Source organism: Ursus arctos, unplaced genomic scaffold, assembly GCF_023065955.2.
Source record: "Ursus arctos isolate Adak ecotype North America unplaced genomic scaffold, UrsArc2.0 scaffold_5, whole genome shotgun sequence".
NCBI classification, from domain to species: domain Eukaryota; kingdom Metazoa; phylum Chordata; class Mammalia; order Carnivora; family Ursidae; genus Ursus; species Ursus arctos.
In genome coordinates, this window is record NW_026623067.1 from 11,603,956 (window position 1) to 11,676,044 (window position 72,089).

Below are 72,089 nucleotides of genomic sequence, written 5' to 3' on the forward strand. Positions count from 1 at the left end.
AGCCCCAGCAGGAGGGAACTTAAGGAGGGCTGCTTTCAGTTTCTATTCCTGGAAATGACTCCAGTTCTCAAAATAAGCCTGAACCAGTTTCCCTTTCCCATTCTGGAGGGTGGGGGCGCTGCATCATTTGCCTGTGGCTTATCAGTGTTATTTGAGCACCTTCAGCCCAGAGGCCCAGGGGAGGGTGAGAGTGCTCTGACACCAGCTGCCTCATACCTGAGATTCTTACTCCGATGCTAGTGTCCAGATCTATGAGCAGTCCATATTCAGCCCCCTTGAGGCTGGCCCCTCAGATGGGTGCAGACACTGCCTGCAAAAGTTATTCCTTAGGATTGGCCGGTACGCTCAGCTCAGGGGCCAATTCACTTCCGCCCATAGAGATCAGACTGCAGAAGTTACATCCAGGGTGGAATACTCTTCCAGGCTCCAGCTGTGACCTTCCCCTGGTGTCAATACACCTGCCTCAACCAAGTGAGGGTCTGAGCTCAAAACAGCTCACTACTGACTTGGTGACTGTAACAGCTGCTTAAACTCTCAGGGATTGTCACATCCTCATGTGGGAGCAGCAGTGAAGGCTCCCCAGGGTGTTTGTGTTCAGAACAGAGGCCGCAGGGAGGGGGCTATGTGATTTCGACGGGGTGAAAAAGAAGGTTCGTTTTACAGTTTCTGCCAAGATTGCAAATGTCCATAACAAGTGATGAAATCCTTCTGTGGCTAAGAGACTGTGAATTTGTCATTGCCATCCTTGATTCCTCCCCTGGGTCATGAAAGGACAGCGGACAGGTTGTGCACAGGGAAGGCAAGGATCATTTTAGTGAGCTTGTTACAAGGGACATGGTTAACAATGAGGGCTGCACATGGTCTTCTTGGGTAGGATGATCTGAGGAGAACAGAAGGAGCTGCCCTTCTGTTCCTGACACCACGGGGGAGGTAGAAGGCTGGAAAGTCTGGACTATACTTGCCTCGAGATCCCAAAGGGTACATCAGCATGGACCTTCATTAGACATCATTGGACCCTTCTTCCTGAGGGACATTCATCACACCAGGCCATCAGCTGGATTGCAAATGTCCTACCCCAGTGAGTCTTTTCCTACCCTGTAGTTCTCCTATGCCACGCTCCTCCATGTAATGGGGGCAGTGGGTGGAAGAAAGAGGAGAGAAGCTGACTCTTTTCCTGTTCCTGCTGCAAGTGTCTCACTCAGTTGGAGGAAGGGCTGAACCAGGGCAGGGGAGATTTCTATTCTACAAGAATCTAGAAATTGTATATTACACTGACTGGACATCTACTCATCTGAGTGGGACCAGGAGAGGAGGGATTTCTAAGCCATTCATTCCTAAGAATAATTGATTTCCCTTTCCTCTGAATAGAGAGAATGTAACAACAGCTTCATAAACCATACTGCCTGATTTCCTAGTGTTGACTTAGGAGGAGCAAGTCTGACTCTGGACACTGAGGTGAGCACAGTAGGGCATCAGAACCCAGTCCACTGGGTGCAGAAGACACTGCAGATCACAGCCAACCAAACAGGGGAGCAGCCCCAGAGGGATTCTCGCACACCGCTGAGGAGCAGCCCAGCCTTGGGGAGCCCCTGACTGGGACCTTTCTGTCACCCAATACAAAGAGCCCCATCACTGCCAGGGTACCGGAGTCTCAGAGACATTTCCTACCTTCCTACTGAGAGCTGTACTTGGCTGTCTACGTGTGCTCATCTTCACCCAGAGCCAGTTGTCAAGTTCATGTGTGAGCTTGCATCTTTGCCTTGCAGTTGGTTCTACCTGGAATCTCAGCCTCTCTGTCTCCTGCCTCCTCCCTGAATGATTTCTCAGTCTTTCTCCCATCATAGCAGTGATTGTCTCTGTATGTCAGACAGAGAATGTTTCTCTGATGTCCCCAAAATATGGCAAGAGGGAGAGATTCAGGACCAAGTACACCCAGAAGAATATACACAGCAACAATCTGAAAGAACTGAGATATATCCCTATTTTAAATCTTTTACTTACTCATGTAATACAACGATTACCTACACACTGAACAATCATCCCAAGAAATAGAACATCTCTAACAACTTCTACCTCCCTCTGTGTTCCTACACTCCAGTTCTGTCCACAGCCCTGGGTGACAATGTCATGCAGTATGTGTTTATGATTCCTTTCTTTTATTTGTGGTGTTATCACAGATGCATGCCTAAACAGTATGTTGCTTAGTTTCTTGAAGCTTTATTTAAGGGGAATTCTATGTGTGCTTAATATTTAATCTCAACACTATACTAAAAGATTAATTCCTCTCTGTATAACTATGGTCCGTGCCTTTCAGCGCTGTGTGTCAACTTATTTATCCCTTCTCTGTCAATGTCTATTCTCTCCGTTTTCACAGTTGTGAAGACTGCTGCTGGGAGCACACGTCCACATGTCTCCTGCATGTTTTTGCAGAGTGAATCTTTGGAATAGGGTTAGGAGTGCAAATGCTGAGTCCTTAGATGCATGAATGTGCTATTTTATGATTCAACCATATTGTTTCTTCAAAGTGATTGTATTGATTTACAGCCATGGTTCAGAGAGTCTACATTCTCACCAGTACCCAATTTTTTCTGACTTTTAACATTTTGCAGTCGAACTAATTAACAGTGTCGTCTCGTAGTGCACAGAGGTTCATTTGTCTTGTTAGTAGTTAATCTGCAGTATTTTCTCTATTTTTTTGCCCAAATATATTTTTTTTTGAGAAAGTTCTACTCGTGTCTTTTGCCCACTTCCATGCTGAATTTATTCACTTTTCCCTAGTGATTTCTGTAATCTTTAAAATCCTTCCTTCCATCAATCCTTGTTTGACTACATTTGTGCAAATATCTTCTCCAGATTTGTGGATATTTTTAGACTTTCTTTTTGCATTTGATTCCATAAAGAGAAAATTTTCACTTTAATGTAGTCAAAGGTATCACATTGGTCAGCCTGTGTTATACAGTTGTCATCTTGGTATCTTTATACAGGTATCATCTCCCTTCAGAAATCTTTCCCTGGGGCACCTGGGTGGCTCAGTCGTTAAGTGTCTGCCTTCAGCTCAAGTCATGATCCCAGAGTCGTGGGATGGAGCCCCACATCAGGCTCCCTGCTCAGCGGGGAGCCTGCTTCTCCCTCTGCCCTTCCCCATCTGCTTGTGTTCCCTCCCTTGCTGTCTCTGTCAAATAAATAAAATCTAAAAAAAAAAAAAAATCTTTCCCTAAGAACAGCTATGTTCTCTTCTTCAGTTCCCATTTGAAATTTAGGTCTTAAGTCCATCGGGAGTTGATTATCATAAGTAGAGATGCAGTAACCTCTGTCCATATGGAGAACCGGTTAGTCAGCTCCATTTACTAGATGGTGCCTTCTATACCCACTGTCTCCCAAGCAACAGAATTCCACACATGCTTGAGTCCTATACAGGGCTGTGTATCCCCTTCTGTGGGCCAGTTGGTCTATCCCTGTGCCAGCAACCAACTGTCTTAGGTATTTTATCATTGAAATAAATCTTACAGATTCTTTTGTAGATCCTTATAGATATAGATCCTCCTATGTTCTTCTAAAAAATTTTGGTATTTTCCTCTTGAACCTCCATTCTTAAAATCTAGGCACTTTCCTCCCTCTTTGTGTCCCCTTCCCTGGTATCTTACCAAATTTCCCCAGAAACCCTCCTGGTAGTTTAAGTTGTTCATGAGTTGTTCCCATAACCTGCCAGCGAAATCTATGCCCAAGTGTGATGATGTGACAGCCAGCAACAGGGCCCCTAAAAATGAAAGAAACAGAAAGACAGAGAAAAGTTATAGTCCTTCTTCTTCTTGATGGGAAATACTTCTCATTCACTGAAAGCTTTGGAAACTTGTTTACAGCCTTCCTCTCTGTCTCTAGGGGTCACATGAGAGTATTGGCTAGATGACACACAGGGGTTATCTGAGACGTGCCTTTCATGGTCTGTGGTGTTTTTCTGCCCTCCCCCCACTCCCCGAGCCACTGAATTCATAATATTTCATGTTTATTTCCCGGAACTGCTTGCTCTGTGGAGAAACAACAGTTTCACTTTCATGTCCTATAAATCTGGACCTGCAACTATCAGCCAAGTTTTCCTGAGGGTGGGGCTCAAGTCAGAGGCTGTCATCCTTCCTGTTGTTTTCATACTTTCCCAGGCAGGTCAGAGGCTGTCCAACCCCTGCAGTGACCCCAGGAGCACTCAGTGCCTGCATTTCTCAGGGAGGACAGGTCTGTGGAGTGTTCCTATGTTAGGAGCTCCAGGTACACTTCACTACACCCAGCATTTTCTGTTGTGTTAGTGAAAATATTTGTGATCTCAGACATCAGAGGCCTCTTTTCTTCTTGGAGCTGGTGAGTGAACAAATTATGTATGTGCAGTGATGGGATACTGGCTTTGAACCCGGAGAACTGAGCAGTAAGGTTGGCAAGTAGGGAGCAAAGATTTCATCTAGCTGCTTGTGCCATCCTCTTTGGAGAAGAGAGAACCATTGTCTGAACCATTGTCTGAAGATATCTCTTTTTCTTCCTTTTTATAAATGTGAATGTTGTAAGAGTTTGAAATAAGCAGAATTTTTACTGAGTACAATTGGAAACTAAGCCATGTTGTAATGCAAATTAGTCCTTCACTACCATAGAGCTATTTTAAAACTCTGAGTTTTGGTAACCGTAGGAATGCAAAATAATCCTTAGTTGGGCATTTTTTTCATCTCTTAAGGCCCTAACAAATTCCACAGACTGCATGGCTTGTGAACAGAAATGTACTTCTCATACTTCTGGAAGTTAGGAAGATCCAGTTAAAGGCACCTATAGATTAGATATTTAGTGAGAACTCATTTCCAAGGTGGACGTTTCTTCAAGTCCCCTCACATGTTAGAATGGGCAAATTAGCTCTCTAGGGATCTTCTGATGATGACGGTTTGGAAAAGGACAGCAGGATTTGATGTTCATATTCTTTTAGAGTCTAAGTAGGACGTAGGACAATAGCAGTTTCTGGGGTAACCTGGAATTGGGAAAGTCTATCTGAGCACCAGCTGGACCTCTGGTAGATTAAGGACTAGGGGTGGGGTTTCAGGGACAAGGTGTCTAACAGACCTTAGACAATGTATAATAATACACATGTGTATCTGCATTGGAGAAACTATCCCTATTGCTGGGCACCAACTCAATTCCTTACAGATGATGTCAGTGAGGTGGACTTTTGAAATACTCTTTTCCCAGACCAGGTCCCTTTGTGCTTCATGCCCATTGATGATGCAGATGTTTATTATACTTTCCTAGAATAAAGCAAAGTGCATATTTTTTTCCTCACCCCTTTCCTACGATGATAAAATGGGGGAAATTTTGGACTTGGTCCACATTGGGTTCATTTACAAATATTCTTCTTCTTTTTTTTTTTTTTGTAAATCAATTCCATTTTAACTTTTTTTTTACCATTTTAAAATTTAAATTCAATTAATTAACTTATAGTATATTATTAGTTTCAGAGGTAGAGTTCAGTGATTCATCAGTTTTAAATAATACCCAGCACTCATTACATCACCTGCCCTCCTTAATGTCCATCACCCAGTTACCACATTCCCCACCTCCCTCCCCTCCAGCAATCTTCATTTTGTTTCCTTATGTTTCTTATGGTTTGTCTCCCTCTCTTACTTCATCTTGTTTTATTTTTCCCTCCCTCCCTTTATGCTCCCTTGTTTTGTCACTTAAACTCTACGTATGCATGAAATCATATGATAATTGTCCTTCTCTGATTGACTTACTTTCCTTAGCATAATACCCTCTAGTTCCATCCATGTCATTACAAAAGGGAAGATTTCATTTTTTTGATGGCTGAGTGGTATTCCATTGTATATATAAATCACTTCTTCTTTATCCATTCATCTGTCAATGGACATCTGGGCTCTTTCCATAGTTTGGCTATTGTGGACATTACTGCTATAAACATTGGGGTGCAGGTGCCCCTTAGGACCACTACATTTGTATCTTTGGGGTAAATACCCAGTAGTGCAATTGCTGGGTCATAGGGCAGCTCTATTTCCAGCTTTTTGAGGAACCTCCATAGTGTTTTCCAGAGTGGCTGTACCAGCTTGCATTCCCACAACAGTGTTAGAGGGTTCCTCTCTCTCTGTAACATTGCCAACACCTGTTGTAACTGACTTGTTAATTTTAGCCATTCTGTCTGGTGTGAGGTGGTATCTCATTGTGGTTTTGATTTCTGTTTCCCTGATGCTGAGTGATGTTGAGCATTTTTTCTTGTGTTTATTGGCCATTTGTGTGTCTTCTTTGGAAAATGTCTTCCCATGTTTTATGCCCATTTCTTGACTGGATTATTTGTTTTTTTGGGTGTTGAGTTTGATAAGTTCTTTACAGATCTTGGATTCTAGCCCTTTTTCTGATAAGACATTTGCAAATACCTACTCCCATTCTTTTGGCTGTCTTTTTGTTTTGTCAACTGTTTATTTTGCTGTGCTTAAGCTGTTTATCTTTATGAGGTCCCAATAGTTAATTTCTTAAAGTTTTTATAATAATTTTATATTATGTTATGTTAGTCACCATACAGTACATCCCTAGTTTTTTTTTTTTAATGATTTTTTATTATATTATGTTAGTCACCATACAGTACATCCTGGTTTCCGATGTAAGGCTCGATGATTCATTAGTTGTGTATAACACCCAGTGCACCATGCAATACATGCCCTCCTTACTACCCATCACCGGTCTATTCCATTCCCCAACCCCCCTCCCCTCTGAGGCCCTCAGTTTGTTTCTCATAGTCCATAGTCTCTCATGGTTCATTCCCCCTTCTGTTTACCCCCACTTCATTCTTCCCTTCCTTCTATTACCGATCTTCCTGCTATTTCTTATGTTCCATAAATGAGTGAAACCATATGATAATTGTGTTTCTTGGCTTGACTTATTTCACTTAGCATTATCTCCTCCAGTCCCATCCACGTTGCTGCAAATGTTGTGAAATCGTTATTTTTGATGGCTGTGTAATATTCTATTGTATATATGGAACACATCTTCTCAATCCCGTCATCTGTTGAAGGGCATCCCCGCTCCATCCACAATTTAGTTATTATGGACAATGCTGCTATGAACATTGGGGTGAATATGGCCCTTCTCTTCACTATGTCTGTATCTTTGGGGTAAATCCCCAGTAGTGCAATTGCTGGATCATTCAGTAGCTCTATTTTTAACTTCTTAAGGGGCCTCCACGCTGGTTTCCAAAGTGGCTGTACCAACTTGCATTCCCACCAACAATGTAGGAGGGATCCCTGTTCTCCACATCCTTCCAACATTTGTTGTTTCCTGCCTTGTCCATTTTTGCCATTCTAACTGGCGTAAGGTGGTATCTCAAGGTGGTTTTGATTTGAATTTCCCTTATGGCTAATGATTTTGAACATTTTTTCATTTGTCTGTTAGACATTTGTATATCTTCATTGGAACAGTGTCTGTTCATATCTTCTGCCCATTTTTTGATTTGATTATTTGTTTCTCGTGTATTGAGTTTGAGAAGTTCTTTGTAAATCTTGGATACTAATCTTTTATCTGTAGTGTCATTTGCAAATATCTTCTCCTATTCTGTGGGCTGCATCGTAGTTTTTTGGACTGTTTCCTTGGCTGTGCAGAAGCTTTTTACCTTGATGAAGTCCCACAAGTTCATTTTATCTTTTGTTTCTCTTGCCTTTGGAGATGTGTCATGAAAAAGGTTGCTGTGGCCGATGTTGTAGAGGTTGCTGCCTATGCTCTCCTCTAGGATTTTGATGGATTCCTGTCTCACATTGAGGTCTTTCATCCATTAGGAGTTTATCTTTGTGTATGGTGTGAGAGAGTGGTTGAGTTTCATTCTTTTGCATGTAGCTGTCCAATTTTCCCAGCACCATTTATTGAAGAAACTGTCTTTTTTCCACTGGATGTTTTTTCCTGCTTTGTCAAAGATGAGTTGCTCAAAGAGCTGAGGGTCCATTTCTGGGTTCTCTATTCTGTTCCATTGGTCTATGTGTCTGTTTTTGTGCCAGTACCATGCTGTGTTTGTGATCACAGCTTTGTAGTGCAGCTCGAAATCGGGCATTGTGATGCCCCCAGCTTTGTTTTTCCTTTTCAACAGTTCCTTGGCAATTCAGGGCCATTTCTGGTTCCACACAAATTGAAGGGCTGTTTGTTTCAGTTCTTTGAAAAATGTCATTGGTATTTTGATCGGGATAGCATTGAACATGTAGATTGCTCTGGGTAGCATGGACATTTTTTTTTTAAAGATTTTATTTATTTATTTGACAGAGACAGCCAGCGAGAAAGGGAACACAAGCAGGGGGAGTGGGAGAGGAAGAAGCAGGCTCCCAGCAGAGGAGCCCGATGTGGGACTCGATCCTGGAACGCCGGGATCACGCCCTGAGCCGAAGGCAGACGCTTTAACGACTGCGCTACCCAGGCGCCCCTAACATGGACATTTTAACTATGTTAGTTCTTCCGATCCATGAGCATGGAATATTTTTCCATCTTTTTTGTGTCTTCTTCAATGTCTTTCAAGAGTGATATGTAGTTTCTAGAATATAGATCTTTTACGTCTCTGGTTAATTCCAAGATAATGTAAGATTTTTGGTGCTATTGTAAATGGGATGGATAACCTCATTTCTCTTTCTTCAGTCTCACTGTTCGTGTATAGAAATGCAACTGATTTCTGAGCATTGATTTTGTATCCTGCCACATTACTCAATTGCTCTATAACTTCTAGTAGTTTGGGGGTGGAGTCTTTTGGGTTTTCCATATAGAGTATCATGTCATCTGCGAAGAGAGACAGCTTGACTTCTTCTTTGCTGATTTGAATACCTTTTATCCTTTTTTGTTGTCTGATTGCTGTTGCAAGGACTTCTAGTACTATGTTGAATAATAATGGCGAGAATGGGCATCCTTGTCACGTTCCTGATCTTAAGGGAAAGGCTTCCAGCTTTTCCCCATCGAGAATGATATTTGCTGTAGGCTTTTCATAGATGGTTTTTATGAAATTGAGGAATGTACCCTCTATCCCTACACTCTGAAGGGTTTTAATCAGGAAAGGATGCTGTATTTTGTCAAATGCTTTTTCTGCATCAATTGAGAGGATCATGTGGTTCTTGACTCTTTTCTTATTGATGTGATCTATCACAGTGATCGATTTGCGAATGTTGAGCCACCCTCGGATCCCAGGGATGAATCGCACTTGGTCATGATGGATAATCCTTTTAATTTACTGTTGGATCCTCTTAGCTAGGATCTTGTTGAGAATTTTGGCGTCCATATTCATCAGGGAAATCAGTCTGTAATTCTCCTTTTGGATGGGGTCCTTGCCTGGTTTGGGGATCAAGGTAATACTGGCCTCATAGAATGAGTTTGGTAGTTTTTCTTCTGTTTCTATTTCTTGAAACAGCTTCAGGAGAATAAGTAGTCTTGCTTCTTTGAATGTTTGGTATAATTCCCCAGGGAATCCTTCAGGCCCTGGACTCTTGTGTTTGGGGATGTTTTTGATCACTGTTTCTTTTTTTTTTTTTTTTTTTTTTTAATTAATAATGATTTTTTATTATATTATGTTAGTCACCATACAGTACATCCCCGGTTTTCGATGTAAGGCTCGATGATTCATTAGTTGTGTATAACACCCAGTGCACCATGCAATATGTGCCCTCCTTACTACCCATCACCGGTCTATCCCATTCCCCCACCCCCCTCCCCTCTGTAGCCCTCAGTTTGTTTCTCATAGTCCATAGTCTTTCATGTTTCATTCCCCCTTCTGATTACCCCCCCTTCCTTTATCCCTTTCTTCCCCTACTGATCATTCTAGTTCTTATGTTCCATAGATGAGAGAAATCATATGATAGTTGTCTTTCTCTGCTTGACTTATTTCACTAAGCATTATCTCCTCCAGTGCCGTCCATGTTGTAGCAAATGTTGAGAACTCATTCTTTCTGATTGCTGAGTAATATTCCATTGTATATATGGACCACAACTTCTTAATCCAGTCATCTGTTGCAGGGCATCTCGGCTCCTTCCACGATTTAGCTATTGTGGACATTGCTGCTATGAACATTGGGGTGCATATGGCCCTTCTCTTCACTACGTCTGTATCTTTGGGGTAAACACCCAGTAGCGCAATGGCTGGATCATAGGGTAGCTCAATTTTTAACTTTTTAAGGGACCTCCACACGGTTTTCCAGAGTGGCTGTACCAACTTGCATTCCCACCAACAATGTAGGAGGGATCCCCTTTCTCCACATCCTCTCCAACAATTGTTGTTTCTTGCCTTGTCTATTTTTGCCATTCTAACTGGCGTAAGGTGGTATCTCAGTGTGGTTTTGATTTGAATTTCCTTGATGGCTAATGATTTTGAACATTTTTTCATGTGTCTGTTAGCCATTTGTATGTCTTCATTGGAAAAGTGTCTGTTCATATCTTCTGCCCATTTTTTGATTTGTTTATTTGTTTCTCGTGTATTGAGTTTGAGAAGTTCTTTGTAGATCTTGGATACCAGTCCTTTATCTGTAGTGTCATTTGCAAATATATTCTCCCATTCCGTGGGCTGCCTCTTAGTTTTTCTGACTGTTTCCTTGGATGTGCAGAAACTTTTAATCTTGATGAAGTCCCATAAATTCATTTTATCTTTTGTTTCTCTTGCCTTTGGGGATGTGTCATGAAAAAGGTTGCTTTGGCTGATGTCGTAGAGGTTGCTGCCTATGTTCTCCTCTAGAATTTTGATGGATTCCTGTCTCACATCGAGGTCTTTCATCCATTTGGAGTTTATTTTTGTGTATGGTGTGAGATAGTGGTCAAGTTTCATTCTTTTGCATGTAGCTGTCCAATTTTCCCAGCACCATTTATTGAAGAGACTGTCTTTTTCCCACCAGATGTTTTTTCCTGCTTTATCAAATATTAGTTGCCCAAAGAGCTGAGGGTCCATTTCTGGGCTCTCTATTCTGTTCCATTGGTCTATGTGTCTGTTTTTGTGCCAGTACCATGCTGTCTTTGTGATCACAGCTTTGTAGTACAGCTCGAAGTCCGGCATTGTGATACCCCCAGCTTTGTTTTTCCTTTTCAACAGTTCCTTGGAGATTCGGGGTCTTTTCTGGTTCCATACAAATTTAAGGACTATTTGTTCCAGTTCTTTGAAAAACGTTCTCGGTATTTTGATCGGGATAGCATTGAAAGTGTAGATTGCTCTGGGTAGCATGGACATTTTAACTATGTTAATTCTTCCGATCCATGAGCATGGAATATCTTTCCATCTTTTTATGTCTTCCTCAATGTCTTTTAAGAGTGATTTATAGTTTCTAGAATAAAGGTCCTTTACGTCTCTGGTTAAGTTAATTCCAAGGTAACGTATGGTTTTTGGTGCTATTGTAAATGGGATGGATTCCCTGATTTCTCTTTCTTCGTTCTCGTTATTCGTGTACAGAAATGCAACTGATTTCTGAGCATTGATTTTGTATCCCGCCACGTTACTGAATTGCTCTATAACTTCTAATAGTTTGGGAGTGGCTTCTTTTGGGTTTTCCATATAGAGTATCATGTCGTCTGCGAAGAGAGACATTTTGACTTCTTCTTTGCCGATTTGAATACCTTTGATCCCTTTTTGTTGTCTGATTGCTGTTGCAAGGACTTCTAGTACTATGTTGAATAATAGTGGCGAGAGTGGGCATCCTTGTCGTGTTCCTGATCTTAAGGGAAAGGCTTCCAGCTTTTCCCCATTGAGAATAATATTTGCAGTAGGCTTTTCATAGATGGCTTTTATGAGATTGGGAAATGTACCTTCTATTCCTACACTCTGAAGGGTTTTAATCAGGAAAGGATGCTGTATTTTGTCAAATGCTTTTTCGGCATCGATTGAGAGGATCATATGGTTCTTGAGTCTTTTCTTGTTGATATGATGTATCACGCTGATTGATTTGCGAATATTGAACCACGCTTGCATCCCAGGTATGAATCCCACTTGATCGTGGTGGATAATCCTTTTAATGAACTGTTGGATTCTATTAGCAAGTATCTTGTTGAGGATTTTGGCGTCCATATTCATTAGGGAAATCGGTCTGTAATTCTCCTTTTTGAGGGGGTCTTTGCCTGGTTTGGGGATCAAGGTAATATTGGCCTCATAGAATGAGTTTGGTAGCTTTCCTTCTGTTTCTATTTTTTGAAATAGCTTTAGGAGAATAGGTATTATTTCTTCTTTGAATGTTTGGTAGAATTCCCCAGGAAAACCGTCCGGGCCTGGAGTTTTGTTATTTGGAAGGTTGTTTATCACTGACTCAATTTCTTCATAATTAATTGGCCTGTTTAAGAAACCAATTTCTTCCTTTTTCAATCTTGGTAGTTTATAGGTTTCCAGGAAGGATTCCATCTCTTCCAGATTGCTTAGTTTATTGGCATATAGCTGTTGATAAAAATTTCTAATAATCCTTCCAATTTCAGTGGTGTTCGTCGTGACCTCTCCTTTTTCATTCATAATTTTAATAATCTGGGTCCTTTCTCTTTTCTTTTGGATAAGTCTTGCCAGTGGTCTGTCAATTTTATTGATTCTCTCCAAGAACCAGCTTCTAGTCCTGTTGATCTGCTCTACTGTACTTCTGGTTTCTGCTTGATTGATTTCAGCTCTAATTTTGGTCAACTGCTTCCTCGTGCGTGGATTAGGCCTGTCCCTCTGTTGCTGTTCCAGCTTCTTGAGGTGAGAATATAAAAACTGCATTTTAGATTTTTCTATTCTTTTGAGTGAGGCTTGGATGGCTATGTATTTCCCCCTTAGGACTGCCTTTGCAGTATCCCATAGGTTTTGGACTGTTGTATTTTCATTCTCATTGGTCTCCATAAATTGTTTAATTTGATTTTTGATTTCCTGGTTTATCGAGTCATTCCTGAGCAGGATGGTTCTTAGTCTCCAAGTGTTTGAGTTTCTTCCAAATTTTTCCTTGTGGTTGAGTTCCAATTTCAGAGCGTTGTGGTCTGAGAATATGCAGGGGATAATTTCAATCTTTTGGTATCGGTTGAGACCTGTTTTGTGTCCCAGAACATGGTCTATTCTTGAAAATGTTCCATGGGCATTAGAATAGAATGAGTATTCTTTGGTTCTGGGGTGTAGTGTTCTATATATATCTAAGAGGTCCAACTCGTCGAGTGTGGCATTCAAAGCCTTTGATTCTTTGCTTAGTTTTTGCCAGGGTGTTCTGTCTATTTCTGAGAGTGGAGTGTTGAGGTCCCCTACTATTAATGTATTTTTATCTATATGTCTCTTTATTCTGGTTAAGAGTTGGCTTGTGTATCTTGCTGCTCCCCTGTTGGGGGCATATATATTTATAATTGTCATATCCACTTGTTGAATACTTCCTTTAAGAATAATATAGTGCCCTTCTGCATCTCTAACTATAGTCTGTAGTTTAAAATCCAATTTATCTGATATGAGAATTGCTACCCCAGCTTTCTTTTGAGGTCCATTTGCGTGAAAGATGGTACTCCATCCCCTTACTCTCAGTCTGAATGCATCTTTGGGTTCGAAATGAGTCTCTTGTAGACAGCAAATGGATGGGTCATTTCTTTTTATCCAATCTGCAACCCTGTGGCGTTTGAAACCAGAATTCAAACCATTAATGTTCAGGCTGAGTACTGAGAGATATGCTTTTAATTCTGCCATGTTGTCAGTAAAGTCTTTGTTTGTATTGGCTGTGACTTTCTGTTTTGTATCACTCTTGGGGCCTTTTTACTTTTATAGAACCCCCCGTAATACCTCCTGTAGGGCTGGTTTCGTGGTTACGAAATTGGCTAGTGACTGTCGATTCTGAAATGTCTTTATTTCTCCATCAATTCTGAATGACAGCCTTGCTGGATAAAGGATCCTTGGCTGCATGTTTTTCTCTGAAAGAGCTTTAAAAATGCTCCCCCAACCCTTTCTCTCATTCCAGGTCTGTGTAGACAGGTCTGATGTAATTCTGATGCCTTTGCCTTGGTACGTGAGAAATTTCTTTGCCCTGGCCGCTTTCAATACTGTTTCTTTGGATCTCATATTTGCGAATTGCACTATGACGTGACGTGGTGTAGGTCTGTCATGGTTGAGCTTGGGAGGGGTCCTCTCTGCCTCTTGGACACGAATTTTTGTTTCCCTTGCTAGATTAGGGAAGTTTTCAGCTACAATTTGTTCAAATATCTCTTCTAGACCTCTGTTTTTCTCCACCCCCTCAGGGATGCCGATGATTCTAACATTGGATCGTTTCGTTGAGTCAGTAATCTCCCGTAGCCAACATTCGTGGGCGTGGATTTTTTTAAGACCATCTTCTAATTTTATTTTTTCCTCTATTAACCCATCCTCCAATTCACTAACCCTTTCCTCCGCTTCCGTGACCCTGGCCGTCAGAGCCTCTAGTTTTGCCTGCATTTGGCTCATAGAATTTTTAATTTCTGTCAAATTCGCTCTCATTTCCGCCCTTAGGGATTGTATATTCTCAGTAATATTTTCCTGAATACTTTTTTCAAGTCTACTCATTATCTTGACCATTGTTACTCTGAATTCCATTTCTGATAATTTGGTTACATCCATATCCGTTACTTCTGTGGCAGAGGCCCCTGACTCACTGTCTTTTCTTTGCTGGGGGGGGCTTCTCCTTCTTGTCATTCTGATGAAGAGAGGTTGCGGGGTTTCCAGAGCCCAAAATTATTGACTGGGTCCCAGGCCGTGCCTCTTGTTTTATAGGGATCTTAGAGATGTGGGCTTCTTCTTTAAAGATTTTATTTATTTACTTATCTGAGAGAGGGAGACAGACAGTCAGCAAGAACGAAACAGAAGCAGGGGAGTGAGAGAGGAAGAAGCAGGCTCCCAGCGGAGGAGCCCGATGAGGGACTCCTTTCCGGAACGCCGGGATCACGCCCTAAGCCGAAGACAGGCGCTCAATGACGGCGCCACCCAGGCGCCTCCGGTTGTGGGCTTCTTGATTTTTCAGCCTGCCTTCTGTGTTCTGGGGGAGGGGCCTGCCGCGCCGATACTCAGGCAACCCTGTTTGGTTAGAGTCTCCGTGTCCCCTGCGAGGGAGGATGGGGATGGGCACTCTCTGAGCCGATATTTCCAGGCTTTTGTTCTCTGGCGGCTTTCCCTGGCGGCCGGCTATGCCTCTTCTGAGGGTCAGAGCAGCAGAGGCTGCATTGTCGCAGAACAGAGGGATTGCGGCCCGTTCTCCACTGATGTTCCGGCCACTTTAACTCTGTTACTGTTGGTGCTGCTCAACCCTGCGGCGTCCCGGGATGTGCGCACCAACTCGGCGACCCTGCCCTCACTTCCAGGGCCGGCGCGTCTCTGTCCTTTGTGTTTCTAATGCCGCCAGCCACCGGCCGCCCCGCGCGCTCCCGGGTCTCCCGGTCTCAGTCTATGCCCGGTGAGCACACCTCGATTCCGGAGTTTCGTGAGAAGCCTGGTGGCGCGCGCACCCGGTTCAGGGTCTCAGTTTGCTGTTTCTCGGGTGCCGACCGCGAGTCCGCCCGCTCCCCCGTGCAGGTGGCCCGCCAGCCGCCAGCCGCCAGCCGCCCCGCGCGCGCTCCGGGAGTTCCCGGTCTCAGTCTGGATCCCGTGAGCACACCGGGATTCCGGTGTTCCGGGAGATGCCTGGTGGCGCGCGCGCGTTCACGGCTCACCGGTCTCAGTCCGCTCTCTCGCGGGTGCCCTCTGTGTGTCCCCCGCTCCCCCGTGCAGGTGGCTGCCGCTTCCCGGCGCCCAAACGCGGCGGCTCCCTCCCCCTTCCGTTTATCTTCCGATATCCGTGCACGGTTTACAGCTCCCCTCTTCGTACCTCAATACTCAGCGCTGGAGATGTTCATTTGTAGAGATCCAGATGCATCATCCTGCGTCTCAGGCTGATTCCGTGGTTATTTAGGCTGGTCTGGTACCTATCCAGCTCGACTCAGGGGACCGGCTGAAAAAGGGGTCCCCTACTCCTCCGCCATCTTAACTCCCTCCTCCTGATCACTGTTTCAATCTCTTCATAGTTAATCGGTCTGTTAAAGTTATCAATTTCTTCCTGTTTCAGTCTGGGTAGCTTATAGGTTTCCAGGAAGGCATCCATTTCTTCCAGGTTGTTTAATTTACTGGCATAAAGCTGTTGATAAAAGTTTCTAATGAACCTTCCTATTTCATTGGCGTTGGTTCTGACCTCTCCCTTTTCATTCATAATTTTATTAATTTGGGTCCTTTCTCTATTCTTTTGAATAAGTCTGACCAGTGGCTTTTTGATCTTATTTATTCTTTCAAAGAACCAGCTTCTAGTTCTGTTGATTTGTTCTACTGTGCTCCTTGTTTCTAATTCATTGATCTCTGCTCTAATCTTGATCAACTGCTTTCTGGTGCATGGGTTAGGCCTGTTCTTCTCTTCCAGTTCCAGCTTCTTGAGGTGAGAATATAAAACTGCATTTCATATTTTTCTATTCTTTTGAGTGAGGCTTGGATGGCTATGTATTTTCCCCTTAGGACTGCCTTTGCAGTATCCCATAGGTTTTGGACCATTGTGTTTTCATTCTCGTTGGTCTCCATAAATTGTTTAAATTGATTTTTAATTTCCTGGTTTACCCAATCATTCTTGAGCAGGATGGTTCTTAGTTTCCAAGTGTTTGAGTTTCTTCCAAATTTCTCCTTGTGATTGAGTTCCAATTTCAATGCGTTGTGGTCTGAGAATATGCAGGGAATAATTTCAGTCTTTTGGTATCAGTTGAGACCTGTTTTGTGACCCATTATGTTGTCTATTCTGGAGAAAGTTCCATGTGCATTCGAAAAGAAGGAGTATTCTGTTGTTCTGGGGTGTAGTGTTCTGTATATATCTATGAGGTCCATCTGGTCCAGTATGTCATTCAAAGCTCTTGTTTCTTTGTTGATTTTCTGCTTAGGTGATCTGTCTATTGCTGAGAGTGGAGTGTTTAGGTCCCCTACTGTTGATGTATTTTTATCTCTATGTCTCTTTATTCTGGTTAAGACTAGGCTTGTGTATCTAGCTGCTCCCTTGTTGGTGGCATAAATATTTAGAATTGTCATATCCACTTGTTGGATACATCCTTTAAGAATAATGTAGCGTCCTTCTGTATCTCTAACTATAGTCTTTAGTTTAAAATCTAGTCTCTCTGATAAGAGAATTGCTATCCCAGCTTTCTTTTGAGGTCCATTGGCATAAAAAATTGTTTTCCACCCCTTCACTTTCAGTCTGGATATATCCCTAGGTTCAAGAGGAGTCTCTTGTAGACAGCAGATGGATGGGTCATGTCTTTTTATCCAATCTGCCACCCTGTGGTGTTTTATGGGGCATTTAGGCCATTCACATTGAGACTTATTATTGAGAGATATGATTTTAATGATGTCATTTTGCCTGTCAAGTCTTTGTTTCTATAGATTGTGACTTTCTGTTCTGTATCACTCTTGGGGCCTTTTTACTTTTATAGAACCCCCCTTAATATCGTGTATGGCTGGTTTGGTAGTTGTGAATTCGGTCAGTTTCTGCCGATCCTGGAAGGTCCTTATCTCTCCATCAATTCTGAATGACAGCCTTGCTGGATAAAGGATCCTGGCTGCATGTTCTTCTCAGATAGAGCTTTGAAAATACGCTGCCAACCCTTCCTAGCCAGCTAGGTCTCTGTAGACAGATCTGATCTTATTCCGTTATTTTTACCTCTGTACATAGGATTTTCTTCCCCCTGGCCACTTTCAATACTGTATCCTTGGATCTAATATTTGCAAATTGCACTATGATATAACGTGGTGTAAGTTTGCCATGTTCGACCTCTGGAGGGGTCCTCTCTGCCTCTTGGACAGAAATGCTTATTTCCTTTGCAGATTAGGGAAATTCTAAGCTACAATATGTTCAAATATCTCTTCTAGACCGCTCTCTTTCTCCACCCCCTTGGTGATGCTGATGATTCTGATGTTGGAATGTTTCATTGAGTCAGTAATCTCCCGTATTCTACATTCTTGAGATTGGATTTTTTTGAGCCAAGTTTCTGTTTTTACTTTCTCTTCTACCATCCCATCCTCCAATTCACTAATTTATTCTTCTGCCTCATTTACCCTGGCCGTCAAAGCGTCTAGTTTAGAATGCATTTGATTCATAACATTTTTAATTTCTGCCAGATTTGCTCTCATTTCTGCCCTTAGAGATTCTATATTCTCATTAATATTTTAGTTAATACTTTTTTGAAGCCTACATATCATCTTGACCATTGTTACTCTGAACTCCATTTCTGACAATTTGGTTATATCCGTATCCATTAGTTCTGTGGCAGAGGCCACAGACTCATTATCTTTTCTTTGCTGGTGGGGATTTCTCCTTCTCGTCATTGATGAGGAGAGGTTGCGGGGTTGTCCAGAGCCCAATTATTGACCAGGACCCAGGCAGTGTGCACTTGTTTTATAGGGACCTTAGGGATGTGGCTTCTTGATTTTTCAGCCTGCCTTCTGGGAGAGGGGCCTACTGCACTGATACTCAGGCAACACTGTTTGGGTAGAGTCTCCCTGTCCCTGAGAGGGGGGATGGGGATGGGCACAATGTGAGCTGGTATATCCAGGCTTTTGTTCTCTGGTGGCTTTCCCTGGCGGTTTTCTGAGACTCTTCTGAGAGTCAGAGCAGCAGTGGCCATATCCTAGCCTCTGTCAGAACAGAGAGATCGCAGTCTGCTCTCTGCTGAGCTCTCTTGGCCACTTTAATTCTGTTTCTGTTGGTGCTGCCAAAAACCCTGCAGCCTCCCGGGATATGCACCCCACAGCCGCTCTCTCAGCCCTCACTTCCATAGCTGGCACGTCTCTGTCCTTTGTGATTCTAATACCGCCAGCCTCCCCCGTTTCCTTTGCACACTCCCAAGTTCCCTGTTTCAGTGTGGTTCGCGTGCGCTCCAGAGTGCCGGTTTTCAGTCAGCTTGCACGCGCGCTCCCCAGCTCTTGGTTTCAGTCTAGTTCGAGTGTGTGCTCTGGAGCTCCAGTTTTCAGTCTGGACATGCGCCCACTCCTGAGCTCCCAGTTTTAGTCTGGTTCCAGTGAGCGCTCTGGATCTCCGGTTTTCAGTCTGGTCGCACGCATTCCTGGGCTCATGGTCTCAGTCTGATTTCTCATAGGTGCTGTTCCTTGTGTCTGGCCACTCACCAGTGGCTACTGCTTCCCGGCGCCCTAGAGGGGCGGTCCCCTCCCCCTTCCATTTAGCATGCCTTATCTGTGCGCTGATTCACGGCTCCCCGCTTCGTACCTCAATACTCAGCGCTGGAGATGTTCATTTGTAGAGATCCAGATGTATCTTCCTGCTTCTCAGGCTGATTCCAGGGCTTTTCAGGATGGTCTGGTAGATATGCAGCTTGGCTCAGGGGAGCAGCTGAGAAAGGGGTCCCCTACTCCTCTGCCATCTTTTCTCTGATCCCAATAGTTCATTTTTGTCTTTGTTTCCTTTGCCTTTGGAGATGCGTCTAGCAAGAAATTGTTGCAGCGAGGTCGAAGCAGTTGAGGTCTGTGTTCTCTAGGATCTTCATGGATTCCTGTCTCACATTTCAGTCTTTCATCCATTTTGGGTTTATCCTTGTGTATGGTGTAAGAAAATGGTCCAGTTTCATTCTTCTAAATGTGGCTGTCCAATTTTCCCAACACCATTTGTTGATGAGACTTGCTTCTTTTCAATTGGGTATTCTTTCTTCCATTGTCAAAGCTTAGTTGACCATAGAGTTGAGGGTCCATGAATGGTTTCTCTATTCTGTTCCATCGATCTATGTGTCTGTTTTTATGCCAGTGCCATACTGTCTTGATAATTGCAGCTTTGTAATATGGCTTGAAGTTTGGAATTGTGATGCTTCCAGCTTTGGTTTTCTTTCTCAACATTTTTCTGGCTATTCAAAGTCTTTTCTGGTTCCATAAAAATTTTAGTATTATTTATTTCAGCTTCTTGAAAATGTTGATGATATTTTGATAGGGATTGCACCGAATGTGTAGATTGCTCTGGGTAGCATAGACATTTTAACAATATCTGTTCTTCCAATCCATGAGCATGGAACATTTTTCCATTTCTTTGTGTCTTTCTCAATTTTTCTCATGTGTATTCTATAGTTTTCTGAATGCAGATCCTTTGCTTCATTGATAAGTTTATTTCAAGGTATCTTATGGTTTTTGGTGCAATTGTAAATGGGATTGACTCCTTGATTTCTTTTTCTTCAGTCTCATTGTTACTGTATAGAAATGCAACTGATTTCTGTGCATTGATTTAGTATCCTGCCACATTGTTGAATTGCTATATGAATTCTAGTACTTTGGGGGTGGAGTCTTTTGGGTTTTCCATAAAGAGTATCATGTCATTCGCGAAGAGTAAGAGTTTGACTTCTTCTTTGCCAATTGGAATGACTTTTATTTCTTTTTGTTGTCTGATTGCTGAGGTTAGGACTTTAATACTATGCTGAAAAACAGTAGTGATAGTGGACATCCTGTCATGTTCCTGGCCTTCGGGGAAGAGCTCTCCGTTTTTCCCTGTTGAGAGTGATATTTGCTGTGTGTTTTTGTATATGAATTTTATGATATTTAGGTATGTTCCCTCTATCCCTACATTGTGAAGAGTTTAATCAAGAAAGGATGCTGTATTTGTCAAATGCTTTTTCTGCATCTATTGGGAGGATCATATGATTCTTGTCTTTTCTTTTATTAATGTGGTGTATCAAGTTGGTTGATATACGAATGTTGAACCACCCTTGCATCTGAGGAATGGACCCCACCTGGTCGTGGTGAATAAACCTTTTAATGTATCGTTGGATCCTATTGGCTAGGATACTCTTATTGAGTATTTTAGCATCCATGTTAATCAGGGATATTGGTCTGTAATTCTCCTTTTTGGTGGGGTTGTTGCCTGGCTTGGGGATCAAGGTAATGTTGGCCTCATAGAAAGAGTTTGGAAGTTTTCCTTTTTTTTTTTTTAAAGGAAATTTCTATTTTTTGAAACAGCTTCAGTAGAATAGGTATTATTTCTTCTTTAAATGTTTGGTAGAAATCCCCTGGGAAGCCATCTGGCCCTGGGCTCTTGTTTTTTGGGAGAATTTTGATTATTGCTTCAATTTCCTAGCTCGTTATGAGTCTGTTCAGGTTTTCGGTTTCTTCCTGGTTCACTTTTGGTAGTTTATAAGCTTGTAGGAATGTATTCATTTCTTCCAGGTTGCCTAATTTGTTGACATATAGTTATTCATAATATGTTCTTATAATTGCTTGTATCGTTGGTGTTCATTGTGATCTCTCCTCTTTCATTCATGATTTTATTGATTTGGGTCCTTTCTCTTTTCTTCTGGAAAAGTCTGGCCAGACATTTATCAATCTTATTAATTTTTTCAAAGAACCAGCTCCTAGTTTCATTGATCTGTTCTACTGTTCTCCTGATTTCTATTTCATTGATTTCTGTTCTAATGTTTATTATTTCTCTTTTTGCTTGGTTTAGGCTTTATTTGGTGTTCTTTCTCTGGCTCCATTAGGTTGAGATTAGGTTGTGTATTTAGGACTTCTCTTGTTTCTTGGGAAAAGACTGTAATGGTCTAGACTTCCCTCTTAGGACAGCCTTTGCTGTATCCCAAAGATTTTGACCAGCTGTGTTTTCATTTTCATTTGTTTCAATGAATTTTTAAAATTCCTCTTTAATTTCCTGGTTTACCCATTCTTTCTTTAGTAGGATGTTCTTTAGATGGAGGAGTTAAGATGGCGAAGGAGTAGGGGTCCCCTTTTTCAGCTGGTCCCCTGAGTCGAGTTGGATAGGTACCAGACCATCCTGAACATCCACGGAATCAGCCTGAGATGCAGGAAGATACATCAGGATCTCTACAAATGAACATCGCCAGCGCTGAGTATTGACGTACAAAGCGAGAAGCCATGAACCTGCGCACAGATATCAGAAGATAAACAGAAGGGGGAGGGAGCTGCCGCGTTCGGGCGCCGGGAAGCGGTAACCACCTGCACTGGGGAGTGGGCAGACTCGAGGATCAGCACCAGTGAGAGAGCAGACTGAGACCGTGAGCCGGGGAACGTGAGTGACCAGACTGAAACGGAGCTCCGGTGTGCTCAGAGGAACCAGATTGAGACCGGGAGCTCCAGAGCACGCGGGGGTGACTGGCAGCTGGTGGCTGGCAGCTGGCAGTGTTAGAAACACAAAGGACAGAGACACGCCGGCCCTGGAAGTGAGGGCTGGGACGCCGGGTGTGGGGCGCACATGCCGGGACGCTGCAGGGTTGAGCAGAACATCGGTGGAGAATGGTCCGGGATCCCTCTGTTCTGAGACAGAGGCTGAGATTTGGCTACTGCTGCTCTGACTCTCAGAAGAGGCACAGCAAACTGCCAGGGAAAGCCACCAGAGAACAAAATCCTGGAAATACTGGCTCGCAGTGTGCCCATCCCCATCGCCCCTCAAAGGGGATAGGGAGACTCTACCCAAACAGTGTTGCCTGAGTATCAGTGCAGCAGGTGTCTCTCCCAGAAGGCAGGCTGAAAAATCAAGAAGCCCACATCCCTAAGGTCTCTATAAAACAAGTGTACACTGCCTGGGTCCTGGTCAATAATTTGGGCTCTGGACAACCCCGCAACCTCTCCTTATCAGAATGATGAGAAGGAGAAATCCCCTCCAGCAACAAAAAGACAATGAGTCTGTGGCCTCTGCTACAGAACTAATGGATATGGATATAACCAAATTATCAGAAATGGAATTCAGAGTAACAATGGTCAAGATGATGTGTAGACTTAAAAAAAGCATTAACAAAAATGTTAATGAGAATGTAGAATCTCTAAGGGAAGAAATGAGAGTGAATCTGGCAGAAATTAAAAATTCTATGAGCCCAATGCAGTCAAAACTAGAGGCTCTGATGGCCAGGGTGAATGAGGCAGAAGAACGTATTGGCGAATTGGAGGATGGGTTAGTAGAAGAGAGCGCTAAAATAGAAACTTGACTCAAAAAAATCCAATCTCAAGAATGTACGTTACGGGAGATTACTGACTCAATGAAACGTTCCAACGTCAGAATCATTAGCATCCCCGAGGGAGTGGAGAAAAACAGAGGTCTAGAAGAGATATTTGAACAAATTGTAGCTGAAAACTTCCCTAATCTAGCAAAGGAAACAAGCATTCATGTCCAAGAGGCAGAGAGGACCCCTCCCAAGGTTGACCATGGCAAACCTACACCACGTCACGTCATAGTGCATTTCGCAAATATTAGATCCAAGGATACAGTATTGAAAGCAGCCAGGGCAAAGAAATTTCTCACGTACCAAGGCAAAGATATCAGAATTACGTCAGACCTGTGTACACAGACCTGTAATAAGAGAAAGACTTGGGGGGGCATTTTTAAAACTCGTTCAGAGAAAAACATGCAGCCAAGGATCCTTTATCCAGCAAGGCTGTCATTCAGAATTGATGGAGAGATAAAGAACTTCCAGAAGCACCAGACATTGACCATTTTCGTAACCACGAAACCAGCCCTACAGGAGATATTAAGGGGGGTTCTATAAAAATAAAAAGGATCCTAGAGTGATACAGAACAGAAAGTCACAATCTATAAAAACAAAGACTTTACAGACAACATGGCATCATTAAAATTATATCTCTCAATAATCAGTGTCAATGTCAATGGCCTAAATGCTCCCATAAAACACCACAGGGTTGCAGATAGGATAAAAAGAAATGACCCATCCATTTGCTATCTACAAGAGACTCATTTTGAACCTAAAGATACATCCAGAGTGAAAGTAAAGGGATGGAATACCATCTTTCTTGCCAATGGACCTCAAAAGAAAGCTGGGGTACCAATTCTCATATCAGACAGATTGGATTTTAAACTAAAGACTATAGTTAGAGACACAGAAGGGCACTATATTATTCTTAAAGGATGTATCCAACAAGTGGATATGACAATTATAAATATATATGCCCCAACAGGGGAGCAGCAAGATACACAAGCCAACTCTTAACAGAATAAAGAGACATATAGATAAAATACGTTAATAGTAGGGGACCTCAACACTGCACTATCAGCAATAGACAGATCACCTAAGCAAGAAATCAGCAAAGAAACAAGAGCTTTGAATGCCATACTAGACGAGTTGGACCTCATAGATATATATAGAACACTACACCCCAGAACCAAAGAATACTCATTCTATTCTAATGCCCATGGAACATTCTTAGGAATAGATCATGTTCTGGGCCAGAAAACAGGTCTCAACCGATACCAAAAGACTGAAATTATTCCCTGCATATTCACAGACCACAACGCTCTGAAATTGGAACTCAATCAGAAGGAGAAATTTGGACGAAACTCAAACACTTGGAGACTAAGAACCATCCTGCTTACGAATGATTCAATTAACTGGGAAATCAAAAATCAATTTAAACAATTTATGGAGACCAACAAGAATGAATACACAATGGTCCAAAACCTATGGGACACTGCAAAGGCAGTCCTAAGGGGAAAATACATAGCCATCCAAGCCTCACTCAAAAGAATAGAAAAATCTAAAATGCAGTTTTTATATTCACACCTCAAGAAGCTGGAACAGCAACAGAGGGACAGGCCTAATCCACACAGGAGAAAGCAGTTGATCAAGATTAGAGCAGAGATCAATGAATTAGAAACCAGGAGCACAGTAGAGCAGATCAACAGAAGTAGAAGCCTGTCTTTGAAAGAATAATATTGAGAAACCACTGACAAGACTTATCCAAAAGAATAGAGAAAGGACCCAAAATTAAAAATTATGAATGAAAAGGGAGAGGTAACAACCAACACCAATGAAATAGGAACGATATTAGACATTTTTATCAACAGCTTTATGCCAATAAATTAAGCAATCTTGAAGGCATGGAAGCGTTCCTGGACACCTATAATCTACGAAGACTGAAACAGGAATAAGTTGATTTTTTAAAACAGACCAATTAATTATGAAGAGATTGAAACAATGATTAAAAACCTTCCAAAAAACAAAACACCAGGGCCTGATGGTTTTCTCAGGGAATTCTACCAAACATTCAAAGAAGAAATAATACCTATTCTCCTAAAGGTATTTCAAAAAATAGAAACAGAAGGAAAGCTACCAAACTCATTCTATGAGGCCAGTATTACCTTGATCCCCAAACCAGGCAAAGACCCCATCAAAAAGGAGAATTACAGACCAATTTCCATAATGAATATGGACACCAAAATTCTCAGCTAGATCCTTGCTGATAGAATCCAACAGTACATTAAAAGGATTATCCATCATGACCAAGGGATTCATCCCTGGGATGCAAGGGTGGTTCAACATTGGCAAATCTATCAGTGTAATAGGTTTTATCAACAAGAAAACAGCCAAAAATCATATGATTCTCTCAATTGATGCAGAAAAAGCATTTGACAAAATACAGCATCCTTTCCTGATTAAAACCCTTCAGAGTGTAGGAATAGAAGGTACATTTCTCAATTTCATAAAAGCCATCTATGAAAAGCCTACTGCAAATATTATTCTCAATGGGGAAAAGCTGGAAGCCTTTCCCTTAAGATCAGGAACATGACAAGGATGCCCACTCTCACCATTATTATTCAACGTAGTACTAGAAGTCCTTGCAACAGCAATCAGACAACAAAAAGGGATAAAAGGTATTCAAATTGGCAAAGAAGAAGTCAAAATGTCTCTCTTCGCAGATGACATGATACTCTATATGGAAAACCCAAAAGAAGCCACTCCCAAATTACTAGAAGTAATAGAGCAATTGAGTAATGTGGTGGGATACAAAATCAATGCTCAGAAATCAGTTGCATTTCTATACATGAACAATGAGACTGAAGAAAGAGAAATTAGGGAATCCATCCCTTTTACAATAGCACCAAAAATCATACATTATCTTGGAATTAACTTAACCAGAGACGTAAAAGATCTATATTATAGAAACTACAAATCACTCTTGAAAGACATTGAAGAAGACACAAAAAGATGGAAAAATATTCCTTGCTTATGGATCGGAAGAATTAACATAGTTAAAATGTCCATGTTACCCAGAGCAATCTACACTTTCAATGCCATCTCGATCAGAATAGCAATGACATTTTTCCAAGAACTATAAGAAACAGCCCCTCAATTTGTGTGGAACCAGAAAAGGCTCCGGATCGCAAGGAATTGTTGAAAAAGAGAAACAAAGCTGGGGGCATCACAATTCTGGATTTCAAGCTGTACTACAAAGCTGTGATCACAAAGACACCATGGTACTGACACAAAAACAGACACATAGACAGATGGAACAAAATAGAGAACCCAGAAATGGACCCTCGGCTCTTTGGGCAACCATCTTTGACAAAGCAGGAAAAAACTTCCAGTGGAAAAAGACAGTTTCTTCAATAAATGGTGCTGGGAAAATTGGACAGCTATATGCAAAAGAATAAAACTTGACCACTCTCTCACACCATACACAAAGTTTTACTCCAAATGGATGAAAGTCCTCTATGTGATACACGCATCCATCAAAATATTAGAGGAGAGCATAGGCAGCAACCTCTATGACATCGGCCACAGCAACCTTGTTCATGACACATCTACAAAGGCAAGAGAAACAAAACATAAAATGAACTTGTGAGACTTCATCAAGTTAAAAAGCTTCTGCACAGCCAGGGAAACAGTCAAAAAAAAAACTAAGAGGCAGCCCACGGAATGGGAGGATATATTTGCAAATGATGCTACAGATAAAAGACTGGTAAGCAAGATCTACAAAGAACTTCTCAAACTCAATACACAAGAAACAAATAAACAAATCAAAAAATGGGCAGAAGATTTGAACAGACAGTTTTCCAATGAAGATATACAAATGGCTAATAGACACATGAAAAAATGTTCAAAATCATTAGCCATCAGGGAAATTCAAATCAAAACCACACTAAGATACCACCTTATGCCAGTTAGAATGGCAAAAATTGACAAGGCAAGAAACAACAATTGCTGGAGAGGATGTGGAGAAAGGGGATCCCTCCTATATTGTTGGTGGGAATGCATGTTGGTACAGCCACTCTGGAAAACAGTGTGGAGGTCCCTTAAAAAGTTAAAAATTGAACTACCCTATGACCCAGCCATTGCAGTACTGGGTATTCACCCCAGAGATACAGACATAGTGAAGAGAAGGGCCATATGCACCCCAATGTTCATAGCAGCATTGTCCACAATAGCTAAATCATGGAAGGAGCCGAGATGCCCTTCAACAGATGACTGGATTAAGAAGATATGGTCTAACATAAGAACTAGGAAGATTGGTAGGGGAAGAAAGGGATAAAGAAAGGGGGGGTAATCAGAAGGGGGAATGAAGCATGAGAGAGTATGGACTCTGAGAAACAAACTGAGGGCTTCAGAGGGGAGGGGGGTGGGAGAATGGGATAGACTGGTGATGGGTAGTAAGGAGGGCACATATTGCATGGTGCACTGGGTGTTATACACAACTAATGAATCATCGAACTTTACATCAGATGCCAGGGATGTACTGTATGGTGACTAAGATAATATAATAAAAAAACATAAAAAAAAAGAAACTCTCTACAACTAACTTCTCTACGTCTGTTCCCATTACACAAATTTCACATTGTCGTATCCAATTCAGTCATTCCTTTGGAGAGATTAAAAAAAAATCCCTTTAATAAATTTAGACTAAATGTAAAAAGAAAAAAGAAGATGTGGTCCATACATACAGTGGAATATTACTCAGCTATCAAAAAGAACGATTTCTCAACATTTGCTGCAACATGGACGGCACTGGAGGAGATAATACTAAGTGAAATAAGTCAAGCAGACAAAGACAATTATCATATGATTTCTCTCATCTATGGAACATAAGAACTAGGAAGATCGGTAGGAGAAGAAAGGGATAAAGGAAGGGGGGTAATCAGAAGTGGGAATGAAGCATGAGAGACTATGGACTATGAGGACAAACCGAGGGCTTCAGAGGGGAGGGGGGTGGGGGAATGGGATAGACCGGTGATGGGTAGTAAGGAGGACACGTATTGCATGGTGCACTGGGTGTTATACGCAACTAATGAATCATCGAACTTTACATCAAAAAATATAAATAAAAAAAATAAAAAAGAATTGGCAATGGGAAAATACCTGCAGAAATAATGGTACTGCAGTACTTCTGTGGCATATTCGCAAACCCTATGAATTTTTAACGAGGGAACAATGTCCACAATTACATTTGAAATGAGGTTTTCTTTGTAGGCACGCCTATGGTAAGTGGAGTATGAGGGGATTTTACTTTATATCAGTAAATGATACCAAGTGAAAAAAACATCATGATTTAATAGAAAATAAAAGCAAATTGTTGATTGTTCAAAAAAAAGGTAGGATGTTCTTTAACCTCTTTTTTTTTTTAAGCATATTCTTTAACCTCTTTGTATTTGAGTTCTTTCCAAATTTCCTCTTGTGATTGAGTTCCAGTTTCAAAGCACTGTGGTCGGAAAATATGCAGGGAATGGTCCCAATCTTTTGGTACCAGTTGAGACCTGATTTGTGAACCAGTACGTGATCTATTCTGGAGAGTGTTCCATGTGGAGTAGTAAGGAATGTGTATTTTGTTGCTTCCGGATGGAAAATTCTGAATGTATCTGTGAAGTCCATCTGGTCAGTGTGTCATTCAAAGCCCTTTTTTCCTTGTTGATCTTCTGCTTAAATGATCTGGCCATTGCAGTGAGTGGGGTGTTAAAGTCCCCTACTATTATTTTATATCAATGTGTTTCTTTAATTTTGTTATTAATTTGCTTATATAATTGGCTGCTACTATGTTGGGGCATAAATATTTATAATTGTAAGATCTTTTAGTTGGACAGACCCTTTAAGTATGATATAGTGTCCTTCCTCATCTCTTATTACTGTCTTTGGTTTAAAGTCTAATTTGATATAAGGATTGCCACCCTGGCTTTCTTAGATGTCCATTAGCATGATAAATGGCTTTCCACCCCCTCACTTTCAATCTGGGGCATCTTTGGGTCTAAAATGTGTCTCTTGGCTATGGACTATGAGAAACAAACTGAGGGATACAGAGGGGAGGGGTGTGGGGGAATGGGATAGACCGGTGATGGGTAGTAAGGAGGGCACGTATTGCATGGTGCACTGGGTGTTATACACAACTAATGAATCATCGAGCCTTACATCGAAAACCGGGGATGTACTGTATGGTGACTAACATAATATAATAAAAAATCATTATTAAAAATAAATAAATAAATAAAATGCGTCTCTTGGGGGCAGCATTTGATGGGTCTTATTTTTTTTAATCCAATTTGATACCCTCTGTCTTTTGATTGGGGCATTTAGCCCATTTACATTCAGAGTAACTATTGAAAGATATGAATTTAATGCAATTGTATTACCTGTACAGTGACTGTTAATGTATATTGTATCTGTTCTTTTCTGGTCTATGTTACTTTTGGGCTCTCTCTTTGCTTAGAGGATCCCTTTTATTTTTTATTTTTTTATTTTTTATTTTATTTTTATTTTTATTTTTATTTTTTAAAAGATTTTATTTCTTTATTTGACAGAGATAGAGACAGCCAGTGAGAAAGGGAACACAAGCAGGGGGAGTGGGAGAGGAAGAAGCAGGCTCATAGTGGAGGAGCCTGACGTGGGGCTCGATCCCATAACGCCGGGATCACGCCCTGAGCCGAAGGCAGACGCTTAACTGCTGTGCCACTCAGGCGCCCCTAGAGGATCCCTTTTAATCTATCTTGTAGTGCTGATTTGGTGATCACAAATTCTTTTAGTTTCTTTTTGTCTTGGAAGCTTTTATTTTTTGATAATAATTTTTATTATGGTGTGTTATCACCATACAGTACACCCCAAGTTTTTGATGTAAAGTTCCATGATTCATTACTTGCATATAACACCCAGTGCACCATGCAATACGTGCCCTCCTTAATACCCATCACCAGCCTATTCCCCCCACCCCCCCACCGAAGCCCTCAGTTTGTTTCCCAGAGTCCATAGTCTCTCGTGGTTCATGGGAAGCTTTTAACCACTCCTTCTATTTTGAATTACCTCTTAGCTGGACAAACTATTCTTGGGTGCATATTTTTCTCATTTAGCACCCTGAATGTCATGCCAGTCCTCTCTGGCCTGCCAGGTCTCTGTGGATAGGTCTGCTGCCAATATAATGTTTCTACCCTTGTGGTTACCAACTTTTTGACCCAAGCTGCTTTCAAGATTTTCTCTTTGTCTCTGAGATTTGTAAGTTTCACTATTATATGTTGGGTTATTGATCTGTTTTTATTGATTTTGAGGGGAGTTCTCTGTGCCTTCCTGACTTGAAGGCCTGCTCCCTCCCCAGATTGGAAAGTTCTCACTTTTGCTCCAATATACCTTCTGCCCCCCCCTTTTCCTCTTCTTCTGGGATCACAATTATTCTAATATTATTTTGCTTTATGGTATCACCTGTCTTTTGAATTCTCCTTTCGTGATCCAGTATTTATTTATGTCTCTTTTTCTCCGCTCCTTTCCTCTCCATCATTTTTAAAAAGATTATTTATTTATTTATTTATTTATTTATTATTTGCGAGATATATAGAGAGTGTGTGAGAGAGAGAGCATGAGCAGGGGACAGAGGGAGAGGGAGAGGGAGAAGCAGAGTCCCCACTTAGCAGGCAGCCTGATGCAGGGCTCGATCCCAGGACCCTGGGATCGTGACCTGAGCCAAATGCAGACATTTAACTGACTGAGCCATTCAGGTGCCCCTATTCTCCATCATTTTGTCTTCTTTATCACTAATTCTCTTTTCTGCCTCATTTATCCTACTAGTCAGAGCCTCCATTTTTGATTGCATCTCATTAATAGCCTTTTTGTTTTTGATGTGATTAGATTTTAGTTCTTTTATTTCTCCAGAAAGGGATTCCCTAGCATCTTCTATGCTTTTTTTCAAGCCCAGATAGTATCTTTATAATTGTTAGTCTGAATTCTAGTTCCAACACCTTACTTATGGCCATACTGATTAAGTCCCTGGCAGTCAGTACTGTCTTTTGTTCTCTTTTTTGAGGTGTGTTTTTCCATGTTGTCTTTCTGTCCAGAGAAGAATAAATGAACATAAGGACAAAATAGTAAAATGGAAACAACAACCCCAGAGAAATATACACTAGACATATCAAATGAGACCCAAAACCAGGGAGAAAAAGAGAGAGAGAGAGAGAGAGAGAATATAATCAGACAGGTGAGCAGAATAGAGCAATACACTGGGTTCTGTGTGTAAAGCAGACTTTGCACTGGAGGAAAAGATTTCCTTAAGATGGTCTTTATTTCCTTGGCATCTAAATCAAGGGTGCATCATTACTTCAGCCAGCTGAAGCAGATAATGACATGGTCACCCAAGAATTGGATGTAGCTAGGAAGGCTGATGAATGCTTCATGACTGAACAAGTCATGAAGTCAGTCTCCAGTTCACTTTATGGAGTAGGTATAGATCCAGGGACTTCGTGATGGCCCTGTACTCCTCCATGGACATCACCATACTCTGGGCCATCTGCTAAAGAGATTAATCATCCATTCCAAAGAGCCAGCAGCAGGTGTTCAGACAGTACTCCAACTGACGTTCACCCTCAATGCCAAAGGTGTCCTGCAAACACTGTCTGACTATTCTCTTCTGCAGAGAGATTGCCTTGACAATAATGATCTTCTTACTGATGTGGACAGGTTTTTCAGGGAAACATGTCTCTTGATGTGAGAGAGGTCCTTGTTCAAGGAACCTAAGTTCAGGGAAGTCATGTAATCAAAGGTCAAAGCTAGAGTCCTGGAATATGATGGGTTCACATACCCACTTCTTCTGGAGGTTTCTTGGATAATCTTCCAGATAGTCTGCAGGAGTTGTTTGTCTCAGAGTGCATTTGTGCTAAGATCCCTGTTCAGCTTGTCTGATGATATAGAACCTTTTTCTAAGTATGGCTTTGGCAAGCTTTGTGAGATTCATGTGGAACCCTGTGGATACAGTGATGATGATGAGGTCATATCAGCTTACATCTCTTTCAGACAGTTCTACAGGTTTTGTGTGACTGCCACTGTGTGGGCACATCCCACAGTACCAAACTGGTCAAATATGAAGAGTGGCAATTGTGGTGATCCTCACCATGCCAGTGGGAGCAAAGTCTCCTCCTCATGCCCAATTCCTTGCAATGCATTGACGAAGGAGGACATACGACTGCCAAAGTTCCCACTCACTGCAATGCTCACTGGGGCACTGGCTGCTGTCTCCAGGGTTCTTCTGACCACAAAGAGCACCTCCAACAGTGTACCTTCTCCCAAGGCCTTTGTGATGGTTATGACACCTGACATATATAAAAACCTCTAGTTCATATGATATTGCACAGCAGAGGTGAAGGATGTGGATAATAGGGTGTGTGGGCCAGCTACAACACACTGCTGAACAGTGCAGTATCCTGAAGAAGAAGAAGGAGGAACAGAGGAGATAGAAGTGTTTGGTGCACAAGGCAACAGAGGAATTTCTGCCTTAGCACCAAGCTCAGGGCATCAGATTCATACCCAAGCTGCTAACAGAGATATTTTGAGTACAGAGTGAGCAAAACCTTCATTCAGGAATATGTACACTTGTAAGGGTCAGAGGAGACCATTGAGGAATGCTCTGTAGCTGTGATGCTGGTGCTCAGTGCCAAAGCAGTTTATAGACGTGAGGGAATTTCTGCAGCAGAGCATCATGAGGGTCACTCAGCCAGGACTCAAGAAAACGCAGGTTCCTCCTTCACCCACCTGGTTGAGCAAGACAACACATGGGGGATACTTTCAGGGCAGTGGGGAGTTTGTCCCAGCTGTCCACATCCTCCAATGCTTAGGATCTATATGTCCTCACTTCATTTGTCTTTAGAGTCAAGAATAAACTATTTTGATTAATGTTGAAAAGTGCATTTTCCCACATCACTTGCCATCAGGGAAATACAAATCAAAACCACATTGAGATACCACCTTACACCAGTTAGAATGGCAAAAATTGACAAGGCAGGGAACAACAATTGCTGGAGAGGATGTGGAGAAAGGGGATCCCTCTTACATTGTTGGTGGGAATGCAAGTTGGTACAGCCACTCTGGAAAACAGTGTGGAGGTCCCTTAAAAACTTAAAAATAGAGCTACCCTATGATCCAGCCATTGCACTACTGGGTATTTACCCCAAAGATACGTAGTGAAGAGAAGGGCCATATGCACCCCAATGTTCATAGCAGCATTGTCCACAATAGCTAGATCGTGGAAGGAGCCAAGGTGCCCTTCAACAAATGACTCGATTAAGAAGATGTGGTCAATATATACAATGGAATGTTACTCAGCCATCAGAAAGAACGATTACCCAACATTTGGAGCAACATGGAAGGGACTGAAGGAGATTATGCTAAGTGAAATAAGTCAAGCAGAGAAACACAATTATCATATGGTTTCACTCATTTATGGAACATAAGAAATAGCAGGAAGATCGGTAAGAGAAGGAAGGGAAGAATGAAGGGGGGTTAAACAGAAGGGGGAATGAACCATGAGAGACTATGGACTCTGAGAAACAAACTGAGGGCTTCAGAGGGGAGGGTAGTGGGGGATTGGGCTAGGCCGGTGATGGGTATTGAGGGCACATATTGCATGGTGCACTGGGTGTTATATGCAAATAATGAATCATGGAACACTACATCAAAAGCTAATGATGTACTGGATGGTGACTAACATAATGTAAAAAAAAAAAAAAGAAAGAAGTTAAAAATAGAGATACCCCATGACCCAGCAATTTCACTACTGGGCATTTACCCCAAAGATACCGACGTGGTGAAAAGAAGGGGCACAATCATCCCAATGTTCATAGCAGCAATGTCCACAATAGCCAAACTGGAAGGAGCCAAGATGTCCTTCAATAGATGAAAGGATAAAGAAGATGTGGTTCATATACACAATTTAGTATTACTCATCCACCAGGAAGGATGAATACCTACCATTTAAATAAACATGGATAGAGCTGGAGGGGATTATGCTAAGTAAAATAAGTCAAGTACAGAAAGACAATTATCATATGGTTTCACTTACATGTGGCATATAAGGAATAGTGCAGAGGATTATAGGAAAAGGGAAGGAAAATTGAATGGGAAGAAATTGGAGAGGGAAAAAACCACAAGAGGCTCTTGTCACAGTGAAACAAACTGAGGGTTGCAGAAAGGGAGGTGGGTGGGGGGATGGGGTATCTCAGTGATGGGCATTAAGGAGGGCACCTGATGTAATGAGCACTGGGTGTTATACATAACTAATGAATCATTGAACATTATATCAAAAACTAAAGATGTACTATATGTTGGCTAATTGAATTTAGATAAAACAGAGAAAAGTGCATTTTCTTTCCTCTCAGACAATTCTTCATAGAAAGTCACTTTTTAACATTAAGTGCATACCTAAGGAATGCCTGTGTCTTTTCAACTTGAACATCTAAGTCACAACAAACTTCCCAAATAATTTCCTACTGATTTTAAGCCAGCACTCATGTTTGTCAACGATTGTTTGTCATTGTGTCTGTTGTTATTATAAGGATTTAAGATATTCTGTGAATATAGCTTACTCCTGTAGGCTGAACCCTTCAGTGAGATTGCAAACATTTTTTGCAATTAGAATTAGAGAAGAGATTTGGCTGGAATTACCTCACGGATTCTCCTCCTACTTGCTACATGCAGTGCTTTTGCCTGGCATGCTTTCACAATCCCACAAGTTATGAGTGCCTACTTGGTAATAGATCTTAACAAAATCTACTACTTCTACACGCACGAATGCAAATTTTTAAAGTTCAGGACTGCCTCCTTGGTGAGGAGTTGCCCTGTGAGCCCCACGAGTCCCTTCTCTTCCATGAAAGGCTATCTGCCCAACCGACTTGTGGGGCCCTGTGAAGCTTCTGGAGACCCATCCTCACACCCACCTGCCATTTTTCTGCCCCAGAAGGTCCACTGTTTCCTTTGTAGTAACATTTAACACCCATCTATAGGACTTATCATGCAGCTTTATGCTCTCCTCCTTGGGGCAACCAGGCTCACTTCTTTTGCAGTGGGTCCAGCTTGCTTCATTTTTTCCCAGACTCCTCAGCCTGCAACTAGCCTCAAGGCCTGGACTCACCCTTCACATTGAGGGAATGGGCTAAGAGACCAGCTCTGCCCAAGGCAATGTGAACGTTTCACATTGAACACTGAGCCTCAGTATTCTTCCCTGTGAGGGGAAAGGGGGGGAGGGAGCCATGCTAACCACCTCATAGGATTCCAGTGAGGGTTTCATGGTATGACCCAGGCAAAGTGCTCTTGTCAGAGCTCCTAGCAACTTCTCCCAGAATCCTGTCTGGTGTTATCAGCATCCTGAGGAAGACTTTCCTCTGGTTCTTCTTATTCCCTTCAACTCTTACCACAGGTCCTATGAAGGGTGACCTTGATGAGGCAGATGTCAGTGTTCCTTCTGACAAGTTACCCCTCACTGGGGAAGGGTCCAGCTCTCAGGTAAGGACAGTTCCCTCTGGGATAGTCTAAAACTGGTATCAACCCCAGGTTGCTCCAGAAAGAAGGAAGAGAGTTGTGTTGGGTTGGGGTATCTGAGGAGAGCACAGGGAGAAGGAGGGAAGAGGATCTGGAAAGGACAGTGCAATTTGAAGGTTTTACTGCTCTAGCACCTCTCCTGGTCAGAGTTCCATCATTTCTGGGTAAAGGAAGTGGCAGGCTCATAGGCCCAGCAGGAGACAACTCAGGGAGGGCTGATTTCAGCTTGTATTCCAAGAAATGACTCCAGTTCTCAAAAAAGGGGTGCACTGAGTTCACTTCTGTTCTAGAGGTCAAGGACAATTCAGGATCTGCATGAACCCCACACTGGGTGTCACTGTGGCATCTACATGGACCCCAGCCACCTGGGGGTATGGGCTTGCCCTGAGGTCTCCCAACTGAGCCATATAATCTGATGTCAGCCCCCAGATCACTGAGAAGTCCCCAGTCAGCCCCGGTGAGGGTAGCCCCATAGATGGGTGAACACACTGTCCATAAATTATTGCCTGTGGTTTCCCGACATCCCCACCTCAAAGGTTCACTTGCTTCCACCTGCTTAGATCAGAGTGCAGATAGTACATCCACTGTGGAGTGTCCTTTCTAACCTCAGCTGTGACCCCACCTGGTGTCATTGCATAAACCAAACCAGTTTTGGGCCTGAGTCCCAGCACTGCTCACTACTGACTGGGTGACTCTGGGCAGCTGCTCAATCACTCAGTGATTGTCATGTCCTCATTCTCACATGAAAGAGAAGGGAAAGCTTCCCCAGATGTTTGTAGACAGGAGAGAGACCCCAGGGAGGGGTCTTGTGGCTGTAACAGGGTGATAGAAAAGGTCTGCTTTACAAAGTGTCTGCCAAGATTGCAAATGTCTGTAACAAGGTATGCAATTGTTATGCAGTCAAGAGACTGTGAACATGGCATCACAACCCTTAATCCCACCCCTGTGTCAGAATAACACAGCTAAAGAATTGAGACGAAGAGAAGGCAAGCCTATGGCAAGGGATATGTTTTCCCTTTAGGACAACAATAAGGGTTGGACATGGTCTTCCTAGCTCAGAGGATCTCTGCAGAAAGAGGCTGGACTGCCCTTTTTTGTCTCACCAAACAGGTATGAGGCCAACAGGTCCTGACTGTGCCTCTCCCCAATATCCCAAGGGGGAAGTCAGTGTGAGTGAGCCCCAGATGGCCCCTCCTACCTGAGAGACATTCACCACCCAAGGCCATGAGCTAGATTGCAATGTCCTACATATGTGTTACTTTCTTAGCTCCCTAGTTCCCCCCAGCTATGCCCCTCTGTGTAATGCAGGCGGTGGGAGGAGGAAGGAGGAGAGAAGCTGACTCTTTTCCTGTTACTGCCAACAGGTGTCTCAGTTGGAGGAGAGCCTGAGCCAGGGCAGAGTTAAATTCTGTGAGCCAGGAGATTGTTTATTAGACTAACTGGACTTCTCTCACCTGAGTGGATCCAGAAGACAGGATATTTCCTGAGCCATTCCATTCATCATTGACCAGGAAATGTCTGTTTTGTGTGTGTACCTTTCAGAGACCATACGGATCTCCCTGACTGCCCCTTCCAGTATGTTTTATGCCCTAAGGAGATCAAGTCTAGAGGCTTTGTCTTATCATCACAGTTCAATGTCCAATGGCAACCCAGAAGATTAGTAAAATGTGTGGGGTAAAGAAAGGACCACACCCATTTATTCCATCTTAGCAACTGCTTATAGTTAGCAGTCTTGCAGCGGGTTTTCTAGACAAATACTGCGTGAAAACTGCTGGTCTACACTCTGGCCTGACAGCTCTAGACAAATTATTTTAAGGTTGTCCTCCTTCCCCTCACTCCTATCTTTGCTTTCTCACTCAGATCCCCAGCTCTAGTATAGTGTCAGATGGAGACCTAGCAGTCAGCTTCCTGTGTTGGAAGGGTGATCATGCAACCAGAAGGTATGAGATGAGAGGAGATGGCACACTCAAAAAAGACTGAATTTGGCTGCCTGCCTGGACCTTATGAATTCATCTGGGCCCAGGTCCAAACCATTTCAGATGTCTTGTCTAAGAGAGACTAGCCTGGAAAGAAGAACCCAAACCTAGAAAAGATTAATAAATTGTGCCCCCAAATGAAGTCTGCAGTTTCCGTATGAGTCTCTTGGGTTCCATAGTCTACTGTGGATTCCTGGTCCCTGCGGGACCACCGATGAGGCTGGGTAAAATGTTGACATACAGAGGGAGAAGCTGTGCTGGTGTCTCTGTCTACTTGGTAAGGGCCCCATGGTGACCATTCCACATCTGATCTCACCCACTTGTCTTGAGGAAGGGTCTTGAGATCGTAGGGGACTCACCAGAGGGTCTGACTCTGGACCGTGAAATGTGCACTCAGGGCATCAGGCCTCAGCCCACCGAGCACTGTGGCTGCTCCTGACCAGAGGAGATGGAGCTGTGAGCTTGGTCTCAGCTGCAAAGCTCCCTTCGAATGGCCAGCATAGCAATCTGCAAAGCGTACATGTGCTGTTCATGTCCTCGGTCGTTTCCAGTAGTTGCACAATATTCGTGTTCATGGGTAGAAGTCTGTGCATGCCAGTCTCCCAGTATGTGATCGGTTTGGGGCTGGGCAGCAGGTAGATTCAAAGTTCAACTTGTTCTTCATAATCTTCCAAAATCCCACCCTCCCTGGCTCCTTCAGACTTCTCCAGTTTATTGTTCTCATCCCCTGTCCACAGGTTTGCAAACTGTGGCTGTGATATTACTCCCTCATGTTATCACTGAAACTTAAATTCCAACCTAAACCTATAAGGGTTTAAACAAACAAACAAACAAACAAACAAACAAACAAATGGAGTTAGGCCTGAGGCACTTTTAATGAGTACTAGTTTTATTGTGTGTACATGCCCCCAAATAGGTGTTATTCTCAGGATCTAGCTATCTATTTGTCTTCAAAAGGCAAAATTCTGCTCTGTGTAAAAGAAGCAATTGATTTCACTTTCCTGCCCATAGAGAGAATGTTACAATATGGTCATAAACCATACTGCCTGATTTCCTAATGGTGACTTAGGAGCAGCAAGTCTGACTCTGGACCCTGAGGCGGGCACAGTAGGGCATCAGGGCACCCAGTCCACTGGGTGCAGAAGACACTGCAGATCACAGCCAACCAAACAGGGGAGCAGCCCCAGAATGATTCTCACTCACTTCTGGGGAGCAGCCCAGCCCTGGGGAGCCCCTGACTGGGACCTTTCTGTCACCCGATACAAAGAGCCCCATCACTGCCAGGGTACCGGAGTCTCAGAGACATTTCCTACCTTCCTACTGAGAGCTGTACTTGGCTGTCTGCAAGTGCTCATCTTCATCCACAGCCAATTGTCAAGTTCATGTGTGAGCTTGCAGCTTTGCCTTGCAGTTGGTTCTACCTGGAATCTCAGTCTCTCTGTCTCCTGCCCCCTCCCTGAATGATTTCTCAGTCTTTCTCCCATCATAGCAGTGATTGTCTCTGTATGTAAGATAGAGAATGTTTCTCTGATGGCCCCAAAATATGGCAAGAAGGAGAGATTCAGGATCGAGTACACCCAGAAGAATATTCACAGCAACAATCTGAAAGAACTGAGATATTTCTCCATTTTAAATCTTTTACTTACTCGTGTAATACAATGATCACCTACACGCTGAACAATCATCCCAAGAAATAGAACATCTCTAACAACTTCTACCTCCCTCTGTGTTCCTACACTCCAGTTCTGTCCACAGCCCTGGGTGACAATGTCATGCAGTGTGTGTTTATGATTCCTTTCTTTTATTTGTGGTGTTATCACTTACAGATGCATGCCTAAACAGTATATTATTCAGTTTTCTTGAAGCTTTATTTATTGGTATTCTACAGGTTTTTAATATTTAATCTCAACAGTACACTGAAAGATTAATTCCTCTCTATATAGCTGTGGTTCATTCCTTTCAACGCTGTGTGTCAACTTATTTATCCCTTCTCTGTTAATGCCTATCCTCTCCCTTTTCACAGTTATGAAGACTGCTGCTGGAAGCAGATGTCCTTATGTCTCCTGCACGTTTTCACAGAGTGACTTTTAGGGATAGTGTTAGGAGTGGAAATGCTGAGTCTTGCACTGAACGTACATATTTATAACATACAGTCATATTGTTTCTTCACTGTGATTGTATTGATTTACATTCCCAGCAGCCATATTTCAGAGATTCTATCTACATTCTCACCAATACCCAGTTTTGTCCAAATTCTTAAATTTTCCAATAAAATATTATCAAATACTGCATAATTTTGCATTTGCCTCATTCATGCTTAATCTGAGACACTTTCTTTTTTCCACAAATATGTTTATTTCTTGAGAAAGTTCTGTGCATGTCTTTTGCTCACTTCCATAATGAATTGTCTGATCTTTTTTTTTTTTTAGTGATTTCTGGAATTTTTAAAATACGTCCTTTCAGTTGATCCTTGGTTGACTACATTTTTGCAAATATGATCTCCAGATTCATGGGGATTTTGAAACTTTGTTTTGCACTTGCTTTCATGAGGAGAAGCTTTGCATTTTAATAGAGTCAAAGGTAACACATTGTCAGTCTGTTTTATACAGTTGTCATTTTGGTATCTTTATATGGGTGTCGTGTCCTTTAAGAAAGCTTTCCCTGAGAACAGCTACGTTCTCTCCTACAGTTTCCATTTGAAATTAAGGTCTTAAATCCACTGGGAGTTGATTATCATAAGTGATGTAAGCAGAGATTCAGTAAACCTCTGTCCATATGGAGAACTAGTTAGTCAGCTCCATTTACTAGACAGTGCTTTCTATACCCACTGACATCCCACGTACTTCTCCCAAGCAACAGAATTCCTCCACACATGCCTGAATCCTATATAGGGCTGTGTGTCCCTTTCTGTGGGCCAGTTAGTCTACCCCTGTGCCAGCGACCAACTGTCTTAGATGGTATAGCATAGAAATAAATCTTATGTGATACAGCAAATCCTCCTATGTTCTTCTTCCAAAGAAACGTTGGTATTTTCCTCTTGATCTTCCACATAAGTCTTAGAAACCTGGTTCTTCCTCCCTCTGTGTGTCTCACCATCTGACTGTCTTGTCAAATTTCCTGAGTCTCTCCTGGTAGTTTAAGTTGTTCATGAGATGTGACTCTACGACCTGCCGGACATCCATGGCCAAGTGTGACAACATGGCAGCCAGCAACAGGGCTCTTAAAAGTGAAAGAAACAGAAAGACACAGGAAAGTTATAGTCCCTCTGCTCTCTGATGGGAAATGCTTCTCTCATTCACTGCAAGGTTTGAAAACTTGCTCACAGTTATCTCTCTGTCCCCAGGGCTCTCATAGGAGTCTTGGCTAGATGACCTCACAGACATTATCAGGGATGTGCCTTGCATGGCCTCAGTGTCTCTCTGCCCTCCCCTCACTCCCTGAGCCTCCTGAGGTCAAAACACCTGTTTTTTTTTTTTCCCGGAGCTGCTCATTCTGTGGGTAAATGATGGTTTCACTTTCATGTCCTATAAATGTGGGCCCTCAACTAAGCCAAGTCTTTGAGGTTGTTGTCCTTCCTGCTGTTTTTCATACTTTACCCAGGAAGGGCAGAGGCTGTATACCTCTTGCTGTGTGCCATAATCTCAGGAACACCCAGTGTCTGCATTTCCCAGGGAGGACAGGTCTGTGGTGTGTTCCTATGCCAGGAGTTCCAGGGATACTTTATTTGAGTCAGCAATTTCTGTTGTGTTAGTAGAAGAATTCATGCTCTCTGACATCAGAAACCCTTTTCTCTCCAGAGCTGGTGAGTGAGCAAACTGTGCTCCTGCAATGATGGGATAGTACTGGCTTTGTGTTTGGAGGGTTGAGGTGTAGTTTTGACTGGTAGAGAACTAAGATTTCATCCAGCTTCTCATGCCATCCTCTTTAGAGAAGAGAGCACCATAGTCTGAAAATGCTTCTTTTTCTTTTTCTTCTTTTTTTTTTTAAATGAGAAAGTTGTAGAAAAATTTGGAATAAGTGGAATGTTTACTGAGTATCTCCAGTTGGAAACTATGCTATGTTGTCATGCTATCCATCCTTCCAGCCTGTAGAGCCATTTCAATACTCTGGGAGCTTTGATCATTGGTAGCAAGGCAAAATAAGTCTTTTGTTGGGCATATTTTTCATCTACTTAGGCTATAACAAAATATAACAGATGGCTGGCTTAGGAATACAAATATATTACTCATAGTTCTAGATAACAGGAAGGTCCAGGTCAAGTCACTTGTCAAGTCAGTGTTTGGTGAGAGATCACGTCTGAGGTGGACATTTTTTCCTGTCACTTCACGTGGCAATAGGGGCAAGCTAGCTCTCTTGGTTCTCTTAAAGGGCACTAATTCATTCATAATGGCTCTTCCCTCCCAGCTAAGGCAACATCCACATGCCCACGTACTAATATCATAATTTAGAGCTGGCACTTCATCTATGAAATTTGTGGAGGACAAAAACATTCAGTCCATAGCAGTTGTATAGATAAAATCTGTCTGTGGAGGTTCAATTGACTTACCACCCTCATCTTAGAATACAGCACTCTTCCCCCCACTTAAATATTCATTTCATTGTTCTTGAAGTATGAATGTCTCTTTTTGGGGGATTCTTCATTCAATGGGTAATATCATCTGCTTGGTTCCTTTGTTAGTAATTAGTTCAATAAAATCCTTAATGCATATTCATTTTATATTTATTTGAGAGTCATGATTTTCCCTCTTTTGAAAATTGTCCTTGCAGGACATGCAGGATGGGGAGAGCATGGAACACACTCCTCTTGGTAAAAGCACATTGGTAGCTTCTGAGACAAACTTATGGTATAAATATTTTTAAAATCACAGTTTCCTCACTCAGTGGATGGTAAGAGGCCCCATCAGTAAGGTAGTAATGACTTTCTTGAACTGCCACGATATAATCAGGTACCAATGTTTCAAACTGCAGAACTGACTCAGTAAAATTAGAGCTCTTATTTACTTCTTCTGTCGCTTCCTGCCACATGTTCTAAATCCCACCCAAATTCTCCCATTAGCTGAGGTAAACGGACATTAAGCTTGCGTGGGGCAATTATTACCACAAGGACTATGTGCTCGGCTATTCCCTTTATGGAACACACATCCTGGTGGGCTTTGCTCAGCCTCTAGGCTCTCCCACAAGACAAGTCCTGTCCCTATTTGCTGCAGGGGAATGGGAAGAGAGCTATGTCTACAGTTCTACTGTGTTCCCCAATGTGCTGGCCTGACTGATTTTTCCTACAGAATGGAAAGGCTTTGGACTCTGTATTGAGGTTTCAAGAAAGTGAAGACGGTCTGCATTAGTTTCTCATTGCTGAGTAGGAAATTAACACACACTTAGTGGGTTAACACAACAACATATATTTATTTACTTCAAGGTCTAGAAGGGAGGTGTGCAAAATGAATCTTAAAAGAGGTAAAATCAGGGTATCAGTGCAGATGGTTCCTTCAGGAAGCTCCAGGAGACAATCCATTTCTTTGTTTTCTCCTTTTAGAAGGTGTCTGAATTCCGTAGTTTGTGGTCCTTCGTACATCTTACATCTTTCTGGATTTTCACTCCAAACTCTGTTTCCAACATCTCATCTCCTTTTCTGTGTCCTGCCTTGCCTCCTTCGTATGAGTTCCCCTGTGACTATCTCATCACATTAATCAGTAAGGCAGGGGGATCCTCTCTTCAGAAAACCTTGCTAGAATTCAAGCAACCCATTAAGAGGCCAATCTACAAGATGTGGCTAACATAACTCAGGATGTCACTTGTGGAAGCAGAGAACACTCCTCTGCATATGGCTGTGTTTGGGGAATCTGGAACTGGGAAGTCCAGTTTCATCAATGCCCTGTGAGGTCATACTCATGAAGAGGAGCATTCTGCTACTGTTGGAGTTTTGGAGACCACCATGAAGAAACACCCCTGTGAACATCCAAAAGCTCCCAATGTGACCTTCAGAGACCTGGAACTGGAACCCCCAATTTCTTTCTACACACATATCTGGAAATGGTGGCATTTGCTAACTATTACTACTTTATTATCATTTCCTCCTTATGTTTTAATTTTAATGGTGGTTAGCTGGCCCCCAAAATTAGAAACCTAGGCAAGAAATTCCACTTGTTAGACTCAAGGTGGACAATGATTTATATAATGAAGGGAAAAACAACCATATCCTTCAAAAAGGACAGAGTTCTTCAGTAGATATGAGACAATTCCCTGGCTACTCTCAGCAACATGGGAGTGCCTGAGCCATGCATTTCCTTGGCCTCCAACTTTGACATAAATGACTTTGATTTCCCAAGCCTGGAGAAGGATCCCCCTGTCCATAAGCTCTACACCTTGTACTGCTTTTGCCCAATTTGTCTGATGCTTCCACTGGGATGAAGGGAGGTTTCCTCATCTGAAAAGATCTGGCTGGATGTCCTGAAATCACTGGCTTCCACTTTCCTCCCCTTAATGGCCTGCTTCTGCGACTTTGATTTGCCCTAGTAGAAGTACTTGAATCTTTATGAGAGCCATTTTAACTTGGATGTGAAGTCAGACAAAGGGATTGCCAGGAAGAAGACATGTCTGTGGAGAAGATCAAAAGTTTCACCAGTCCTGGGGAGGGAGTTAAGATGGCGGAGGAGTAGGAGATACCGTTTTCAGCCAGTCCTCCGAGTCGAGCTGGATAGGTACCAGACCAGCCTAAACAACCACGGAACCAGCCTGAGACGCAGGAAGATGCATCTGGATCTCTACAAATGAACATCTCCAGCGCTGAGTATTGAGGTACGAAGCAGGGAGCCATGAAACCGTGCACAGATATCGGAAGATAAACGGAAGGGGGAGGGAGCCGCCGCGTTCGGGTGCCGGGAAGCGGTAGCCACTTGCACAGGAGAGCGGGCGGGGCTCACGGACGGCACCCGCAAAACAGCAGACTGAGACCGTGAGCCAGGTGCGCACGCCACCAGGCATCTCGCGGAACACCGGAATCCCGGTGCGCTCACTGGATCCAGACTGAGACCGGGAGATCCGGGAGCGCGTGGGGCGGCTGGCGGCTGGCGGCATTAGAAACACAAAGGACAGAGACACGCCGGCCCTGGAAGTGAGGGCTGAGACGCCGGGTGTGGGGCGCACATCCCGGGACGCTGCAGGGTTGAGCAGCACCAACAGAAACAGAGTTAAAGTGGCCAGAACATTAGTAGAGAATGGGCCGCAATCCTTCTGTTCCGTGACAGAGGCTGAAATTTGGCCGCTGCTGCTCTGACTCTCAGAAGAGACACAGCAAACCACCAGGGAAAGCCGCCAGAGAACAAAAGCCTGGAAATACCGGCTCAGGGAGTGCCCATCCCCATCCCCCCTCACAGGGGACATGGAGACTCTACCCAAACAGGGCTGCCTGAGTATTGGCGCGGCAGGCCCCTCCCCCAGAAGGCAGGCTGAAAAATCAAGAAGCCCACAACCCGGGCGCCTGGGTGGCGCAGTCATTGAGCGCCTGCCTTTGGCTTAGGGCGTGATCCCGGCGTTCCGGAAAGGAGTTCCTCACCGGGCTCCTCCGCTGGGAGCCTGCTTCTTCCTCTCTCACTCTCCTGCTTCTGTTCCCTCTCTCGCTGGTTGGCTGCCACATAAATAAATAAATAAAATCTTTAAAGAAGAAGCCCACATCCCTAAGATCCCTATAAAACAAGGGGCACGGCCTGGGACCCAGTCAATAATTTGGGCTCTAGAAACCCCGCAACCTCTCTTCATCAGAATGACAAGAAGGAGAAGCCCCCCCCCAGCAAAGAAAAGACAGTGAGTCTGTGGCCTCTGCCACAGAAATAATGGATATGGATGTAACCAAATTATCAGAAATGGAATTCAGAGTAACGATGTCAAAATGATGAGTAGAATTGAAAAAACTATTAACGAAAAGGTTACTGAGAATATAGAATCCCTAAGGACAGAAATGAGAGCGAATCTGACAGAAATTAAAACTTCTATGAGCCAAATGCAGGTAAAACTAGAGGCTCTGATGGCCAGGGTCGCAGAAGCAGAGGAACGGGTTAGTGAATTGGAGGATGGGTTAATAGAGGAAAAAATGAAAATAGAAGATGGTCTTAAAAAAATCCACACCCACGAATGTAGGTTACGGGAGATTACTGACTCAGTGAAACGATCCAATGTTAGAATCATCGGCATCCCCGAGGGGGTGGAGAAAAACAGAGGTCTAGAAGAGATATTTGAACAAATTGTAGCTGAAAACTTCCCTAATCTAGCAAGGGAAACAAACATTCGTGTCCAAGAGGCAGAGAGGACCCCTCCCAAGCTCAACCACAACAAACCTATGCCACGTCACGTCATAGTGCATTTCGCAAATATTAGATGCAAGGATACAGTATTGAAAGCGGCCAGGGCAAAGAAATTTCTCACGTACCAAGGCAAAGGCATCAGAATTACGTCAGACCTGTCTACACAGACCTGGAATGAGAGAAAGGGTTGGGGGTGCATTTTTAAAGCTCTTTCAGAGAAAAACATGCAGCCAAGGATCCTTTATCCAGCAAGGCTGTCATTCAGAATTGATGGAGAAATAAAGACATTTCAGAATCGCCAGTCACTAACCAATTTTGTCACCACGAAACCAGCCCTACAGGAGATATTACGGGGGGTTCTATAAAAGTCAAAAGGCCCTAAGAGTGATACAGAACAGAAAGTCACAGCCAATACAAACAAAGACTTTACTGGCAACATGGCGACATTAAAATCATATCTCTCAGTAATCAGTCTTAATGTAAATGGTTTGAACCATCCCATAAACGCCACAGGGTTGCAGATTGGATAAAAAGACATGACCCATCCATTTGCTGTCTACAAGAGACTCATTTCGAACCCAAAGATGCATTCAGACTGAGAGTAAGGGGATGGAGTACCATCTTTCACGCAAATGGACCTCAAAAGAAAGCTGGGGTAGCAATTCTCATATCAGATAAATTGGATTTTAAACTACAGACTATAGTTAGAGACGCAGAAGGGCACTATATTATTCTTAAGGGAAGTATTCAACAAGTGGATATGACAATTATAAATATATATGCCCCCAACAGGGGAGCAGCAAGATACACAAGCCAACTCTTAACCAAAATAAAGAGACATATAAATAAAAATACATTAATAGTAGGGGACCTCAACACTCCACTATCAGAAATAGACAGAACACCCTGGCAAAAACTAAGCAAAGAATCAAAGGCTTTGAATGCCATACTCGACGAGTTGGACCTCATAGATATATATAGAACACTACACCCCAGAACCAAAGAATACTCATTCTATTCTAATGCCCATGGAACATTCTCAAGAATAGCCCATGTTCTGGGACACAAAACAGGTCTCAACCGATACCAAAAGATTGAAATTATCCCCTGCATATTCTCAGACCACAATGCTCTGAAATTGGAACTCAACCACAAGGAAAAATTTGGAAGAAACTCAAACACTTGGAGACTAAGAACCATCCTGCTCAGGAATGACTCAATAAACCAGGAAATCAACAATCAAATTAAACAATTTATGGAGACCAATGAGAATGAAAATACAACAGTCCAAAACCTATGGGATACTGCAAAGGCAGTCCTAAGGGGGAAATACATAGCCACCCAAGCCTCACTCAAAAGAATAGAAACATCTAAAATGCAGTTTTTATATTCTCACCTCAAGAAGCTGGAACAGCAACAGAGGGACAGGCCTAATCCATGCACGAGGAAGCAGTTGACCAAACTTAGAGCTGAAATCAATCAAGCAGAAACCAGAAGTACAGTAGAGCAGATCAACAGGACTAGAAGCTGGTTCTTGGAGAGAATCAATAAAACTGACAGACTACTGGCAAGACTTATCCAAAAGGAAAGAGAAAGGACCCAGATTATTAAAATTATGAATGAAAAAGGAGAGGTCACAATGAACACCATTGAAATTGGAAGGATTATTAGAAATTTTTATCAACAGCTATATGCCAATAAACTAAGCAATCATGAAGAGATGGAATCCTTCCTGGAAACCTATAAACTACCAAGATTGAAACCGGAAGAAATTGATTCCTTAAACAGGCCAATTAATTATGAAGAAATTGAGTCAGTGATAAACAACCTTCCAAATAACAAAACTCCAGGCCTGGACGGTTTTCCTGGGGAATTCTACCAAACATTCAAAGAAGAAATAATACCTATTCTCCTAAAGCTATTTCAAAAAATAGAAACAGAAGGAAAGCTACCAAACTCATTCTATGAGGCCAATATTACCTTGATCCCCAAACCAGGCAAAGACCCCCTCAAAAAGGAGAATTACAGACCGATTTCCCTAATGAATATGGACGCCAAAATCCTCAACAAGATACTTGCTAATAGAATCCAACAGTACATTAAAAGGATTATCCACCACGATCAAGTGGGATTCCTACCTGGGATGCAAGCGTGGTTCAATATTCGCAAATCAATCAGCGTGATACATCATATCAACAAGAAAAGACTCAGGAACCATATGATCCTCTCAATCGATGCCGAAAAAGCATTTGACAAAATACAGCATCCTTTCCTGATTAAAACCCTTCAGAGTGTAGGAATAGAAGGTACATTTCTCAATCTCATAAAAGCCATCTATGAAAAGCCTACTGCAAATATTATTCTCAATGGGGAAAAGCTGGAAGCCTTTCCCTTAAGATCAGGAACTCAACAAGGATGCCCACTCTCGCCACTATTATTCAACATAGTACTAGAAGTCCTTGCAACAGCAATCAGACGACAAAAAGGGATCAAAGGTATTCAAATTGGCAAAGAAGAAGTCAAAATGTCTCTCTTTGCAGATGACATGATACTCTATATGGAAAACCCAAAAGAAGCCACTCCCAAACTATTAGAAGTTATAGAGCAATTCAGTAACGTGGCAGGATACAAAATCAATGCTCAGAAATCAGTTGCATTTCTATACACGAATAACGAGACCGAAGAAAGAGAAATTAGGGAATCCATCCCATTTACAATAGCACCAAAAACCATACGTTACCTTGGAATTAACTTAACCAGAGACGTAAAGGACCTATATTCTAGAAACTATAAATCACTCTTGAAAGACATTGAGGAAGACATAAAAAGATGGAAAGATATTCCATGCTCATGGATCGGAAGAATTAACATAGTTAAAATGTCCATGCTACCCAGAGCAATCTACACTTTCAATGCTATCCCGATCAAAATACCAAGGACATTTTTCAAAGAACTGGAACAAACAGTCCTTAAATTTGTATGGAAACAGAAAAGGCCCCGAATCTCCAAGGAACTGTTGAAAAGGAAAAACAAAGCTGGGGGCATCACAATGCCGGATTTCGAGCTGTACTACAAAGCTGTGATCACAAAGACAGCATGGTACTGGCACAAAAACAGACACATAGACCAATGGAACAGAATAGAGAGCCCAGAAATGGACCCTCGGCTCTTTGGGCAACTAATATTTGATAAAGCAGGAAAAAACATCCGGTGGGAAAAAGACAGTCTCTTCAATAAATGGTGCTGGAGAAATTGGACAGCTACATGCAAAAGAATGAAACGACCACTATCTCACACCATACACAAAAATAAACTCCAAATGGATGAAAGACCTCGATGTGAGACAGGAATCCATCAAAATTCTAGAGGAGAACATAGGCAACAACCTCTACGACATCGGCCAAAGCAACCTTTTTCATGACACATCCCCAAAGGCAAGAGAAACAAAAGATAAAATGAATTTATGGGACTTCATCAAGATTAAAAGTTTCTGCACATCCAAGGAAACAGTCAGAAAAACTAAGAGGCAGCCCACGGAATGGGAGAATATATTTGCAAATGACACTACAGATAAAGGACTGGTATCCAAGATCTACAAAGAACTTCTCAAACTCAACACACGAGAAACAAATAAACAAATCAAAAAATGGGCAGAAGATATGAACAGACACTTTTCCAATGAAGACATACAAATGGCTAACAGATACATGAAAAAATGTTCAAAATCATTAGCCATCAAGGAAATTCAAATCAAAACCACACTGAGATACCACCTTACGCCAGTTAGAATGGCAAAAATAGACAGGGCAAGAAACAACAATTGTTGGAGAGGATGTGGAGAAAGGGGATCCCTCCTACATTGTTGGTGGGAATGCAAATTGGTACAGCCCCTCTGGAAAACAGTGTGGAGGTCCCTTAAAAAGTTAAAAATTGAGGTACCCTATGATCCAGCCATTGCACTACTGGGTATTTACCCCAAAGATACAGACGTAGTGAAGAGAAGGGCCATATGCACCCCAATGTTCATAGCAGCAATGTCCACAATAGCTAAATCATGGAAGGAGCCGAGATGCCCTTCAACAGATGACTGGAATAAGAAGTTGTGGTCCATATATACGATGGAATATTACTCAGCTATCAGACAGAACGAGTTCTCAACATTTGCTACAACATGGACAGCACTGGAGGAGATAATGCTAAGTGAAATAAGTCAAGCAGAGAAAGACAACTATCATATGATTTCTCTCATCTATGGAACATAAGAACTAGGATGATCGGTAGGGGAAGAAAGGGATAAAGAAAGGGGGGTAATCAGAAGGGGGAATGAAACATGAGATACTATGGACTATGAGAAACAAACTGAGGACTTCAGAGGGGAGGGGGGTGGGGGAATGGGATAGACCGGTGATGGGTAGTAACGAGGGCACGTATTGCATGGTGCACTGGGTGTTATACACAACTAATGAATCATCGAGCCTTACATCGGAAACCGGGGATGTACTGTATGGTGACTAACATAATATAATAAAAAATCATTAAAAAAATAAAATGAAATAAAATAAAAAATAAAAAATTTTGAGAAGACATCAAAAAAAAATAAAGACATTTAATTGTATTTACAAAAAAATAAATAAATAAAAAAATAAAAAAATAAAAAAAGATATATGCAAAAAAAAAAAAAGAAGTTTCACCACTCCTTGAATCTGTGGTTACTTCTGAAGAATGACTGCGTAACAGTTGAGGTCATGAAGTGTGCTGAAGGGCATTGCTTGATGAATGGAAGCTTCCCATCCACTCTCTCCCAGTTTTTGAAGATCTACTTTCTACATTTGAAATATACTTGAATTCATGAATACAGTGGCCAGCGATGCTAAAATTCTCTTGCATAAGACTTTAGAGAGACAATGGCATGGCAATCTGAGAAAAGTGAAGAAGTGTTACTTCTCTACACAACGAAGATTACCAATTGGCAGTATGGTGAGATTGTTAGGGTCAAAGGCTTTGACTTACAATCCAGTTGTCTTCATTCATTCACTTTCTCACCTGTTCATTCGGCATTAATTAAATCGTCACAATATGTGAAAATCTAGAGCTCCTTTGGCAGTCCTCAGCCATTGCCTGAGTACTTTCCAAACGAGCACCAGGGATACTGCAGTGAATAAAAGGAACCAAGTCCCTGCCCACATGAGCCTCCCTATTAGGGGAGAAATACAAGAAATAGTGGAGAAATGAAAAGGTGACATGGAGTCTGGGGGTGGTGGTCCTATGAAGAAGAATAAAGAAGTGTAAGCAGAAAGGGAGGATATTTCAAATTATTGGTCAAGGAAGGCCTCTCTGAAGACTTGACAGTTGAGCAGAAATATAAAATATGCATATATGTAGGATTAGTGTTGCTGGTGGAGGGAACAGAAAATGCCAAGGTCTTGAAATTGCAAGGAGCTTGCCATATCCATTGATTACCCGGGGGGATCCTGGGGTGCAGTATGCAGTAGTGTGCACAGTAGGAAAATGGTAGGAAAGGAAGGCTTACAAGTAATCAGGGATGAGGTGATGTAGAACACTGGATGGCATGGTATTTGCTTTAGAAGTTATTCTAACTATGATGGAAACCACTGAAGGGAGGCTTTGGAAGGAGTTTGGCAGATAGATGATCGTGGGGCCTGATGGGGCAGGCCTAGAGAACTTAAATATGCTTATTTAGCTGTTCAGTGAAAGAAGGCAGTGGTTTGGTCAAGTGAGAGACACAGAGGGTGTGAAAAGAGACTGGACTCAGGATATACTTTGAATATAGCCCTGCCAGGTCGTTGATGTGCTGGAGGAAGATATCGAAGGGAGGATATAAGAATCACATGCTGGATTTCTCCTGAGCATCTGAGTGAAGCGAAGTGCCTATCAAAGTGATGGGGAAGACTCTAGGAGAGCAGCCCTGAGGGTCAGGGTGAAGCAGAGGTGTCAAGAATCAAGAGCTCAGTAATAGAACTATGAGACTTGAGGTGTTTGAACTCAGAGAGGAGATGCCTTGTGGACAGGTGCATATTTGTCTCAGGGTGAACAGCATGGCTGTGCAGCTTTCAAGCTTTCCGACCTATGGCATATCACTCAAAAGCATTTCCCTTTATTCTCAAAACGGGGATTGACTCACTCAGAGACCTTGTGGGGATACAAAGTCCTAAGGCAATTTAACATTTACATAAAAGAAGTATGGGACAGTGAAAGTGCTCCATGGAGACACTGGAATTATTAGGAGGCACAACACAGGTAAATTAACTTGGGAGAGAGAAATTTGTCATCACAAACCTTCTATCCAAGGAACATCTGGGTTGATTTGTTTACCACCCCACCACCCCAAATTTGTGTCCACTTTTCCAGTAACGTTCTTGACAAGAACTTTCTTTCTCAACTGAATTGCCTTAGCAAGTTGCCAAAAGTTGTTTAATCATATGTAGGTCAATTTCTGTCATCTCTATTCTGTTCCGTTGTTGTGTGCATCTATTCTTTCTTCAGTACCACAATGTTCCAATTATGCTGATTTTCTAGGAAATCTTAGAATGGGGTAAGAATAGGGTGTGAATGAACCATGAGAGACCATGGGCTCTGGGAAACAAACTGAGGGCGTCAGAGGGGTGGGGGTGGGGGAATAGGATAGGCTGGTGATGGGTATTAAGGAGGGCACATATTGCATGGTGCACTGGGTGTTACATGCAAGTAACGAATCATGGAACTTTACATCAAAAACTAGGGGTGTACTGTATGGTGACTAACATAATATAATAAAAAAATATTAAAGAAAAAGAATAGGGTGTGAGCCTTCAAACTTTATTCTTTTTATTTTCATAATTGCTTTTTCTCTTACGTTTCCATTGTTTTTCCTAGATATTTTTGGAAAGAGCTTGTCCGTACGTAGGAACAAAGCTTTTGGGATTTTGATTGGGATTGTTTAGAATCTATAGATCTAATTGGGAAAAACTGATCTCATCACATTAGTGATGCTTTCAATCTATGAACACAGTTTGTATTTTCTTGTATTTGAAACATCTTTTATTTCTTTTTTTTTTCAAGGTACATATGATGTTTTTATTTTTTATTGAAAAAATACATATTGTATCATTATTTAAAAAAATTTTTTTGACTTGAATCTTGGGCAAAAAGAATTGCTTATTATTGTGGGTTTCTGTTGTTGTTTTTTTTTTTAATAATGATTTTTTATTATATTATGTTAGTCACCATACAGTACATCCCCACTTTTCGATGTAAGGCTCGATGATTCATTAGTTGTGTATAACACCCAGTGCACCATGCAATATGTGCCCTCCTTACTACCCATCACCGGTCTATCCCATTCCCCCACCCCCCCTCCCCTCTGTAGCCCTCAGTTTGTTTCTCATAGTCCATAGTCTCTCATGTTTCATTCCCCCTTCTGATTACCTCCCCTTTCTTTATCCCTTTCTTCCCCTACTGATCATTCTAGTTCTTATGTTCCATAGATGAGAGAAATCATATGATAGTTGTCTTTCTCTGCTTGACTTATTTCACTAAGCATTATCTCCTCCAGTGCCGTCCATGTTGTAGCAAATGTTGAGAACTCATTCTTTCTGATTGCTGAGTAATATTCCATTGTATATATGGACCACAACTTCTTAATCCAGTCATCTGTTGCAGGGCATCTCGGCTCCTTCCACGATTTAGCTATTGTGGACATTGCTGCTATGAACATTGGGGTGCATATGGCCCTTCTCTTCACTACGTCTGTATCTTTGGGGTAAACACCCAGTAGTGCAATGGCTGGATCATAGGGTACCTCAATTTTTAACTTTTTAAGGGACCTCCACACTGTTTTCCAGAGGGGCTGTACCAACTTGCATTCCCACCAACAATGTAGGAGGGATCCCCTTTCTCCACATCCTCTCCAACATTTGTTGTTTCTTGCCTTGTCTATTTTTGCCATTCTAACTGGCGTAAGGTGGTATCTCAGTGTGGTTTTGATTTGAATTTCCTTGATGGCTAATGATTTTGAACATTTTTTCATGTGTCTGTTAGCCATTTGTATGTCTTCATTGGAAAAGTGTCTGTTCATATCTTCTGCCCATTTTTTGATTTGTTTATTTGTTTCTCGTGTGTTGAGTTTGAGAAGTTCTTTGTAGATCTTGGATACCAGTCCTTTATCTGTAGTGTCATTTGCAAATATATTCTCCCATTCCGTGGGCTGCCTCTTAGTTTTTCTGACTGTTTCCTTGGCTGTGCAGAAACTTTTAATCTTGATGAAGTCCCATAAATTCATTTTATCTTTTGTGAAACATCTTTTATTTCTTACATCAGATTTTGTAGTTTTCAGTGTATAGCTCCTGCTCATATTTTGTTGTTTATACCTAAGTATTTCGTTTAGTTTGCTTTAGTGTAGTTTTATTGAAAAAAATTCAAATTTTAATTTTTGATTACCAGAATACAGGACTACTTTTGTAAAGTGGCCTTGCGTTTTGTGACATTTCCACCAACTTATTTGTTTAGGAGCTTTTTATGGATTTGTTGGGATTTTTTAATGAAAAAATTATGTCTCCTTTGACCAGAGGTAGTTCTGTTTCTTCCTTTCCAGTAAGTATACCTTTCTTTTATTCTTATTTCACGAAGTGGGACTTCAAGTAGCATATAGTATAGATTGGTGAGAGAGGATATTCTTGTCTTGTTCTTGTTGCTAGGAGAAAGCAGTTAGTCTTTTAATAGCATGACTAAGAATGATATTAGCTGTAGGGTTTTTGTTAGTTCATTTGTTAAAATGAATGGTGTTCATTAGGTTAAAGAAGTTCTATTCTTAGCTTACTGAAAGTTTTTTTTTTTTAAAGATTTATTTATTTTTAGAGAAAGAGTGTGTGTGTGTGTGTGGGAGGGGATAGTGGGAGAGGGAGAGAAACAGACTCCCCGCTGAGAGGGGACCCCCCCCCCCATGAGGGCTTGATCCCAGGACACAGAGATCATGACCTGAACCCAAATCAAGAGCCAGACTCTCAACCAACTGAGCCACCCAGGCACCCCTGAAAGTTTTTTTTTTTTTAAATAGTAAATGGTTGTTAAGTATTATTGAAATGTTTTTCTGCATCTATTGAGTTGTTACAGGTTATTTCTTATTGCATCTGTTAATCCTGTGTATTAGAGTGATTGATTTTTTCCACTGTTCGAAGAGCTTTGCATTCCTGGAGAGAATCTCACTTGGTTGTGATGTATCCTCCTTGTTACATAGTGCTGTAGTTGCATTGCCAAGTTTTATGAATACTGCTGTGCTTATATCGATAGGGATTGCTTCTTTAGTCTTCTGTTGTAGTTTTGTTTTATAGTCTTTGATTTGGCATTGGGGTGTACTGGCCTCATGAAATGAGTTAGAAGGTGTGCCTTCCTCTTCTGGAAGACCTTTGTAGAATTAGTATTATTTCTTCTTTAAATGTTTGGTAGAATTTACTAGTAAAAATATAGACCTGGAATTTTTTCTTCTTTTTCCCTTCCTCCTTTCCTTCTTTCATTCCTTCCTTCCATCCTTCCTTCCTTCTCTCTTCTGTTTTGGAAAAATTTAAATTAATAGATGCAGGACTGTTAACTGTTTCTTTTGCTTGTCAGTTTTGGTAGTTTGTGTCTTTAAAAAGGATTTAGTCCATTTTGTGAAAGTTGTTCAATTTGTGAGCACAGAGCTCTTAGTATTCCTTATTATTCCTTTTAATGTCCATGGGAACAGTACTGATCTCCCATGTTTCATTTATTATGTTGATAATTTTTGTCTTCTCTCTTTGTTTTGCTCAGTCTGACTAGAAGTTTATCAAATTCATTGATCATTTTAAGCAGTTGACCTTCTCATGTTGATTTGTAAATTTTGATACAGTAATATTAACTCATTGTGTTATATTACTTTCCAGTATACAATATAGTGATACAACAGTTCCATACATTTCTAGTGATCATCACAAGTGCATTCCTTAATCCCCATCACCTATTTGACTTCTCTCCTGATCTAGCTGCTTGGCATGCATTAGCTGCAGTGGTGGGGGCCTCGTGGGGGCCAGTGGTGGAAATGAGGGGGGAAGCTGTGGCTGAGCATGCAGAGGCTGGGTATCGAGTGAGACAGCCTCTTGGGGTGCACAGCAGCTAGAGAGGGCACACGTAGCCTATCTAAATTTGCACTGAGCTGCCACTCCTAGACCAGTTCCCCCAAGATCAATGGTTGTTGAGGGCATAGTTGCGTTAGTGGCACCAGCCAGGGATTGATTCAGTGTTTGGCAGCGGCAGTGGCCAGGAGCACACCACATGTGTGCATCGTGTAGGTGGGGTGCATGTGGCATTAGCAATGTTTGCACTAGGCTTCGCGGTGCACACTGGCAGCAGGTCAGGTAGCCAGTGTCTGCACAGCATCTCTCCAGCAGGTGGCTCTGTGCCTATGCTGAGGGCCAGGGGACAAAAATGGCACTTGTCCACTCCTTTATTCCTGGAGAAGTCCCCCAACAGTCTCTAAAATCCTGATAAACACATCTCCCTTCTGTTTACCCCAGACATTGTGCAAACTGTGGATTCTGTGTTGCCTCTCTGCTGGCTGTTGTCTCTTTAAAGGTAGGGACCCATCTTTCACTTGCCCTCCTGGCTTACCCAGTGTTGAGTCAGCTGAGTTTTAAAGTAGCAGCTCAGAAGGGGGAATGAAGCATGAGAGACTATGGACTATGAGAAACAAACTGAGGTCCTCAGAGGGGCGGGGGGTGGGGGAATGGGATAGACTGGTGATGGGTAGTAAGGAGGGCACGTATTGCATGGTGCACTGGGTGTTATACGCAACTAATGGATCATCGAACTTTACATTGGAAACCGGGGATGTACTGTATGGTGACTAACATAATATAATAAAAAAAATTAAAATAAATAAAATAAAATAAAATAAAAAGTAGCAGCTCCCAAGTCCTGCTGGTTGTACAAACTTATGGAATCCAGTCCCTCTGGATTTCAAGGCCACATATTATGGGGGTTTGTTTTCCCTTGTGTGGGCTCCCTGGAGTTTCCCCTCTCTGCTCTGGCACAATAGACTCTCCATAGTTAATCATATAGAGGTGGCCACATCCAAAATAGAAGGAAGGGCAGAGATGCAGTCAAGAATAAAATTCCCAGTGACACTAACCACAAACCTGAAGGACACCATGAACATAGAGAAGGAAGAGGAATAGACCCCACACCAGGCACCCCAACATGGGGGCCCTGCACGGGGAAGACGAGTCCCCACAACATTTGCTTTGAAGCCAATGGGGCTTAAGGTCAGGAGTTTTTATAATCAGTGGTGCTTAACACCAGGTACTTGAAAAATCAACAGACTCAGCTCTGGGTGAGTCAGAGGGCCATTGGAAACTGACCCCAGACTTTTAAGAAACAGCATAAACAAACAACCTGGGGTAACTGGGTGATGGGCGTTAAGTGCGGCACATGATGTGATGAGCACTGGGTGTTATATGCAGCTAATGAATCATTGAACACTACACCAAATTCTAATGATGTGCTATATGTTGGTTAGTTGAAATTAAATAAAAACAAAAAAACCCCCAAACAACCCTGTTGAGAAACAGAGGTCTCTAAAGCCCCTGGGGTATACAGGAAGGAGATTCATTTACTAATATCAGAATGTGCACTGGAAGGACAGGCATCTTTAGGAGGCTTCTCCAAGAACAAACAAGCTGGTGAGTGCCGTTTCTCTCCCCATCCCATCCTAGTTACCAGAACACCTGAAGGAACCAGCATGAACAATTTTCACAGAGCTTGCTAACACTATGTGACCCATCCCCACATTCTCCAGTGTACCCTCCCTATCCAACATGTCCCATTTGTGCAGGAGTCCCTCCAAAGCATCTCCGGACAGGTCTCATCCTTCACGTAGCCCTGGTAGGGACCAGAGAACAGCACTTACCTTAACACTGTGCACCTCACCTCCATGTATTCTAGTGGACTTGCCTCAATCAATCCACCCCACTCTGCAGGAGTCCCTCTAAAGCAGTTCCTGTTGAATCTCATTCTGCAAGCTGCCCCAACAGTGCACTGCTCCACTCCAGAGTGACTTTAACTCCATGGAGAAGGGACGATAACCACACATACAAGTTCAAATACAGCCCTGGCAGTGGGCTGGGGACAGACATCTGATCTGCCTTCCAGTCCAGCCCACTAAGAAAAACCTCACTGGGGGCAGCGTAAGGGGAAAGCCCTGTATTGGGGGGGCTACCTCAACCCTAAGGCAGACTGGGGGCAGACATCTGGTCTGACCGCAGCCACAGAGAACAACTAAAGCATCAGGGGACAACATATGGAGAATGCCCCTGGTGTTTGGTGTGACAATAGTCCTGGTTCTCTTCAAGGTTGTCTCCACTGGCCCAGTAGGGGCAGCCCCTTCTTCATATTGCCCCACTCCCCGCAGGGCATTGATGAAGCTGGACTTCCCTGTCCCAGACTCCCCGGTCACAGCAATGTTCAGAGGGGCATTGTCAATGTCTCTCAATGCTTTACCAATTGTAGAAACCACTCTCTGAAGGTTCTCTGTCTCCAGGTGTGATTGAATCTCCTTGATGGTTTCCTGAGAGACAATTTTGCTTTCTAGCTTGAATTCCTTAAAAAACTTGTCAAAGCTGGAGGCCAAACCACCACCCTCTATATGAGAGGGTGTGGAAGAGGAGGACTGGCCCATGGGTCAAGCAGTAGAGGGCACTATGGGGAGGAGAGAAGAGGGAAGGAAAAAGAGTTATTACAACAAGGGGTGGTCTGGGCTGTGCTGTTAGGGACAGGTATAAGATCCATCCTGACTGCAACATTGTATCCAGGAGCCTTTCTCTTTCTGTCTAGGCATTGTATGGACTTCTGACCTGGATGTAAAGTTTTCCCTTGCTCAGGCTCTTCCCTTTTCTTGGAAAGCCCTTCTTCTTTAAGATAGTCTTTATTCTTCCAGACTAATTTCTAAGCCTGATTCTTCTACCCAAACTTTCTTGCCCACGTTATTCTTTATTTATCTTGCTTTAATTTTTATTTATTTGTAATGTTTCTGAAAATAATACTTCTTCATGGTGGCAAATCTAAGAAGACAGTACCAGAATTTATCCCCACACCCCATCCCACCTGTGGTGTGAGACCCTCCAGAAAGTCCACTTCTGATAACCTCCAACCTCATGTCATAGACTTTGGTTCTCATATGGGGCAGCTAAATAAGGATGAATGGCTCCCTTCCTTCTTAGAAAAGACTGTATATCTTCATTAGGAGATAAAAACTTTTATTTTATTTATTTATTTGTTTGTTTGTTTATTTTTATAATAATTTTTTATTATGTTATGTTAGTCACCATACAGTATATCCTTAGTTTTTGATGTAATGTTCCAGATTCATTATTTGCATATAACACCCAGTGCACCATGCAATATGTGCCCTCCTTAATACCCAGATAGAAACTTTTAATCATTGCAGATGTGTCTTTTATCTAGAAAGTGTGTTGGCTCATGAAACAAGATGTTCAAAAGGCTCTTTTTGTTTTTCCTGTAGCAGAAACAGCAGGTGGCGTGGATTGCCATGTTCTAAAAAGTCAAGCTGGACTATCCACTTGGGACTTGCTATGAACCACCCCAACTGTCATGAGATCCCACCCATCCCCTGCTTCATGCCTCTGTATTAAAGGGGACAGAAAAGAAGTCAGGGAGATAATTCACCTAGTGGTATAAAGTGTCACTGATGTAAAAGATGATGTTAACAAAAACTGAAGCCACAGCTGAATGAGATGTAAGGCAACTATGATAAGGGGGTCCCCCTGTCACCTTCTCTGATGTCAGTGAAACCCAGCTGGCTCTGGAATCCTGGACCTATCTGATCACTGGAGGCTTATACCTTGAGATGGGGCACCAGAAGAAATCATACACCCAGCACTAAAGATAATGTGAAAGATGTGTATACTGTCCCCTACAGAGATTGAGAGCAGAGTTTTTAGACCAGGAGGCAAGTCACTTCAAATCACCACTGATGTCTGGGCAGCATGCAGGCTGAAGAGGTGTCCTTTGGCTAAAAGTGAGGGCTCAGACACATCCTCCGGGGACTTCTGGTAGCCACAGTCTGCAGCACAGGACAGAGGATGGCAAAGTTTTTTTGGAAGACATTATTCAGACCAAGTGTACATTGTCTGGACTGGCACACATATGAATGGGGCATGCAGACATTCTCCTTAGAAGAGAAAAATGTGGGAATCTAACTAGTCATGGGTGAAAGGGGCACTAAGAACTGCACTGATAGGTCCCCTTCTCTCCTCTCAGGAGGACAACCTTGCCTAAAACAATGGATTCTTTGCTAATGATTGTTTTTCTGCTTTCTCTCTTCACTTAAAAACCTTTCCACTTCTACAGCTCACTGAAGCTCCTTTCTATTTGCTAGATGGAATACTACCCAATTCAAAAATTATTTAATAAAGTCAATTAGGTCTTTAGAATTTACTTAGTTGAATTTGTTTGTTTAACAGATTTGGTAGCAGTGTCTAGATCCAAAGCAAACTTCTGACTATATTTGGGGACAATAAGAAACACATGTGTGGTGTCACACAAGTCCTTTTAAGTTCATCGTCTTTCTCAACATCTCCATGGACCATTGGTAAGTCCATCTTGCTTTGAGCTCTGCTCTTTTTTGCACGAGAACTTCTGATTGAATTGCCTTGCCAGTCCAGGGTTAATGGATCACTGTCACTGACACAGGGGCTCTAACAGAGCAACAGTTCTTAGCCCTTGGTTCAATTTGGAACCCTTCCCCAGTTCTAGTCCACAATCTGTATTTACTGCTCTTTGGTGGCTTAGTCTGTTCCCTGTTTCCTGTCTGCAGTCTTCATCAATGGAACCTGCTGGTTTAGTCCATGATGGACATTGGCGGTGATTTATAGAGGGCACTCCATTGAACAGTCCACAGTAACTTCTAAACCTAGCCCTTGGTTGTGAACTCAGATTCCAAGTCGGAAATTGTTGGTGATATCTATAGTTCTCTATGAGTGTGGAATCAGGCTGCAGTCCCCATTCTTGGAAGTTTGCTGGTTCAATCCTTGTCCCAGGCCGTAGTTCTTTGGTGACTGCTAGTGTCCATAGTTCTACTACCTCCTACTTTGATTTCTCTTAAAATGTCCATGAGGTAAAGGCTTACCTTAAAGAAAAATAGTAGATAAACAAATAAATATATAAACAAACAAACAAAACATAAATGGGATCCTTAAAAATCCAAAGAGATAAGGGCTCTACCCTTGGCACATATTTATTTTATACCTAAGAATGATGGTTCTGCCTCTTACCCTGTTGGTAAGAGTGCCAACTGGTGCAGCCAGTCTGGAAAACAGTGTGGCGTTTCCTCAAAAAGTTAAAAATAGGACTACCCTATGATCCAGCAATTGCACTAGCAGGTATTTACCAAAACGATACAAAATTATTGATCTGAAGGGGTACACGCACCATGAAGTTTATAGCAGCCTTATCTACAAGAGCCAAATTATGGAAAGAAATCAGATGCCGGGGCGCCTGGGTGGCACAGCGGTTAAGCATCTGCCTTCGGCTCAGGGCGTGATCCCGGCGTTATGGGATCGAGCCCCACATCAGGCTCCTCCGCTGTGAGCCTGCTTCTTCCTCTCCCACTCCCCCTGCTTGTGTTCCCTCTCTCGCTGGCTGTCTCTATCTCTGTCGAATAAATAAATAAAATCTTAAAAAAAAAAAAAGAAATCAGATGCCCATAAACTGATGAATGGATAAAGATGTATATATATACAATGGAATATTATTCAGCCATAAAAAATATTGAAATCTTGCTATTTGAAATGCCATGTATAGAGGTAGAGAGTATTATGCTAAGTAAAATAAGTCAGTGAGTGAAAGAAAAATACCATATGATTTCACTCATATGCGGAATTTAAGGAAAAAAATGATCATAGGGGGCAAAAACAGAGGTGAACCAAGAAACAGACTCTTAACTATAGAGAACAAGCTGATGGTTACCAGAGGATAGGTGAGTAATGTCATGGGTGAAATAGGTGACAGGTATTAAGGAATGCATGTGTTGTGATGAGCACCAGATGTTGTATGTAAGTGTTGAATCACTAAATTATATACCTGAAACTAATATTACACTTCATGTTAACTAACTGGAATTAAAAAAAAAAAAAAGAACTATGGTTCTGGAAGCCATACAAGTCTACAAGCCTGTTGTGTGTCCCAAATAACTTGTCTTGGTAAATTTCAGGTTGGGAGCCACAAAATAAGGCCAGACAAAAATGTGTGAGTTGTCCCTATTTGCTACTGGATCTAGGTGGACAGAAATGTGTGTTAAACTCCATTTATGGCTAGATTCCTAACAAATTGCTGTCAGCACTCAGGGAAATTACAGCTGAGAATTACAATGGCTATTATGAGGCCTGTAAAACACAGATGAAAGAAAATCAAAGTGACACAAAGAAATGGAAAGACATTCCGTGTTCATGGGTTGGAAGAACAAATATTGTTAAAATGTCTCTACTACAACAAAAAATCTACAGATTCAATGTAAGCTCTACAAACATACCGACAACGTTTTTCATGGAAAAGGAATGAATAATCCAAAAATTTGTAGGGAACCAAAAAAGACCTCAAAAAGCCAAAGCCATCTTGTAGAGAAAAATAAAACTGGAAGTATCCCAATCCAGACTTCAGATTATATTACAAACCTGTAGCAATCAACGCAGTATGGTACTGCCATAAAAATAGACACAGAGATCAATGGAAAAGAGTAAAAAACCCAGGAATGATCCCACAATTACATACTCAATTAATCTTTGACAAAGCAGGAAAGAATATGTAATGGGCAACAGACAAATGCTGCTGGGAATTCTGGACAGTTACATGCCAAAGAATGAAACTGGACCAGTGTCTTATACCATAGACAAAAATAAACTCAAAATAGATTAAAAACCTAAATGTGAGACCTGAAACCATAGAAGAGTGCACAGGCAGTAATATCTTGGACATAGGCCATAGCAATGTTTTTCTAGTTGGGTCTTCTGAGGCAAGGGAATTAAGCAGAAATAAACTATTGGGACCACATCAAAATAAAAAGTTTGTGCACAGAAAAGTAAATTCTCAACAAAACTAAAAGACAGCTTGCTGAATGGGAGATTTTGGATACATGCACCTCTATGTTTATCGCAGCATTATTTCCAAAAGCCAAATTATCAAAGCTTCCCAAGTGTCCATCGATAGATCGATAATGATGTAGCATGCATATACAATGGACTATTACTCAGCCATGAAAAAGAACGAAATCTTGCCTTCTGCTAACACATGAATGGGGCTACAGTGTATATGATAAGCCAAATGTGCCAGTCAGAGAAAGACAAATACCATATCATTTCACTCATATGGGGAATTTAAGAAACAAAACAAATGAGCAACGTGGAAAACAAAGAAGAGGAAATACACAAACTAAAAAACAGACTGCCAAGTATAGAGAACAACCCGATGGTTACCAGAGGGGAGGGTGGTAGAGGATGGATAAAACAGGTGATGGGGATTGAGAGTGCATTTATCATGATGAGCACTGAGTATTGTATAGAACTGTGAATCACTATATTTTATACCTGTAACTAATATAACACTATATGTTAACTATACTGGAATTAAAATAAAAACTTAAAAAAATACCTTGGGAGAATAATTGACTTTGATATCTCATGGTGTCTGATGTTTCATTTTATGGGTAATCTAAGGGTAATTATTAAGAACAAGTATATTGAATAGATGTTTAAATAAAAGTTTTAACAACTTTAGGTAAACTTTTAAATAGTTTTCAAAAATCTTTTTGATAAAGTAAAATCTTAATGTTTTGCTGGGTTAGGTTAAGTAACAATTCAAGTTAAATTCATTACATATCTAGATAAGTTCCAATAAGATAAAATAATGAAATATTAATTACTGATCATTGGTTTCTCTAATTTTGGGTTCTTTATTACATGGAAACTAAAATAAATGTAGGTCTATTGGTAAACTTTTTGGGCATGTTTATTTGAAAGATTGTACTATAAAGGAACACATGTTTCCAGAAATTATGAAATATATTTATAAATTTCCAATCTAAAGAATGCTGGGGTAACACACAGTTGACCAGTGTTTACCCTTTACTTTTCCTAGAAATTAAAGTTTCTAAGGGTTAAGAACTCTAATTAATGTATGTGGTTAAAGCTACTAAAAATAAAAAAGGAAACATCTCTGAATGAAACAGAAGTAGGTCATGTGTTTTGGTAAAAAAAAAAAAAGGTATGGGGCACCTGGGTGGCTCAATCAGTTGAGCGTCTGCCTTTGGCTTGGGTCGTGATCCCGGGGTCCTGGGATCGAACCCACATCAGGCTCCCTGCTCACAGTGGGGAGTCTACTTCTCCCTCTCTCTCTGTTACTCTTTCTCTCTCTGTCAAGTAAATACATAAAATCTTTAAAAAAAAAAGTATGTGGACTGGAGATGCACTTTTTTTTCTTTTAAGGCAAAAGAAGTTGTAGAAAGACTGTGCAAAATGAATCTTCGGAAAGGAATTGTGTGCATCGTGAGGACTGACATTGGAATGAATACATTCTAATACAAAAGTAAGCTGGTGCGTAATTAGAATTTGGTTTCTTATCTGTTAAAAGTTTTTGTTGCTTTTTAACATTTGATAAACTTCTGGTAGTAGGAAAGCTTCCATACCATTTAAGTCATCTTCCTAGAAAGTGATCTTCCTAGAAAACAAAGATCCAGTATTTTACGTTGTAGTTGTATAGGTATATAAATGTTCTAGAAATTATGTGAAATTCCTAGAAATTTGATACATTTTAGTATAATGTTATTGCTTGTAATTACTCTCTTCCTTTCTGAAATTGCTGTCATCAAAACTCAGGCTCACATTATAAGGACTGAACCAGAGTATCAGGAAAATGCCCCAGCTGACTCTCATTCAAAAGCAGCCAGCGAAAGTATCTATAAAGATTGTGGCACATGTGGATAACATCCCTTCTGCTGCTGCAAAAATGTCCCCTCATTGTGAGATGTCCGCCATTCTGATGTCAGGGTAACATGGCAACACTCTGCTTCTGAATCAGAGAAAATGAGATGGATAAATAATGGCTGTAAGTTGAACAGTCAGGGTTTGGGAAACCCAAGACAGCTGCTTGATTCTTCCTGGCTTACTGGGACGGCCCCTTTTTTTGTTGTGTTTTTTTGTTCCTTCACCCATCATAGTGCATGTAAGATGACTCAAACTATCACTAGACATTAGTGAAGATGAGAAAGGGACAGGTTGGGCTCGGTAGAGAGACATAGATAGGTGGCTCCATGATTAGGCTCACAGAAATCCCCAAAATGTGAAGGTGTAAGGAAACCAGAGGTACATGCGAGACCAGCCTGCCCTACATGCCCAAGGGTGAAGTCTTATTTATAACCGTATCCTGTGGTCAACAGAAAATAATCCAGACCCTAAAAAGAAGGTGCCACTAAAGATGTTATCACTAGTCCCTAATCAGTGGTGCTGCCAGTAGAAAAGTCAAAAAGATTTAAATTCCCTGGTGAGCTTTCTATAAAAGATCAACCCTAAAAGCCCTCAGGGGCAACCTGTCCCAACAGCTCTCACTCCTGAGAGCTTTTTTCTGTATCCTTGCTTAATAAAATTCTATCACTTTATTCACTCTCCTTTGTCTGAGAGATTCATTCTTTGCTCTGTGAGACAAGAACCTAGCACTCCTGCATCCAGGAGACTTGTATAAAATTGTGGAAATAGTCTACCAGCAATGTCTGAGTTCTGAGGTCCATTATCCTGAAAAATTATTTTTGCCTCCAAAAGTCTCACACCTATTCTGTCTGGACACCTGGGGATGGTTTTTATTCAATTGCTACCTAGTAGAGTTATCAATATGTTCTTGTTATTATATGTATGTTTTTGAAATAGGTTGAAGATTTCCCCTGCTGCAAGGTTGATGCCCTCACAGTGACGAACTGTTAGAAAATGTGTTTCCCACTTGCAATATAGCTGCCACAATCTCCAATGATTGAGGCAGCCATTTCATTGGATAAATCATACTAGCCTTAACAAAACCTTGCAAACTTTTTGAAATCATCACTGGCCCTATCACCCTCAATCAACATGCAAGGTTGAGAGGTCTAATGGAATTGTCAAACCTCTGCATAGGAGAACTGAGGTGGATATTGAAGTCAGTCAAGGGGCCAATGATTCGATCAATCATGTCTATGTAATGAAACCCTAAAAAAACTCTGAACACCAAGCGTCAGTGGACTTCTTAGTTGATGTTTGCATTGATTTCTGGGAAGGTGATGCATCCTGATTCAGGGGGAGAGGCATGGAAGCTGAGCACTTGCTCTCAAACCTCACCATATGTATTTCCTTTTATTTTTTTTATTATTATTTTCTAATGTTTTTTTTTATTATATTATGTTAGTCACCATACAGTACATCCCTGGTTTTTGATGTAAAGTTCGATGATTCATTAGTTGCGTATAACACCCAGTGCACCATGCAATATGTGGCCTCCTTACTACCCATCACCAGCCTATCCCATTCCCTCAGCCCCTCCCCTCTGAAGCCGTCAGTTTGTTTCTCAGAGTCCATAGTCTCTCATGCTTCATTCCCCCTTCTGTTTACCCCCCCTTTCTTTATCCCTTTCTTCCCCTACCAGTCTTCCTAGTTCTTATGTTCCAAAGATGAGAGAAACCATATGATAATTGTCTTTCTCTGCTTGACTTATTTCACTTAGCATTATCTCCTCCAGTGCCGTCCATGTTGAAGCAAATGTTGAGAAATAGTTCTTTTTGATAGCTGAGTAATATTCCATTGTATATATGGACCACAACTTCTTTTTTTTTTAGTGTTTCAATAAAACTTTATTTATAGGCACCAAAATTTGAATTTTACAGAATTCCTATATATTAGAAAATATTATTATTCTTTCAATATTTTTCAACCATTTAAAAATGTAAAAGCTAGCTCATGGGCTGTACAAATACAGGATTGGGTCAGATTGGACCACAACTTCTTATACCAGTCATCTGTTGAAGGGCATCTCGGCTCCTTCCACGATTTAACTATTGTGGACAGAGCTGCTATGAACATTGGGGTGCATATGGCCCTTCTCTTCACTATGTCTGTATCTTTGGGGTAAGTACCCAGTATTGCAATGGCTGGGTCATAGGGTAGCGCAATTTTTAACTTTTTAAGGGACCTCTACACTGTTTTCCAGAGTGGCTTTATCAACTTGCATTCCCACCAACAATGTAGGAGGGATCCCCTTTCTCCACATCCTCTCCAGCAATTGTAGTTTCTTGCCGTGTCAATTTTTGCCATTCTAACTGGCATAAGGTGGTATCTTAGTGTGGTTTTGATTTGAATCTCCCTGATGGCTAATGAATTTGAACATTTTTTCATGTGTCTGTTAGCCATTTGTATGTCATCATTGGAAAAGTGTCTGTTCATATCTACTGTCCATTTTATGATTTTTTTGTTTCTCACGTATTCAGTTTGAGAATTTCTTTGTAGATCTTGGATACCAGTCTTTTATCTGTAGCATAACTTGCAAATATATTGTCTCATTCCGTGGGCTGCCTCTTAGTTTTTTTGACTGTTTCCTTGGCTGTGCGGAAGCTTTTTATCTTGATGAAGTCCCACAGGTTCATTTTATCTTTTGTTTCTCTTGCCTTTGGGGATGTGTCATGAAAAAAGGTTGTTTTGGCCGATGTCGTAGAGGTTGTTGCCTATGTTCTCCTCTAGGATTCTGATGGATTCCTGTCTCACATTGAGGTCTTTCATCCGTTCGGAGTTTATCTTTGTGTATGGTGTGAGAGAGTGGTCAAGTTTCATTCTTTTGCATGTAGCTGTCCAATTTTCCCAGCACCATTTATTGAAGAGACTGTCTTTTTTTCCACTGGATGTTTTTTCCTGCTTTGTCAAATATTAGTTGCCCAAAGAGCCAAGGGTCCATTTCTGGGTTCTCTATTCTGTTCCATTGGTCTACGTGTCTGTTTTTGTGCCAGTACCATGCTGTGTTTGTGATCGCAGCTTTGTAGTACAGCTCGAAATCCAGCATTGTGATGCCCCCAGCTTTGTTTTTCCTTTTCAACAGTTCCTTGGTGATTCAGGGCCTTTTCTGGTTCCGTACAAATTTAAGGACTATTTGTTCCAGTTCCTTGAAAAATGTCATCGGCATTTTGATTGGGATAGCATTGAAAGTGTAGATTGCTCTGGGTAGCTTGGACATTTTAACTATGTTAATTCTTCCGATCCATGAGCATGGAATATTTTTCCATCTTTTTGTGTCTTCTTCAATGTCTTTCAAGAGTGATTTATAGTTTCTAGAATATAGGTCCTTTACATCTCTGGTTAAGTTAATTCCAGGTAACCTATGGTGTTTGGTGCTATTGTAAATGGGATGGATTCCCTAATTTCTCTTCTTTCAGTCTCATTGTTCATGTATAGAAATGCAACTGATTTCTGAGCATTGATTTTGTATCCCGCCACATTACTGAATTGCTCTATAACTTCTAATAATTTGGGAGTGGATTCTTTCGGGTTTTCCATATAGAGTATCATGTCATCTGCGAAGAGAGACAGTTTGACTTCTTCTTTGCCGATTTGGATACTTTTTATCCCTTTTTGTTGTCAGATTGCTGTTGCAAGGACTTCTAGTACTACGTTGAATAATAATGGCGAGAGTGGGCATCCTTGTTGAGTTCCTGATCTTAAGGGAAAGGCTTCCAGCTTTTCCCCATTGAGAATGATATTTGCTGTACGTTTTTCATAGATGGTTTTTATGAGATTGAGGAATGTACCCTCTCTCCCTACACTCTGAAGGGTTTTAATCAGGAAAGGATGCTGTATTTTGTCAAATGCTTTTTCTGCATCAATTGACAGGATCATATGCTTCCTGAGTCATTTCTTGTTGCTATGATGTATCATGCTGATCGATTTGCGAATGTTGAACCACCCTTGCATCCCAGGGATGAATCCCACTTGGTCATGATGGATAATCCTTTTAATGTACTGTTGGATTCTATTAGCGAGGATCTTGTTGAGAATTTTGACATCCATATTCATTAGGGAAATCAGTCAGTCATTCTCCTTTTTTGATGGGGTCTTTGCCTGGTTTGGGGATGAAGGTAATACTGGTCTCATAGAATGAGTTTGGTAGCTTTTCTTCTGTTTCTATTTTTTGAAATTGCTTTAGGAGAATAGGTATTATTTCTTCCCTGAATGTTTGGTAGAATTCCCCAGGAAAACTGTCCGGGCCTGGAGTTTTGTTTTTTGGAAGGTTTTTTACCACTGTTTCAATCTCTTCATAATTAATTGGCCTGTTTAAAAAATCAATTTCTTCCTCTTTCAGTCTTGGGAGTTTATAGGTTTCCAGGAAGGCCTCCATCTCTTCCACATTGCTTAATTTATTGTCATAAATCTGTTGATAAAAGTTTCTTATAATCCTTCCAATTTCATTGGTGTTGGTTGTGACCTCTCCCTTTTCATGCATAATTTTATTAATTTGGGTCCTTTCTCTATTCTTTTGGATAAGTCTCGCCAATGGCCTGCCAATTTTATTGATTCTTTCAAAGAACCAGACTCTAGTTCTGTTGATCTGCTCTATTGTGCTCCTGGTTTCTAATTCATTGATTTCTGCTCTATTCTTGATCAACTGCTTTCTCGTACATGGATTAGGCCTGTCCCTCTGTTGCTGTTCCAGCTTCTTGAGGTGAGAATATAAAAACTGCATTTTAGATTTTTCTATTCTTTTGAGTGAGGCTTGGATGGCTATGTATTTTCCCCTTAGGACTCCCTTTGCAGTATCCCATAGGTTTTGGACTGTTGTGTTTTCATTCTCGTTGCTCTCCATAAATTGTTTAAATTGATTTTTGATTTCCTGGATTATCGAATCATTCCTGAGCAGGATGGTTCTTAGTCTCCAAGTGTTTGAGTTTCTTCCCAATTTTCTTTGTGGTTGAGTTCCAATTTCAGAGCGTTGTGGTCTGAGAATATGCAGGGGGAAAATTTCAATCTTTTGGTATCAGTTGAGACCTGTTTTGTGTCCCAGAACCTGGTCTATTCTTGAGAATGTTCCATGGGCATTAGAATAGAATGAGTATTCTTTGGTTCTGGGGTATAGTGTTCTATATATATATCTATGAGGTCCAACTCGTCAAGTATGGCATTTAAAGCTCTTGTTTCTATGTTGGTTTTCTGCTCCGGTGCTCTGTCTATTGCTGATAGTGCAGTGTTGAGGTCCCCTACTATTAATGTATTTTTATCTATATGTCTCTTTATTCTGGTTAAGAGTTGGCTTGTGTATCTTGCTGCTCCCCTGTTGGGGGCATAGATATTTATAATTGTCATATCCACTTGTTGGATACATCCTTTAAGAATACTATAGTGCCCTTCTGTGGCTCTAACTATAGTCTTTAGTTTAAAATCCATTCTGTCTGATATAAGAATTGCTACCCCAGCTTTCTTTTGAGGCCCATTGCCGTGAAAGATGGTATTCCATCCCTTTACTTTCAGTCTGAATGTATCTTTCGGTTCAAAATGAGTCTCTTGTAGATAGCAAATGGATGGGTCATGTCTTTTTATCCAATCTGCAAACCTGTGGCATTTTATGGGAGCATTTAGGCCATTACATTGAGACTGATTATTGAGAGATATGATTAATGGATCTATGTTGCCAGTAAAGTCTTTGTTTCTATAGATTGTGACTTTCTGTTGTGTATCACTCTTGGGCCTTTTTGTATTATAGAACCCCCCCTTAATATCTCCTGTAGGGCTGGTTTCGTGGTTACGAAATTGGTCAATGACTGGCGATTCTGGAAGGTCTTTATTTCTCCATCAATTCTGAATGATAGCCTTGCTGGATAAAGGATCCTTGGCTGCATGTTTTTCTCACATAGAGCTTCAACAATGCCCCCCCCCCAACCCTTTTGCTCATTCCAGGTCTGTGTAGACAGGTCTGATGTAATTCTGATACCTTTGCCTTGGTACGTGAGAAATTTCTTTGCCCTGGCCGCTTTCAATACTGTATCCTTGGATCTAATATTTGCAATATGCACTATGACGTTTTGTGGCGTAGGTTTGTTGTGGTTGAGCTTGGGAGGGGGTCCTCTCTGCCTCTTGGACATGAATGCTTGTTTTCTTTGCTAGATTAGGGAAGTTTTCAGCTACAATTTGTTCAAATATCTCTTCTAGACCTCTGTTTTTCTCCACCCCCTCGGGGATGCCGATGATTCTGACATTGGAACATTTCATTGAGTCAGTAATCTCCCATAACCTACATTCTTGAGAATGGATTTTTTTTTAGTCCAGATTCTAGTTTAGCTTTCTCTTCTACTAACCCATCCTCCAATTCGCTGATACGTTCTTCTGCCTCATTCACCCAGGCCGTCAGAGCCTCTAGTTTTGACTGCATTTGGCTCATAGAATTTTAATTTCTGCCAGATTCACTCTCATTTCAGCTCTTAGGGATTCTATATTCTCATTAACATTTTCGTTAATACTTTTTTCAAGTCTACACATCATCTTACCATTGTTACTCTGAATTCCATTGCTTATAATTTGGTTTTATCCGTATCCATTAGTTCTGTGGCAGAGGCCACAGACTCACTGTCGTTTCTTTGCTGGGGGGGATTTCTCCTTCTCGTCATTCTGATGAGGAGAGGTTGCGGGGTTGCCCAGAACCCAAATTATTGACCGGGACCCAGGCAGTGCGCACTTGTTTTATAGGGATCTTAGGGATGTGGGCTTCTTGATTTTTCAGCCTGCCTTCTGGGGGAGGGGCCTGCCGCGCCAATACTCAGGCAACCCTGTTTGGGTAGAGTCTCCATGTCCCCTGCGAGGGGGGATGGGGATGGGCACACTGCGATCCGGTATTTCCAGGCTTTTGTTCTCTGGCGGCTTTCCCTGGCAGTTTGCTGTGCCTCTTCTGAGAGTCAGAGCAGCAGTGGCCAAATCTCAGCCTCTGTCTCAGAACAGAGGGATCACGGACTGTTCTCCACTGGTGTTCTGACCACTTTAACTCTGTTTCTGTTGGTGCTGCTCAACCCTGCAGTGTTCTGGGTTGTGCACCCCACACCTGGCGTCCCAGCCCTCATTTCCAGGGCCAGCGGGTCTCTGTCCTTTGTGTTTCTAACACCGCCAGCCACCAGCTGTCAGCTGCCAGCTGCCTCCACGCGCTCCGGAGCCCCCGGTCTCAGTCTGGTTCCAGTGAGCGCACCGGAGCTCCAGTTTTCAGACTGGTCGCACGCGCTCCCTGGCTCACGGTCTCAGTCTGCTCTATCGTGGGTGCTGGTCCGAGA

General features: G+C 41.8%; 1 protein-coding gene, 1 long non-coding RNA gene and 1 pseudogene across 4 annotated transcripts in view; 2 read left to right on the plus strand and 1 right to left on the minus strand.

Moving 5' to 3' along the window:
- The window catches only part of LOC113261535 (immunity-related GTPase family M protein 1-like), a 17,287-nt gene extending 17,194 nt beyond the window's left edge, over positions 1-93 (minus strand). Inside the window, exon 1 of one of the 2 annotated variants that reach the window (XM_026507678.4) lies at positions 1-93. This exon is cut by the window's left edge and continues 316 nt beyond it. The gene's annotated coding sequence lies outside the window, so the exon portion shown is untranslated. The other variant, XM_026507679.4, reaches the window with a different exon arrangement.
- Positions 94-4,166: 4,073 nt separating this feature from the next.
- On the plus strand, positions 4,167-39,749 carry LOC113261466 (uncharacterized). 2 transcript variants are annotated; one of them, XR_007190479.2, is made up of 4 exons: positions 4,167-4,350; positions 35,369-35,454; positions 37,351-37,430; positions 39,490-39,749. It is a non-coding gene; the product is annotated as an uncharacterized LOC113261466 (long non-coding RNA). The 2 variants fall into 2 exon arrangements; XR_003318385.4 differs by lacking the exon at positions 37,351-37,430.
- Positions 39,750-42,904: 3,155 nt separating this feature from the next.
- LOC113261924 (interferon-gamma-inducible GTPase 10-like) lies at positions 42,905-52,690 on the plus strand (annotated as a pseudogene).
- The last annotated feature ends 19,399 nt before the right edge of the window (positions 52,691-72,089 follow it).